We start from the raw sequence: 72,089 nt of genomic DNA on the forward strand, positions 1-72,089 counted from the left end.
GATATAGTAGACCTAAATAAATATTTTTGTCACTTACTGGAACTTATTGATAGGTTGACTTCATATTTTGTGATATTGAGTAAAATTCTAATGCCTTACTTGGGTTTATTTGATCATACATTAATTAATATTTTGAGCATAGAAAAAACCAAAGCAAGTTCATGTGTCATGTATTTAGGAACAAATTTGTCAAATAAAGTGTATCATATAATACTAGTAGGTAATACCATCTCATAAACATTGATTTTGAAATAATTCACCTTAGGGCAATTATAGTCTCTTATCTATCTATCTATCTATCTATCTATCTATATATATATTTTTGTCTTTTTGAGACAGGGTCTCTCCATGCAGTTCAGGCTGGCCTTGAGCTTACTTTGTAGCCTAGGCTGATCTCGAACTCGTAATGATCCTCCTGCCTCAGCCTCCCGAGTGCTGGGATTACAGGCGTGAACCACCATGCTAGACTCAGTTTCTTATCTATTTGACAACCAATGTGTAATATCATGTAGACATTTTCTGTGCTTGAAATAATGTAGGGTAACTGAACCGAAATAAGCCTGCCAAGTAACATATTACTTTTTCCTTGTATGGAAGCCATATTCAAACTGCAAAGTTCTGCACCTTATTTCTTTACTATAAGTCATAAGAAAATAGAATACTTATATAACTCATAGATGAAAAGCAGGGGTTTTTTACATAGAAATGCCCCTAGTGTAATCTTTAAGACTATCTTAGAATATAAAATTACATCACTTACTTGTGGAAAAATGACCAGTGTCATATGACAATTCAAACCTATTATTCTAAAGCGGAAGTATATAACCTGATCTGCCTCTTTCCAACCATATACATATGGTCAAGTTACAAGTAACTTGACAAGAGCTTTATTGGATCCAAAATTTTTTGAATGTCAACTTTGAGAAATATAGTTCAGTGTTAGTGCTCCACCATTTTACTTATTTATCTCATGAAAATTCATCACTGAAGAGAATACAACCTATAATATAAATGTAAAATAAATGTTATGTCCTTCTCCAGGTTTTTAACTTTAATAATTCAAATGGAATAACTTAGTCTCACTATTAGCCTTCATTTGACATGTTATTATTTACAAATAAGGAAGAAAGCTTGCCTGATGAAAGATTTTCTTTCCTAAAAAAATTAGGCATTATTGTCAAGTTCCCTGTTACAAAAGGACCTCAAAGAATAAGAAAATAAATAGTCTCTGTGATGACTACTATTTGCCAGAACAGTTAATATATCATTTTCTAAAAATATAAGGAATTAAAATGTGGAAATTATTGTATTTTTTCTTCACTTACATTTTCTGGCTTTTCTTTTTATTGCACAGGTGTTCTTTCAGTCTTGTGTTTATTTCATATGGTGTTGCAAGTTTTCCAGAAAATGACGTCCTTCTTTAGTAAGCAAATGAATGCTAAAATGTCAAGGGCACAGAGATAGAATGTTAAGAGAAAAACAAACAAACAAACAAACAAACAAACAAAAAAAACCAGATTTCATGAGGCCAGTGTATATGATGTCTCGATATAAACTGCATGATAATATCATTTTTGAGATGTGTTCAATAATAGAGAAAAATGCCATTAAGAAAAAATGATGAATTTCTAAATCATTACACCCATATATTTTGTGCATTCAAGAGACTTCAGTATGTCTCAATGTATTTTTATACATCTACTTTTTGACTTTTTTATTCCTTTTGGTACACAAATAGCAATGATTTTTTTACAATTATTTCTTTTTAGCACTATTCATTGGTCATTATTCATTTGAACATCATCATTATGTTACTTTCAATTAAATATATGATTTCATAAACTCTGTCAACTGATTTTAATGATAAGCTTTCAATTATTGTTATGGCTTGGATATAAAAAGTCCTCTCAAAGTTGAATGCATTTGGCACATGATTGGATCATGGCATCACTATATACTCATCTGTGTGTGCTCACTCACTAGTAAGCTGATAGCTGAATGCACTGCTGGAAATGAGACCTTGTCTGAAAAGACAGGTCACCAGCAGCCTGACCAGGAAGGTAGTTCAGTATTTTTGTGCCCACCTCCTTCCTGCTCTCTCTGCTTCCTGGACAACACAAGGTGAGCAACTTTATTCTTCAAGCCCTTCCATCATAACATGTCTGTCTTTCAGTCTGTTTAAGTTTCAGGACTGAACAAATTGAAATTGAACCCAAATAAACCTTCCCTCCTTTAAATTGAAAATAGTAGGTGCTTTTTCTCTCTTAGTGACAGAAAGTGATTAATATAATTATCATGCAATATGGTAGATGCAGTATAAAGAGAATTCATCCTAAATTATACAATGTATTACACAGTTCAATCTGATCTTATGCATTAACATGATTCACTCTGTTAATTTCTTAGTAACTTTCTTTGTCAGTGTGCTTTTCTTTAAACTGTATATTTCACAGTTACTAAAGTTACTATATCAAAAATTAGTTGGTAATACTAGTGAAAATGTATACTGAATTGTAACTACAGTATTTCTGTTTTTCTAGTAATATATTTCAGTGATATATATAATATATATTATATATTATATATATTACATATATATCTTATAAAATTAATGACACCATCCTTTGTACCTGGATTACTCAACAGATTACATTCTATATTCCCATTTTCATTTCTATTTATTTTTAAAAACTTAGCTACAGTGATGTCTAAAACTTATTGTATCTGGTGCACATTGTTGCTTAAAATTGAGCAATTATCTGATAATAATGCCCAACCCTATAACATGGCCCATAAAGCTCATGTGTTTTGCCATCCTTTAAATTTCATTTTTCAGTCTACTATTATTTCATGTTCATTATATATCAAGCTTTTTTTTCTTTTTAGAGAATTATCATCCCTAGAATCATTTTGTTTTTTCTATAAGAAATGTTGCTATCCATGACTCAGTGTGCCAAAACATTTTTTTTCTGTCCATCATATACCAATATGATTACTTTTCATCTTGAAGACCAAAGTATTACTATTTTAGTATTTTCTGATGCATTTTTACATTTTTTAATTTATTGATTTATACATATTTTCTCCTGTTTATTTATTCCTTATGTCACAATGTGTTTAAGGTGATTATTTAGCATTTTGTTGGGAAATGGAGAAGTCAAATTATTTTGGCATAATCTACATTTATGTACCCCAATTCACAGAAAAAATATACAAATGCTAAATCAAAACAGGTGAAACCAACTAAGCTGTTAGAATATTGGGTTCACTCCTAGCCCAGATCCAAGAACAAATACTTATTCATTGTGATCTTTTAAACAAAGGCTAATAAATGCTGAGTTCATAATTTTTGGTTTTTTAAAATTTTATTTAAAGAAAGGCTAAACAAAACATAAAATAGGTAGAAATGATACATACATTCAGTGAAAAAATAAACAGTAAGAAATCACTGGTTGATGTTTACATATTGTTGTTTTACAAATGATTGTTCAAGATACAAAAATGGAACATGTAAAGTGGGAATTCAACCTGCGAGACTGCAAACAGTTCTGTTCAACTGTCCAACAAAAACTTAGTTAACATGGTTGTAATTCTATACACTTATACATACATGCAGTTATCCATATCTTCAATTATGTTTAGATTAAACAAACTAAAGCAAGTTAAAATCAATGTGAACAAAGAATAATAGTATTGCTGGATTTCACATCATGACACTCCATGATCAACACTTGATATGTAGTGTCTTATTTTTTTTTAAATTCAACTTAAAGAAATACTAAACAAAACAGAAAATGGGTAGAAATAATATATAATTTCAAAGAAAAAATAAACAGTAAGAAATCACTACTTGATGATTACAGATTGTCTTCTTACAAATAGTTATTCAAGATACTAAAGTGGAGCATATAAAGTGGGGCTTCAAATAATGAGATTGCAACCAGCTCTATTCAACTATCCAACAAAACTTAGAAATATGGTTATCAATCTTACACTCTTAAACATACATGCAGTTATCCGTATCTTCAATTGTGTTGAGACTGAATAAACCCAAGCAGGCTAATACCACTCTGAACTCTAAAGAATAAAACTATTGCTGGGTTTCACATTATGGCACTCCAGGATCAGCATTGGGTAATTTAGTGTCTCTTTTTCTTCAAAGTATCTATTCATTTCATCATGTGTCATAAGATCAGTTCTCATGAACTGCTTATACATTCTACATATCCATGAGTCTTAACATGTATTTCTATCCTTTATATATTTGAGGGAGAAACAAAACAAAGCAGGGCAAAACAAAACATATTCTATAAACACAGGAAATGAAAAGAACATATAAGTCCATTGTACAAAGAGTTCTACTATGGTTCCTGTGTTGTCTCTTGTTATCTCCAGTAGAACTGACTATAACAGACATAGTATAATTGAATATATCAATACATAACAGTATTAATAAAAACAAAACTTCGTATGTAGTATAGAACTTCAAAAACTGGCAGTTATCAAATCAGAATGTGTATCGTAGAGTCTTGTCATCTTCAGTGTAGTTGCCTATATCTCAGACTTGATTTATCAATCATATCATTTTTGAATAAAATTTTTTCTGCCTCATTTCTGTTATGCCCTTTTTTTGCCATCAGTTGTCTACTTATCTTCTTTATTCTGTTTTCTGCTCCATTCATTGAGGCCTCTCTGCCACTGTTCCTGGAATACTAGTACTTTTCTCTCTCTACAATGCTCTATAGTATTCTCTGTAGAGTTGGATTGGTGGTTGTGAATTTCCCAAGTTCCTTTTCTCTTGGAAGCGTCCTGTTTCTCCATTAACTTCTAGAGACAGTTTAGCAGGGTATTTCAATCTGGGCTGGAGGTTATTTTCTTTCAGGGCTTGGAATATTTCGTTCCAGGCTCTTCTTGACCTGTTGGTTTGTGCCAGAGCCCTGCCATTATTCTGATGGGCATTCCTTTATAGGTTATCTATTTCTTGTCTCTAATAGCTTTTAATATTCTGTTCTTATATTAAATTTCTGGGATCTTGATTATTATATGCCTGGGTATAGCTCTGTTTGGTTTGTAGGTGGCTGGAGTTCTGTATGCCTCATATATCAGAATATCATTTCTTTTTCCTATGTTTGGGAAGTTTTCCTTAATTATTTCTGTGAATAACCTTTGTAGTTCCTTTGTTTGTAACCCAACTTCTTAATTCACATTCTTTATTCTTAAGTTATAGATCCTTTTGTCATCTTCTAGCCTTTGTATTGTTACTGCTTGTTTCCTTGTTATTTTTTAAAAATTTTCCCTTTCATACTCCCACATTGAAAATTGTCCTCTAGTTTGGATAACCTATCCTTAGTTTCTTTCAAACTGATTTGCCATCTTTCTATAGAGTTTTTAATTTCCTGGTGATCTCTTTGAATCTGCTACATGTATATTATACTTCTTAAAATATTCTTCATCAAATGGTTCTCTCTTTTGAGTTCCTCCCTTCTTCCATCTGTGTCTGCTTGAGAGGTGCTTAGTATCTCTTTTATTAATTTTCTTATATCTTCCTTTATTTGGCTAAATATTTCACTTTTGAACTCATCTATGAGGTCCTGAATATATCTCTTTCTATCCACTGGCACCATATCTGATATTGCGTGTTTGCTGTTCTCATTATCCCTTGTATTTACCTGTCCTGGGTCAATGTTTTCAGGTTGGAACCTGGGGACATTTGTTGTTGCTTCGTCTTCCCATCTTTTTTGTTTCTTTCAGGAGGCCCCAGTTTCTTTCTTTGTTGGTTACAATTCTTCTGAAGTGCGCTGCCTAGATGACCCTTCCCACTTCTGTGTGCTAGTGAGTTGCAGACAGGGATAGTGTGTACTGGCCCCTCCCCTCCCAATTAGTCAAGCTGCTGTGGCCTCCACTGTATTACTATGCATTGCCTCCACTCTGGGTCAGTCAAGCTGCCATGGCCTGCACTGTATTAATTTGTGCCACCTCCCTTCTGGGTCAGTCAAACTTTTGAGGCTTCACTGAGTTAGTGTGCACCATCACTGTAAGGACTTGATTTCTAATGACCCATTGGTTCTCAGCTAGGTTGTGTGACCCAGGCCTACCTCACTTCACCAATCCCATTCAGGAAGGGAACAACTGACTGAAATCACTGTTGCCCCTTGTACTTGCCAGTCCTGCCTAATACCAGAATGTCTTCTGCCAGAGCCCCTCTTTCTGTGGAATGGCTCTACTCCCATCACTCACCACAGGTCGATGCAGGCACCTTGTCACCTCAGCTCTCAGTTCGGCTCGCCATCCCCTGAACTCAATGTAACTGCGCCTCCAGTGAGTCAAAGCAGCAGGACCTCAGATGGCTCGGCAAGTCATAGTGGGACCTTGGCAAGTCACAGCAGTCACAGTCTCAGATGGTCAGCAAATTGCCCACTGTGGCAGGAACACTGAACCTTTAGCTGTTCCAGTAATAGCTCTAGGACTGTATGTTTGGTTGGTTCTTCCCACCTTAATTTCTTCTTGAGATGAGAGAATACATTTCCCTCTGTTTAGGGCTCCCCACTCTGTATTATGTTGAATTCTAAGTTGACTATCTCATGGAGCCTCTGTAGCCAGTTGTTGTCTATCCACCATCATTTTTGGAAAAATGAAAAAAGAACTTCTATGATAGCTTATCTGAACAGTGTCAATGTAACACTCAATGTCATTAGTAATGAAATATATTTTTGTACTCTAACAAATTTAGAGTACTTTTAATGGATTAACAAAGGATCTGGCACTTTGTAATTAATATGAACATGAAATGCTATTGAAATATTTCTTCTAGATTTAGGAAATCATATATTGAAACCCTCATAAATGTGTAGAATTATAATATTTTCTGAGATTTTATATGTATGTTAGCTATACAATTACATAAAGAAAACTGAACAATAAATCAAAGGATAATTTTATTTAAAATTATTTTTGATGGGAATAAATGTTTCTGGAATCAGACAACTTGAAGAATGACATGGAATCACACTATTTCAATATCATGTGATGATATTGTGACCCTTAACCAATAATGAATGGGACTGTTATTCTTCTTGAGAATTATATTTACTCTTTTAAAACATTATGGAAATAAACTATATGAAGAATGCTAATAGAATGATTAAAAAGAATCAATGCATCATAATAATGTTTACCTGTAAAATGTATAAAGCAGTTAAGATTACATCAAACTAGAAATGCATCTTGTTTTTCTTCTAAAATAGTTCCTTAAAGTCTATGTTTATGTTGTGTTGTTATCCTTACTTAAAAATACAAGCTAGGTCATTATTGTTTTCAACATGAGTTTTTCTGTATCTACAAAATGATTATTTGTAATTAAAGAATAGTGATAGTAAAGATTTCACAATCTGAAACCATCCTTAATCTGAAATTTGGTTTCTAGTTTATAAAAAAAAAATGATACCAAACAAGGATAACATATAGTAGTACCTCTTATACTTTGGCATAATGATGATAAATATAAAATTAAATTTTCAAATTACCTGTGAGTAGGAATATAAATCCAAATACAGTAGATCAACAGGAACTTAGGTTACAACAGAATGGCCAATATTGTTTAGTAAATAGAAGACTAAAATTCAGAATAACCTTGTTGGTGTAGTACCATTCCCTGAAACAGTGAGAAAGTATGGAAATAAAAGGCATTTGATGAAAATTGTAGAGCAAATGGAAGAAAAAAATGAAGAAAATTAAGATCTCAATAATTCATATCTCAATCACACAAGCATTGATTATTTATAGCAGCAAAACAGATATGCTTTAACTTACTACCATAGTTGCTAGGTAAATTTTAAAAGCTACTATTGGGAGTTCAGGATCATATACTTCAAAAAAGAAAAAACTTATACAAGGCTTATCAACTAAAGATAAATTACAAAACAACCCAAAATATATCAAGAATAAAAATTCTTTCTCTAAACATGAAACAGAATTTTCACATACTGCTCTCACATGACTGTCTTTTAAAAATAATTTACAGATATGCAAAGTTACTCAAATTAGAAATGCATAATTTGAAACCAAAATGAGCAAATTTGATCCAAAAAATGCACATTGCAATTTAAAAATGGAAAATAATGACAACCAAATTGCACCAGCTAAAATCACCAGTAATAACTCATGTCAACATTATGTAAACGTTCATATAATGTGATGGCACTTCAGCTCATTGATTTTATTTTCATAAATCTGTAGCACTAAACTCATCATGATAAAATATCAGCTAAAACTACATTAAGAGACATTTCTAAAAACACTTGACTGATAACCTTCAAAATGTTAAGTCATGAAAAACAAAAAAAGGTAAGAAACGGTAAGGAATTAGAGTCATCTTGTATTGGTTATTGAAATACAAATAAAAGACAGTGATAAAGCTAAAGAAATCAATAAGAGCTATAATTTAGTTAATAGAACTGTGAAAAATTCTTTCTTTATATGACAAGAGATGTTAGCAAGATTAAATAAAATGTTAATGTTGGAGGAAGTCATGATATAGGGAATATGATAAAGGAATGTCTATGGACCTTCAAATAATATAAGGAAAACATCAGTGCTCCGAGTCTGACATATGCCCAGATACTGAGTTTGTGTTTTCTAAAATTGAGGGATGAATTCTAGGAACAACAGAGGTTAAGAGTGGGAAGAATTTGAAACAAAGTTTCTGTAGAAAAGGAACAGAATGTGGTCCTAGTGGGCATCAACTGTCCCTGCTTTATTGAGCAAACCCACAAAGTGAGCTGGGTTCCCAGTGGGACAAAATTATGGTCAACTAATAAGGTTACAACCTCTGTCAAAATTATTTTCTGTGCTAAGGGTCCAACACAGTTTAACTGCCTCTAATATTTATAACTAAGCTATCTCCAATAGTTGGAAGAACACAAAGAAATTCTCTTTATTATTTTTGCAACTCGTCTATAAATATAAAATTATTTCAAAATGAAAATTTAAAATACAATAAATATTAGGAAAGAAATTGAGTTAAAAACAATGATTTAGTTCACTTATGAGTATGGTTTCAAGCTGCGACCATTTATTGATAAATACCTCAATGTGATCCTTCTTTATAGCCAAGTAGTACTCCGTTGTATAGAAGTACCACAGCTTTTTTATCCATTCCTCAGTTGATGGATATTCAGGTTGTTTCCAAGATCTGGCAATTAAAAATTGTGCTGCTATAAACATAGGTGCGCATATATCACTGTGGTATGATGCTTTCAGTTCTTCTGGGAAGATACCTAGAAGTGGAATAGCTGAAACAAATGGGACTTCCAATCCCAGCTTTTTGAGAAATCTCCAGACTGACCTCCACAAAGGTTGTACCAGTCTACACTCCTACCAACATTGTAGGAGAGTTCCTTTTTCCCCACAGCCTCTCAAGCATTTGTTGTTGTTGGTTTTCTTGATCCTGGCCATTCTTTCAGGAGTGAGATGGAATCTCAGTGTGGTTTTAATTGCATTTCCCTAATAACCAATGATGATGAACATTTTTTCATGTATTTATTTGCCATTTGTATTTCTTCTTCTGAGAAGTGTGTATTCATCTCAGATGCCCATTTTTGGATTGGGTCTTTGAATTTTGGGGGTCTGATTTTTTTTTAATTCTTTATATGTTTTAGACAAAAGTCCTTTGTCTGAGGGGGAGTTCACTAAGATATTTTCCCAGTTTGTGGGTTTTCCTTTCACTATGTTGGAGTTTTTTTTTTTTTTTTTTTTTTTTTTTTTTTTGACTTACAGAAACTTTTTAATAAGAGGTGGTCCCCGTTATTGATTCTGGGAAGTATTTCCCGTGCCGTTTGAGTCCTGTTCATGAATTCTCTACCTACCCCTATGTCTTCAAGGTTTCTACCTAATTTGTCTTCCAATAGATTTAGTGTTTTTGTTTTAATATTCAGATCTTTAATCCATTTAGATTTTAATTTAGTACATGGTGATAGGCTTGGGTCGAGATTTAGTTTTTGGCAAATGTAGAGCCAGTTTTTCCAGCACCATTTATTAAAAAGACTGTCATTTTTCCAGTGAACCTGCTTGGCTCCTTTATCAAAGATAAGGTGGTTGAGTGTGTTTGTAGTTGTGGTTATATCTTCTAATCTATTAAATGGATCCTCTGCTCTGTTTTGATTCCAGTACCATGTTGATTTTACTACTGTTGCTTTGTAGTATAACTTCAATTCAGGGATTGTGATGCCTCCTGCCTTGCCTTTGTTGCTTAGAATTGCCTTTGATATTCTAGGTCTCTTCTGGTTCCAGATGAACCTTAGGAGTGATTTCTCTAGATTTATAAGGTATGATAATGGTATTTTTATTGGGATTGCATTGAATCTGTATAACAGTTTAGGGAGAATGGCCATTTTCACAATGTTTATTCTTCCTATCCATGAACATGGGATGTCTTTCCATTTTCTGAGGTCATCTTCAATTTCTTCCTTCAGTATACTATAATTTTCCCTGTATAGGTCTTTTACTTCTTTCGTAAGAGTAATTCCTACATATTTCATTTTTTTTTTTTTTGCTTGCTAGTGTGAAGAGTGTGGCTTCTCTTATTTCTCTCTCTGTGATATTGTTGTTAGTGTACAAGAATGCTATTGGTCTTGATATGTTTGATGCTATAACATATGAAGTTATATTCAAATATTTCAAAGAAAAAGACACTATGGTAACTACTATTAAGTCGGGTTATTTGGTGGTGAAGCACTAGGTTGCTGAAAGTGTCATGCTTTAACCTGTATTGTTATGTTGTCATGCCCCCTTTTATCTCATCCTCTTCCTTATTTATTAAAAAATTATTTAATTAAAAAAATCAACCAATAAAAAATGCTGCTGGGTCTGTAGGGAAAAAGGAATCCTTTTCAACTGTTGGTTAGAGAATAGGCTAGTACAAACACTGTGGAAATCAGTGTGGAGATTCCTCAAAAAATTAGGATTAGAGGTCCCATTCAACCCAGGTATTCCCCTTGGGTGTATCTTCCCAGAAGGATTGAAAAACATCACACCACAGTGACATATGTGCAACCATAAGGTTCAAAATATACAATAGTCACTGTGAAATGGGAGGAAACTGTTCAATAAAAAGAAGAAACTAAGATAGGGGAAAAGAGAAAGGGTAGAAGGAAAAAGAAAAAAAATGCAAGTTAGTTATACCATTAGTGTCACTTAGTTCACTGAATAGGAAAGGTTGTGCTAATATTGATTGAATAAACTTTTATGCCCATATTTTGTACTTGAGTGACTGAAGATAATGATGTGTAATTTATCAACAATTATTACTTTTTTATTATTTTGTTGTGAAAATTTGTTTTACCTTTTCTTCTTAATATTAACAAATAAAGTTTTAAAAAATGGTGTAACAATAAAGTTAAACTTACCACAGGATATGGTAGAGTCTACTAAGCAATTAAGTTGGGCATACAGAACCTTGAAAACCATCAAAAATTAGAAAAATTCATAAAGAATGCATATGTTGTGAAAAATAAGGAAATCGACATTTTGAGACTTTGGAGTCCTTGGGGGTAAATAGTTGAATTTTAAACTGTTTTTATAAATGCCCAGGAATTAAGAACTGAACTAAATAGGTCCAGTTCTATGATTTACTAATGGAGTGTTAGCCAAAATGTAAAGGGAAACTTTCCACCGTGTCTTCACTAGAAAATACTAAGTCATCTGCAGTTGAAAGAAAGACTTTTAAAACCAGCATACAAAACAAATAATATTAATTCAACATTTTGAGAAAGTCAAGGAAAAAAAAAACTTGAAACAATGGCTTGTACATATCAAAATTTTCTTCATATATAAAGAGTAGGAAAGCAAATTTTAAGAAGTAAATCAGGTAACTCTGCACTTTATCTATGCTTGAAAAAGCCACAATAAAAATGTTGTGACTCCATAATCAGAATAAACTATATTTAAGGAATAAAAAAACAAAAATACATTCTCTTTAACATTTGCTGAGCCATTGGAATGCAAAATGAAACAACTTTGGAATAGTAGAGGAGTTTCTCTAAAAAGTAAATATATAGCTACATTATTTAGCCATCACATTTCTATATATTTATCCAAAAGAAATGAAACCATAGTCTACCTAAAGACAGGCATATGAATATTTGTATTAATTTTGCTTGCGACATCCAGAATCTAGAAATAAGTTAATTGCCCATCAATAGATTAATGGGTGAATTTGTAGTACTGTTGTAGAACAAAGTAATACTCCACAGTAGGAAATGGATTTGCTATTGATACATGGAACATAATGGTTCTCCAAACAACTGTCAAATTAAGAAAGTCAGCCATAAAGAAATGTGCTACATGATTCTATATATAGCATAATTTTAATCTGGACTGAGCAAATAATGACATATGTTTGTCTAAGTGTGAAATAATGAGACATAAAAAGGAAAATGAGTGAAATGTTATCAAAGAGCAATGGGAAATTTCTATTACTGATAAACATATTCATGTTATTGATTATACTAGTAGTTCTATACAAATATGTAAAATGATGCTTTAAGTATATACTGCTGAGTGTGTGCTAGTTAAAATAAAAACTGTTAAGAAGTATATCAAGAGGTGATAGATTTCTATAATCATTTAGAAAAATTTGTGACGATACTTAGAAGTATAAAATTTTTTTAATTCATGCTTATAATTAAGGTATAGCCATGAGTGACTTGTACTGATCTAAATAAAATATGTTGTTTTTACAATACTATTATTTATGTTACATATTTTCAATAACTATAAAATTTGAAAATCAGAATATCAATTATTTCTATATGGGTTCTTATTAATCATTGTTTTTTTTCTTATTTTCATTATTTTAATGAGACCTTGGCACTTATTGTGTTGGTTAATTTTTAAAAAGTCATACGTATTATAGAATATAATAATGGCCTGATCTTTTCACAATTAAAATATAAAGTTTCTGAAAAACTCAAGAATATTGAACATGAACGTTATCAGTCGATATGAGGTATCTCAGTTATAGTGAGCATGAAAAGAAGATTATGATGGGGTTAATATAACCATTAATTCCCAGAATTTGCATTTCTTGATGGCTGAAAGGAGTGATAATGGATTCAATATGGGACAACTATGTATTACATATTTTAAGCAGATTAAACAGATATAACTTTTTAAAATGTTTGTACAATTGTTTATTTTTAAAAGAAAATTATGCTATTCCCAATAAAATAAAACACAATCTCAAAATAAAAGATAAAGCTTAGTACTGACTTTTGCAAGTATCACACATAATAGGTATCACATACAAATCTTGGGAAGTGATTGCTTACTGAATGTTTCTCCCAGGGGACTGTGAGCTTAATAAATCTAAGAATTTGTTTGTTTCATTTCCCATTTGGTTATCACTAGTAACCTTGGTATAGAGTAGAGAATCAATAGAACGTGTTTGGTTTTAAAATAATAGTTCAATGGACAATAAAAATTAAAAAGATAAAATCTGCTACAACAAATTGACCACCAAATATAATTTAGATTTTAAAGTATTTATGAACAAGTTGAGCTTATATAAGACATTAAAATATCTTTAATAGAGAAATTTAGAGAAAATTAAAAAATAAGTTAAACTAAACTAAGAATTTCTAAGTAGTATTATATTTGGAACATGTTTTATGTTGTGGTGCATATAACAAAAATCAAATGACTAAAGTCATTTAAAGCAAATTAAAGTAGTAATAGTAGTAATAGTAGTAGTGGTGGTGATAAATAGAAATAAATATTCTCTGGCTGTGTAAATATTTATCAGTATCATTATTTAATGAAACATTTTATTGACCATAATTGGAAATTAATGGGGTATCTTTGGTGTTTGAATACTCTAATTTGTACCAAATCATCTTTCTCAGGTGTAACTTTCAAAGCAGTGATTAATGACACACTAACAAAATCTACTTTGGTAGTTTGAAACTAATGTCACTTTTATGGATGAAAATAATTTCCTACTAAGTGGAGTTTTCTATCAAATGGGTTGCTTCTAATTGAAGTAAATCTTTAAAACTCTCACACTAACCATAAACTTAATAAGAAAAGTAGTATGTATTTGAATTATTTAAATGAAATCAATAAGATGTTTTCTAAATTTTAGTCATTTAATTTTATTAATATTTATTTATTTAGTTATTGTTGAAGCCTTACCTGACTCTTATTTCAAAGTGTCAGTGGAAATCATTTTTATCAAATACCAGAAATAACCACATTTTACAATATCAGAGGGTAGTTAAAATTTTTTGAACATGTATTTCTCTTTCATATCTATGACTCTATTTTTTCTTTAAAAAATCTGCTTTTAAATGAACAAATATCACTATTATTTATATTTCCCTAGTAGATATTTGAAACCCAATGAATTGAATTGACAAGCACTTTAATTGTAATAATTTTATTTGAAAAATTTATATATAAAAATACACAATACTTAATTTTGAAATAACGTGCTTTAAAAAATCAATAAACCTATCACTAGTTATTATGTAAAATATCTAGTTTATTATAAATGGCAAATATTTAATATACTATATATCTATATACTATATACCTTATACTAAGATTGATGTCTATAACTATCAAATACAATGTCTAGTTTACAGCAAGTGTTAAATATTTTGTATATATTAAAAACTGGAATTGCAGATGCAAATTTATTTGTCACTTATTTTATTCTGAATTAGTAATTTTTAAAAATTATAGGTCTCCAGTGCTAGCATTTGTCATTTATTCCTTCCTGTATTTATTTTACATATATGTTTTATGCAATCTAAGAAACATTTGCCCACCACATGTGTGACATCAGATTGAGGGCGTTGTTGTGACATACTGGCTTCAGTTTTACTCTCAACTATACGAATATCTTTTCCAGTATATAGAGTTAAGTAGTAAAGTAAAATTATTTAACTTACTTTTCAATGATTGGTTCCTTCAAATTTTGTCTTTCTTTCTAAATTACAACTTAGTTTAATGATATAACTACCAGTTTCTAACAAAGACACTTCCATTATTTACAGAAAATCTAAATCAAATTTAAAAATATAAATAAAACATGAAAGCCTACAACAATATTGTGTCTTAAAATATATTATCCAGCAGTCACAGGAATTGGTGGTATTTGCTTAGAAAATGCAATAATTTACCTTCATTGTTTTAATTTCTAAAATGGAGTGATATCACTTATCAGGAGGCAGGTGGAAATTATTTTGTGTTTCTCATGAATTTCTGTACAAAATTATAGTGTTTAGGCTAACCCAAATCCATGTGACTGTGTTTTTACTGCTATAAAGTACTGCATATTCCTACAAGAGCAGTAGTGTGATCCACTTTTGCTTTCTACTTTTAGCACTTTAAGAGAAACTTGATACAACATATTAATAAAAGTAAAATTGAAAATAAGAATATCTAAAAGAACATTTTGCTAAAACAACATATCGATCTTGTATATCAAATTTTTGCTGCAACACATTATAAATTGATGATGTGGCTCTTTCTTATGTATTTTACTATTGCTAATACCATTTCTTATAAAGATCTCATAATGATGCCATTAGTGACTTTGGTACTTTGTCACTATTTTCAGTTGCTTTAATAGTAAAAAGCAATTTTATTTTGCTTAAATTTCTGTATTTTGTACTTTCTGTGCCTCTATGCTTATGTTTCTTATTTTATTCATGGTATTTTACTTGTTTCATTTTCTCATAGATTTTCCAGTTTCTTAGGATATGATTTAATTATTCATTTTTTTCAACTTTATGAATTTTTTTCTGTAAATGCTGTTTTATGATTTATCCTCTAACCCTGTCATAATCTATGTCTCCTTTGTATTTTTAAGCAGTCACTCAATGCTCCAGTGTTTTTACGTATTGTCTTAATAATTTTACTTTTAAATTTTCTTTAAAAAACACTTTTGGAGATAACTATAAAAGTACATTAAACTGTGGGAGAAAATAATACATAGGCTTTGCATATCTTTACTAAATTTTCCTAAATATTAATTTGTAAAATTATAATTTAATATTGTTGTGAAGGTATTTACATTGAAATAATCTAATAATGTTACTTACATTCCGTACATTATAACATGCATTCGCCTTATGACAAAGATTCCCCATACTTTCTATTTATAACAATAACTAACTTATACTCACTTCTGCTATTCTCATCAGATTTCCTGTGACTCATAGTTTAAAGGAGGAGAAATTTAATTTGACTTATGGTTTAAAAGGAGTCAGTTAATGGTTTATGGATTCAAATTATAAATGTCATAGTTAGAGGGGTATTGCATAGCAATGATGTTCAGCCCAAGCAGCCAGGGAGTAAAACAGGAGATGATACCAGAGAGGAAAGGCCAAGGGACAAGACATAGCACTCAAGATCATGCCTTCATAAGTCATCCAGACTGATCCAGAGTGCACTTTACCAAACATCTTGTTGACTCTCAAGCCAATCAAGGTGACATAATTAAGCTTTCCAGCACATCTCACCACTTTCCAACTTGACACTCAATACATCTCTTTAAATCAACATTCAGTTGTTAAGCCTTGTGTCTAGATGTCACCCCAAAACCTCAATCCTGCGTAGCTCGGGATTTCAGTGGTGGCTTAATCTAGGGTATGTGAATATAGATAAAGGGTGTGTGATAACTAAATTTGTCAAATGATTGGTTTAGTACAGTTCTGGGTAATGATAATGGGAAGGTCTATGCTGCATATGTTTGGCACAGTCTAGTAAGCTTATAGCCTAGATGTGACCAAAGTCCAGAATGCTTGATGCTTCGTTGTCTCCTGCCTACCTGGCCACGGGCTGCTTGTCTTCTGACATTTTTCACTCTCTTGGATCCCCATGAATATGGACTGAAATTTTTATAAACTGGGAGCTAAATAAATCTTTCCTTTTTGACTTTGATTATTGGGAATTTTGCCTCAACAACCAGAAAAATAATTAAGATATCAATGCCCAGTAAAACACAGTAACAAATTAATAATCCAATATAACAAGTCACAACTGTCCTGCATACAACAAAGACACAATAATCCCTTCCCTAATGTCTCAAAAGTCCCAGATAATCAGCCTCCTCAAAATTCAGAGCAAACTATCACTCTAAAACTCCTCTTAAAAAAAAAAAAAAAAACATAATCCAAAAATACAGTGGCCACAAGGAAAGAATATGTGGATAGAAATGAATGAGACCAAAGCAAGACTGAAGCCCAGTAGGAAAGCTCCTGTAGCTTCATTTTCAGGGTGCATGGCACAAGGTGGTAAAAAGTGGCTTCTAAAGGGGTTGGGTGGCCTCACCTCTTTGGCCTTGCTAGATGCTGATCCCATGATTTCACTCAGATATCTCTTGTCTCCATTCATGTCCTGCACATTTCCTCATTAGATGTTTTACATGGCATTTTCTACTTCCTGGGATGTCTATTGCCTCTTCAGCTCCGTTTCTACACCTTCATACACTGCCCTCAGACTCTACTTGACTGGCTTCTCAATCTTTTATCTGAAATCTCAGTTACATCCTCTCTGACTCTGCAGCTTTCCCATTCTGCATGCCTATAAAACCCACTTCACATTGGCAATTTCGTGTTCTGCTGTGAGCAGAAGCAAAAGCCAGGTCCCCTTGGAATATAGTTCCTATGACCTGTTAAAGCTTGCATGAATGAGTAACCGTGAAATAAACCCCTGGACAGCTTGCAAGGTGGCCCTCTTTGAGTAGAGGTCCCTTTGCTCTTGAGACTGTGATGGGAAGAGTCTTTCTGGTTTCTGATGTGTTCTCAAGTCATCTTCTTCTACTTGTATAAAACATTGCTTTCTTTTAGTGGTATTAATCTTTTCAGCAGGCTCACTTTATTTAGCGCCAGTTTAACAACCCAAAATTCACATTCATTGTTCTGAGTTGAAACAAATATATTAGTGTATTTTTTCACTTATTAGCCCTTGCTATAATCAGTTATAAAGTTTTTTTTTTCATTACATGCTACTGCATTAAAAGGTTTTTCAGATATTACCTACTTTCTTTTACCTTTCATTCCTCATTTTCTAAATAGAAATATTTTATGAAAAATATTCTGTATTGCCATGCAGTATGTTAAAATACGTATTTCTGTAGCCAGCGATGTGGCAAATTTCCCCAGATTTCATGTAAATTCAGCAAGGAAACAATTGCATTTCATATTTCAGGAACCTCCAGGACCCTGATCCTTAGCCAAAAAGCTATTTCTATCTCAAAAGACTAAACCATATCCCATTCTAGGGGCTTTCACTGACTGACTACTACTGCCTGTCATTTGTATCCAGTAGACAGGCTGTTCTTTTCAAACCAGTGCCATTTGGTTTACATAAATAGTAGATATTTTAAGTCAAATATTACTTAAGGAGGAGTTATTTCTTCCAATTATCACTCTTGTGATGATCCTATACCTTGACACTTTTCATAAAATTAAATTTAATTAATATATTTTGCAAGTGTAAATTTGTTTTTAAGACGTGTATAATTAAAATTAACATACAGTAACTAACTCCCAAGCCTCTGTTACGATCATTCAACAGATCTTAAATACTGTCCTGTTGCTAATATTTTTAAAGAAATAAGTTACTTCACACAGTTTTTTTTTTTAATATGATTTTGTGAGTTCTCTGTAATTCCTGCACTAGCAATAATGGTACCCTTTGAATCCTGTCCTGGATCTCAATTATTGGCATCATTTGTTTTACTGTCTATATTTTACAGATGAGTAGTAACATTCAGTATCATGACTTGAGGCTTTTTATTATAGAGTATATACAGGCTTTGTTATTATAGAGCTCAATTTATTGTTCTAGTATCCTGCTACATTCAGTACAATACAATAGAGTAGACATAAATTACATTATTGATGCTTTAAAAAATCTGTCTCAACTCATTTCTGGTAAGATTGAAAATTTCTTGCTTCATAATATTAGTTTAATATACTTACCACAGGTCTGACTTTTCTTAGATGAAAATAAAATTGTTCTTTCAATTCTGTTATAAAAGATTTGAAGTCATGCTTAGCTCTATTCATCCTCAGAACAACTATAAACACTGCATAAAATATTTATGAAATTTTATTCAAAAAACATTTGAGAAAGCTTAGGAAATTTTAGAAAATGTCTCAATGAGTTGTCCATTCCTTCCTATTGTAATGTTAGCATTTTGATTGTTAACTGGATGTATGATAAATTGTTCTGGGATAAATGTTCATAATTTACTACATTTATTTATCTAATGCATTAAAAAGAAGTGGTTATGTTTATTTTCTGTATGCGTGACACGTTTGATAATCTCATACCATTCAATATTTTCAGACTTTTAAATTTCCTAACTACTAGAAGAATTTAAAATATCTTGTCTCCATTTTAAGGTCTCTATATATCATATATTTCCTGATATGTAAAGAAATCAGACCTTATTGATCACCCCATTTTGTGTACCACTTTAATACTTTTCCTTTTGGCTTAGAGGAAGCTACACTCATACCTTTCTGTGTGCACCTTTCCAAACTATCTTCTACTCTGTCCAACTTTCTTACTCTTAGTCTGAAATCTCATGAAGTGTCTTTTTAATCTTTCCTTTTTTTATCATATATATGCATTTACTATATATATATATATATATATATATATATATATATATATAGTACATATTACATGCATAATATTTTCATTGGTGGGACAAACTACCCAGCACCTCTCCCTTAAAGGAGAAGTTTATTTTGGCTCACAGTTTGAGAGGTGTCAGTCCGCGGTAGCAGGCACAGATGCAGGAGCCGCACGGTGGAAGAGCCTGGAGGGGAAGAGGAGAGCTAGCTGCCTGCAAGGCGGGGCGCCAGGAAGCCCAGAGAAGGGAGGAGCCAGGGAGGGAGCCACACCCCCTGCTGGCAACTCTCTGCCTTCCTTTGACTCATACTCCACAGTCTATAGCTTGAATAAATACTATAGACTTGAGACAGAACTTCTAGTGTAGTATGTTGCTTTGATTTTGAGATTCTGTCTTGTCCATCTTACTTGAAGATTAACATGGTGGTGAAGGACAGTGCTCTGGGTGGAGGGCAGAGCGTGTGTGATATCTGAGGGCTAAAAAGTACAAGTAGTATATACATGCATTTCCTTGGTGATCTTAGTAAGTGTAATAACTTAAAATTAGCCCTAAACAGTAGACAACCCCTAACTTAATGTCATTATCAAGGATTCATCTCTAAACTCCAACCTATCGGGCTTTTTATTTAAAACTGCTTCACATACTCAAACAAGGAACCCTCAGAGGGTCCAACTCTCAAAATATCCAGAATCTCACACTGTGTTCTTATCTCAGGAAAATGCAATTCTCTCACTCTGATTACTTACATGAAGAGTTCTGGAGTTATCCTTGTCTTTCTCTTTTCTCTTATTTTTTTCTTATCCCAAACTAATTTGTCAATAAATGATGTCATATCTGCTTTCAAATTATCAGACAGAATCTGCTCACTTCCCAGTATCTTCTAGTTATATCAATAATCCAAGTCAGGATTATTTCTGGACTGCTAGCATTTCAAAAGCCCTCTAATTCCCTTATTACTATTTTATCATTTTACTGCTCTCTATAAAGTATGACAATGCTCTGGGTTTTCTACAGGGCATACATTCAGCCTCTGCTCAAAGACAGATGCTAACTTCTGATCATTTGTTGGAAAGTCAAATATCCTTCCATTAGTTACCAGTTTGCCTTTCTTTGTAACCCACTACATTTTAAGAAGGCCAACTTTCTGATTCATTTTCAACATTCAAATCTAGTTGCTCATTTAATACAGAGATTCTGCATTGTTAGTTTTCCTCGTTTCTAATAGTCTTTCTTCAGATGGTCACGTGAGAATCTTCACACCATCCTTGTCCTCTTTACTTCATGCCCATAATAGCTTTGATAGTCAATCATTTAATGCCCAGTATTTTTTTTTTTGAATTACACCATCCGAAGTTCCTCATGATGTATTTGTCCATCTGCCTTCAATTGGATTGAAGTACTATAAAGCAGTGATTTTTAAATTATTTTTTAACTTACGAATTTTATATTACTAGAAGAATGGTTGACACATAGTACTTTCAATAAGTATTTGCTGAGTACCTTCTGAATATAACACTAAATTGTAGATGGGCTTCATTTAATTCAGTTATTCCTCACTTTCTAATGATTTTCTCTAAAAAGAAACTTTTATGTTATGCTGTGTCATTGTTTTTTTAATTTATTTTCCTTGTTTTCCTGATGCCTAAGGACAAAACTCCACAGATAATGTCTTAGAAAATAGGTAGCTTATAAATTAGTCACTGAAACATAGGGGCCAAATTTAAAAGCTAATGTTCTCTAGTTTTATTTTTAAAAGCCAATTAAATACATAATATCTTTTACCAACTCCTTGAGAATGCTCAGTTTCCTTGAGAGCCTGAATATAAACTGATAGGAAGGTACAATATAGGATACAATATAATGCAAGATAAGCATTTAAAGTTTTCAGTGCAAAGAATATTCATAAAGCACCAAACATATTCATTAAGATCAGTTTTTCAGACACATTATTCACAAGGTAAGTATTAAAATGCATGCATAATCTTTATAAAGTTTCAGTTAATCAAGGAGTAAGAGATAAGACCCTGGGTACAAAGGACCACCACTGCCATAGCAGTACCACCTGGGAATATCATCACTGCATTTCCCAGGTTTGTTCTTCTGTCATACAAAAAGATGTAAAAGTTATGAGAGATAATATGTAAAAAGTTTCAGTAAAGCTATGTGTCACTTTATATTGTGTAGATTTTAAAATATGAGAGATACAACTCAAGTCAAAGTTATCTATTGTTAGAGAACTAAGCCACAAAAAATAGAAACCTCTTTATGTTATCAGTAATTACTTACATCAGAATAATTTTAGAATCATCATACTGTGACATGATTTTGGATATTATAGAAAGGTCAAATTTTGTAGAATATATGCAAGGGTCTGCACAGGCTATTGGAAACCTTTTCCCTTTCCAGTTGTTCACAGAGTATGTTCTTCCTCTGAATTTTGTGGTACTGAAGGACAAAAGTTCTATCTCAAAATTTTAGTAATTCAGTTTTCTCTTTTACATATTAGGGTAGCCTTTTCTTGAGTATAGTTATGTGTTTTTCTTTTAAAATTCTTTTTCTTTTCTTTTTTTTATCTGGAATCGAACTCAGACCTCCTTGCCAGGCAGCACTGTGCCACTGAACTACATCCCAGCCAAAAGTCATTTTTAACTATATCTACACTGGAAGAATACCAAATTTGCTGCTACCATCATATTTGCACATTATTTTAGGGTTCTGCAATGTGATTTTTCTGAAATTGGATAATGCTATGAATAAAAAAACAGAATTATACTGTTTTTGCATTTAATCATTTTATGCCTTAACTTTCATGTAATTATGACTATCCTCTGTGAATAGAAGCAGACTAGACTGTTAGATCTTTTTCCACATCATCCATTGACATTTAATTTTTTCCAAAATAGACACTTCACCCACAAGAATTAATATGCTTGCATAACTTTAACTTACAATTTTTAATTTTTTTTATTTTAAAGAGATTAAGACAAAATAACTTGAAGTTTTTATGTCACATAATTTCTACTTATATAATAAATCACTCATAAATCAAACATTGCAAGATTTTACTTTGCATTTTAATAATATGTTCAACATTATCTCTCAAAATTTCTGAGTTAAGAAAATTAAGCTCTTCACCTAAGATTTCCATTCCAAAAGATTTATAGGGCACATAAGTATTTTTTGCAAAGAATAAGATTGTAACCTACATGTTATTTGCAATAACACAAACACACACACTCACACACACCCACACACCCAAACATTTTAGGGTAATTTTATTACAAGTGTATAATTTAACCTAATTTCATATAACAGATTTTTAGAAGGTAAGTATATGCAATTCAACTCAGTTTTTATGAGTATATTGTTAAAGTCTAGGCTGGTTATGTCTTTGATAATTCAATAATTATTTTATCATTTTATCAATATTATTTTATTATTTTATATTATCTGCTACTACATATAGTGCTATAATAAGTGCTATTATATCTATGTCTGTAACACTGAGTGTTTATTCACAGAAACAGGTTCATTAAAATGATGTTAGCGGGTCATGACATTTTGTATTTAAATTTTTGGAGAAACTTGTACATTGTTTTAAAAAATTCCTATTTTCACATACCTACAAGAAATACATTCAAAGTCTCCAACTAAACATTTAACGCATTCATTTCTAAGAATATTTCAAAAATTTATCTTCTTAGTATTCATCTCTATAAATCTTAGTATACTATGCTATCTTTAACTTTATGATAATTTATTTTTTATATTTTATTTTTTCATTTATTTTATGGAGGCCATCTCAATTTCTTAAAATAAATAGCTACTTCAATGATTTTCAATATTTTATAATAATACTAAAACTAAAATGAATGAATGAATAGTACCAATAGTCTTCTGGTCATAGTTTTAATTTTATTTACAAAATTTTAATTAGTAATGTCATTGGATATCACAGTAGATAATTTGTAATTACAGATTATTACTCATTTGTTACATAGGATATCATTAAATAATTTCAATGAACTGAAATATCTTTTGGAATTTTTCTTTTAAATTATTATTGGAGAATTAAATAATTGTGCAAGCTTTTCTCATTAATATATATAAATTTTGTTACTATTTTATCAATTTATCATAAACATATATTCTTGTAGACAGTATGAATCAACTGTAACTGCCATAAGTTGCTGCAGGAATGTAAATATTGTGCAATTCTTTTGACACTTTCTTATAAGAAAAAGAATATATGTATTATAATAATTGGATTTTTTGCTAAAGTTTTTCATAAAATGAAAAGAAAGAAACATGTCACTCATGAACTTTATATCAGCTTATTAATCATAGTTCCAAACCATAAACAACCTAAATTTTCAAGCATGAGAAATGAGTGTTTGTTCAAAAATAATGTAATATTGATTAGTAATAAAAACAAATTTTCAACAAGTGAAATATACAAAAAGTGATTTATTTGGTTAATATGAAAATTTATGTTGAAAGAATGAAGACAGACTGAATATACACAATATGTGTTGTATTATTCTATTTATATGAAATTTTCAATTTGCTAAGTCTAATTCAGGGCGTTATGCGGTAGAAACTGGAAAGGTAAGCAGCAGAGAAACAAATTTAAAGAAAACAATAAACCCCTCAAGGCGATGGAAAAATGAGAGAATGAAGTACATTTGGGATATAGTTATTTTTACATTTCACAATAAATATTCTGGGAGATGCTGATACTGATGTCCTGGCCCTGAAGCTTGCCTGTGGGGCCATCAAGTCTGGCCATTTTTACCTCTTAATGTAGTTCAATTAACAAAAAATGGTGATGAGACCAGAATGGAATTTATCCTTACTTTAACCAAATAGAGAAAACTGCTATTCCTGAAAACCATTTCCTGGGACCTGACAACATCCCTAGGACTGTGAGGGAAGAGGCAAACAAGGAGCTAAGAATTTTGCATATGCATAGCAATCTTGGTCAGGCTGTGCCTTACTAAGCCTAGAGGAATGCACATGTACACCACCACAAGTCTGGTTCTGCAGTCCAGCTGGAACCAAGCTAATGGGATGGTTTCCTTTCCCACCTTGGGATAAGTTTGTGTTGGGAAAACAAAAGAAAGAGAACAAGTTAGAAAATGGAGTTAGTCTGGTCAGTGGCTGGGTGCTCCCATAAACGCCCCCATTTCAGTGGGGATACTACTAAAGCGTTAAATACGAGGAGTGGGTCATTGAAATAAGATAAGAAAACGCTAACGTCACAGCCATAAAATGCTTTTAAATGAAGTATGTGAAGTACTAATGAGGAAATAATTTAATTTATTGTAGAAGCCTCAGCACACATAGATTTATAAACAAATACACGGTATATTTTTATTCCTGTAGTTTTTTTGTGGTTCTAGAAGAGAGGGTGTAAAGTGATGCTGCTGGATCTTTTCCTTCCAGAAGTTACATTCTTTCAGTTCTCACAGAAAAAACACTTCATGAGGGATGACTAAGTACTTTTGTTAAATATTGCTGATGCAATGATCTCATACACCATGGGCAAGTAGTCTTTTCTACACTGAAACCAGATTAAAAGGAGAAAAGGTTTATTAATTCTATGAGAAATTAACATAAGTGAAGAATATGTGAAGAAGGTCACAAATCGAGATTCTGTGATGAATTTCTGTTAGGGTCATTGACTTCCCAGAAAGAATGGCATCCACACCAGCTAAACTAAATGACACAACCACGTACTTGCTACTGAATACCGTAGATGACAGTGTTCAAAATTACCTTTGACACAGAATAATGTATATTTAGCATGATACTTTGTTTATTTACCAAATCACACAAAAATACACAAAAGATATGTGCTCATTAATACAACATCTTGGCTTTATTTTTTCCTTTTAGGTGATCTCTAACTCCCCATTTCAAGTCCATATTTTAGGATTTTGTGAGTTTAATAATTATTAACTATGTCTAACATATACTACTGAAGGCAATAAATCCAAAGTTAATTAGCAAAAAGGCAATCAGAAATAGGTGTGAAGAAATCATAAATTGATTTTATCCCCTTTATTATTAAGTAAAAATAATAACCATTGTACAAAGTCATTCTACAGATGCTTTGAGATTGTGTTAAGGACTGCAGTTCTTATATAAAAGGTTGATTTAAAAATATAACAAAACTAAAATCATCTAATTTCCAAAACACCAAATCTTTTTGGTGATTATTTTTCAGTTACTAGAGAGAAAATGTTAGATGCCACTCACAAATTGTTCAAAATTTAATGTTATTTTAGTCGATGCTAAGAAAATGAAGTCATGTAAACTGTAAGGGCTTTGAATGTTATATTCCCTGAACATATTCTGAAAAGAAAAGTAATTTTCAAAATGGGTGTGGAAACTGAGTGAAAGTCTAAAAGACCTTGTTTTGTATGCAACTGTAGCTTTTCTTTAAGAGGGAAAAGAGGTTCCCAGGAGTTGTAGCAAATGAAAGGGTGCCTGCCTTCCTGTCCTCAACTGTTCATTAACATGTAAAATACAAAAGAAAGTGCACTAGCTCTCCATGCGTTATCACTCAAGCTCATCTTCTGACATTCGACTAATAGTTGTGTCAGCTACAACTTGGACATATGATGTTAAATTAGGTTTGAACATTTTTCTAGTTCCTATTTATAAAAGATCTCATTGTGGGAAAATGTCCAAATGAAGCAGCCTACAAGTCACCATCATTTTCTGGCTGTGTGATGTTACAGTTTCATTTGGATAGTTGTAGTTGGGGAAGGCTTTTTCCATATTTCCTTTGCTAAATGCAGTTTTTGGGTAAAAAGTTGATCGCAGATATTTTTCCTCTGAAGAGTATTTGAAGTACCTAATTGAAAACACAATTGAAAAATTAAATAGTTTGGTTTTCTTTACACTGCCTTATTCAAATATTGCCTCAGATGAATAGGCGTAAAATTATTACTTTAAACAGTTGAAAAGATATGCAAGTGTGTTTATTCAAAATATTTTGTATTTCAAATTGGAAAATAACTAGTGGATTTTAATACTCAGCTTACGTAAACATTCAATGTATTGAGTTTACTGAGTGTATCATTCTATTCTATTCTATTCTGTGAATTTAGATCAAGAAATGGTTGTACTAAAGAAACAAATATACTATTTTACTTTTAGAGTTCATAGTCCAGTAGGGAAAATTAAATTAGGAATGCTAATGAAATGTGATAAATGCTGTAACTCTATGTAAACCATTATGTAGGACTTGTTGTACTTGAATCATCATAACAAAAAGCTGTACGTTTCATTTCTGTATATTCTTTTGCCGTGGGAATTTAAAAAAAAAATGAATCAAGGCATGGCAGCCATGCATGCCAGTTGTATTGCCCTAAGAGCCATTTATTTAAATACCTATCAGTTTTGTTGCTTTGGGACCTCAGATAATGTATCTTTTACTTTTACTCCTAAAGTTTGCAAACCTTTTCTGGATAACTACCCTAGGCACAGATTTTGTTTTCTGAAATGTTTAAGTAGAAAACATGCTCCATGCTTCATAATTTCATAAAACCATTCACTTCTGTAGAAGGTGATGGAAAATATATCCTGACTTTCTAAATGCAATTTTTCTTATTTTTTGTTTTCCTTTCCTTTCTTCTTCTTCCCTCTCTACTTCTCCTTTCCTTATGAAAAGTTTCCCCCCATTTCACAAAACCTGTTATATATTTTGGTTCTTATTTATACTTTTAGTTTTTCACACTGTTAGTAAGAACAAATGCAAATCAGTGTGGCGATTCCTTAAACAATTAGGATTAGAGGTTCCATTTCATCCAGTTATTCCCCTTCTGGATATCTTCCTGAAAGAATTAAAAGCATCATGACACAGCATTACATTCACAGCCATTTTTATAGCTAAATCTTGGAAACAACCCAAATGTTCCTATTTTTTACTCCACTGTAAAATTAATAGCCAACAGATAATATATCACCCTTTCCTTCTGCTCTCCCTAAACTGTAAGAGTAAAAGAATAGATGCATATGGCATCGTGATGCACATCTATAGTCTCAGCTACTCAAGAAACTAGGGAAAGATTACTTGAGCCCAGGGATTCAGTGCCAGTCTGGGCGACATATCAAGGACTTCATCTCAAAAACCCAAACAAGAATCCCACATATTCATACAAGAACAGATAAAAGGAGAAACGACCAGGCATGGTGGCGCACATGTTACTCCAGCACTCAGAAGGCTGAGGCAGAAAGATTGCTGCTAGTTTGAGGACAGCCTGGGTTACACAGTTAGTTCAAGGACAGCCTGAACTGCCTAAAGAAAACCTGTCTTCAAAATAAATGAAGAAACAAACTGAAAATTATGCTTTAAGTATCTACACAGAGTTTCTGTGGAAAAATTGTGAGCCTATCATCCTTTTCTGTTGTATTATTGATACAACCTATATTTCTTTTCAGAAATTACAATGAAAACATGAAGAAAGTTAAGAATATCTCTTAAACCAGCTACTGGTCTATGTGGGAACCAGAGCAGTTATTTCAACTGATTAACCTGTATTCTGTTCTAGACACATCAACATTTATGAGTTCATGACTACATACTAGTTTATGAAAAAATCAACAAACTGAAATTTTCCTTTATGAGAAATTGCAATCTGACTGTAGACATCTTAATATTAATTAGCAATTGTTGATAGTTGCAACTACAATATTTATAGTATAGTTATTTTGAAGTTTCATGTCTCTCACTGTGTATCAATGCAATGTAAATAATACCATGATGAAAATGATATTTTTCTGAGTAATTTAATGCTGTGAACTATTATAATTAGCATTTACGGAATATTTTATTACAAATTACTAGAAGTATTCAGTTATGGATGTAAAGTAGGCAAGGAATTAGGAAGAAAGAACCCAAATAATACAGACATAGATACTAAAAGACCATTTAAGTGCATGACAACTCTAGCATATACATTTTTGCTATTGTGCATGAATGTTGGATCTTGCATATCCTACACATAAAGATTCTACAACAAAGTCACCCTAGTCACTAATATTTTAATGGTACTTAAAGGTCATTATTGGTTTTACTGATGAAGTTCATTAAAATTCAGAATGTTACTCCACTGTCAATACTAAGATACTGTGTTAGTAAGAAAGTATCTTTGCTTATCAGGTAGATAACTAAAATATTAATCAGAGAACTGAAAAATTAACTCAAGAAATTTTCCTGACTATTTAAGATAAATTGAAAACGCCAGAGTAATTGTAATAGGGGGAAATAATGGTCAGCTCAGGTAAATTTGATTAATACAGATGCTAAAATTTAGCAATTAAAGTGTGGTTTAAGAACAGTGTTCAGGAGTACATAAAATTAACAATAATTTTCTTCTATTATCTCAGGCAAAAATCAATAGAAACTAAGTTTGGAGAAAAAGTTAATGAGAAAAAGCTGCAAAATTTTAATTATCTCAAAGTGATAAATGACTTTCCTTGTAGCCTACTATCAGCAACTTTTTTCTACAAATTGTTTTTAGTATTGCTAAAATAACTAGGTTAAAATTGCAGGCAAAATAATTCCTTGGCAAGAATCTTAACAAAATGAAAAGAATAAGTCTGTGCTTCACCATAATCACATATGCAATATACTTAGTGCAAGTTTTGGCCATCCTTAAATCACAACCAATCATTGAAGAGTTAATTATGTTTTAACTATTTGTCCTAAGTCCTCATGAAGTACCATGGAAAATGCAGAACTGTATAACAGGCTTGTTGTCCTTGTAAAAACTCACAAGTTAAGTTAAAAGTATTGACTATGCGAAGTAACAACATTCTTATCCCTTAAGTGAAAGAGTCTTCACTTTAATTATTATAAGAAAACGCCATTACATGCTGCCATGACTATGGTGCCACATATGTGGCTTTTGAAATGTAAAACAATGTGGGCATGGAAAACAGAAGGAATTGGGTTTTGTTTATGGTTCTTCCATTTGTTGGAATCTGTTTCATCACAGTTTACTGCTTATGAGCTTAAATGTTCCTACCATAAAATAATGTTACTAACTCCTTTCTTCATTGCTGTCAGATGGACTTAAAATAAATGTCTATCATTCAAATGTGCTTAATTATAATCAGAAACAACATTTTCACATGAGTAAAATTAATTTGGTTTTATCTTATATATACAGGTCAAACAGCTTGAATTATTGAAAAGCAGTTGCAAGTGTTTAGTCCATTTTCTCCAGAAGAATACGCTAAAAAAGAAATTGTAGCAAGAAAGTTAACATCAAATTAGGACAAAGGAAAGGAATTTGATTTTGTGAAATATTGAATTGTAATAGGCTGATGCACTATTGTTATTTGTGGTCTAGAATAAGATGAGGGTACTTTCTGAAGTCCCTTCTATAAACTTTATAATTTGTATAATACTTGGATACAGGAAAAGTTAGCATCTAATGATTTTTATCCCTTCTTCCAACACATTTCCAGAAATTGGTCTAACTTACGGAGAATGCTTACTCAACCTAATTCCTTCCTTGTGGCTTTCCAGTATCATTAATAGGATGTAAAATTGCCTCAGAATCACTGGTCACCATATGTTGTTTTGGGAAAGCTGAATAATGTTTGGCATTTGTGCTTTCTTAATTTCTTTTTCCCAGAATAAATAAATCTGAATTCGGTTTGAATCTCTTTGTTGTTCCTATGAAGAGTCTATTAATAAACAGTCCCCAAATGTTGCAATTTTAGTTTCAAAAAACAAAATAAAAAGTTTCAGCAAATTTCACAGTAGAAATATATTTGCAATGATCATCTGTGAAAAAATATGTTTACTTAAGAGTTAAATAGCTTTTTTTCTTACAGATGATGTTTGCTGTCTTCATTTAGTAGAAGTTCCAAATTACCATGAGTTTTACAAAGAATCTCAATTCAACCTGAAATAAACTACCTAAGTGAAAAAAATTTGGTAATCAAAATGCTGTTGAGGGACAAAATTTTCCCTCGTTATCTTTTTTCCATTTCTTCGTGTCTTCTTTTTCCTCTTCATCCTTCTTACTTTCTTTTACATTTTTGAGTTTTGTATTGATTTTAATGTTTAAACTTGGCTCTAATAAATGGAATTCTGGTAATTGTGTTATATATTTACTGTTTTTTCATTCTTTTATAAAATCAAGAAATGTTAGCTCGATAGCCATTAAGCAAAACAATTGTTTTATTTTTTTTTCATTCTCAATGTGATATAATAAATCCATACAAAGGATTAAATATAAGACTAGAGTAATTTCAGATTGAAGATTTCAAATATTTTATTATACATTGTCACTGAATCTTTTAAACATATTGCTTTCTTCATAAATCCATAGGTTTTTATCTATTATTTAAGTTTATACAAGGAGACAGTATGGTAATTACAGATCATCTAATTCTTGTGTAAAGTTTTCTGCTTATGTTACAAAAAAGTTATGCAGAATGTCTGACTCATGGGTGAAATGTTAATTTGTAAAAACAAAAATTGACTTGAGTTCATTTTCCCTTTGTGGGAGGAACATAAAAACCAAAGAATAAGAACATCCAATTTTTCATTGACCTCAAGTTCTGTCTTTCTATTTAACAACATAAAGCTTTGGTTAAACACTGACTTTTTTCACAAAATTGTTTGCATAATAAAAACTAATTATTTTCTTCCCCATCTGTCTCAACTCACTAGAGTGCTTAGGTAATTGGATATACTCTGTCACTTTAATGCTTCTAGTTATGTCTGATTTAACTAATTAAAAAAAAATAAAACTATTATGTTAGACACTTTGAAGTCAAAGAGATATTTGCTTCATTTTCATCACTTTAAATGCTATAAGCTATAGTTCCTTAATGTCCTAATTTATGTGATTCGAATACATGTCATTTTAAATGCAAAATTCTTCTTTACATTTGTGTTGATGCATGTTAACTTCTAGTATAAACCAAAGATAAATAATAGCAGAGCATGAAGCTATGCCAAATTTCCAAGAAAATAGGATGGTTTATAGAATATAAAAGCTGAATTAAATTTTGACTGAAAGTAACTAAATGCATTAATATACATAGAAATTGCAATATGGTGAGATTGAAATGTTGTTTATATGGAACTTGAAATGTCACATAAAGCAAACACAGGATTTTGAGTATTTATACATATCCCCAAGCCTCCATTCTTTATCTTAGCACAAAAGCAATGGCTTTCTATTACCCTTTTTTCTGTTTTTGGTTTGTTTCTTTTGTTGTTGTGGTTTTGTTTTTTTGGTACCAGAGATCGAATTCAGAACCTCACGCTTTCCTGATGAGCCAAAACCCTGGCTCTGGTGTCCTTTTTCTGTAGTGCTTATCATTCCTGCAAGCCATGGGCAAAGTAAAACAAACATTTCATGAGAGAACTAAATCATTTCCTGGGTCAAAAGATTACAGACAAATTGCTATAGCTAACTAGCTTTCATTTTCCTAAGATATAAACCTTCATATACATCATTTTAAAAGACAAATTTTTATTCATACTTAATGAAAGTTTTCCTGCATAAATTAAAATTTATGCCATGATGATGCTAAAATTATGGAGCATTTGATGTTGAAGGTTTATTCCAAAGCTATTAATTCAGTCATTTGTAAATCATATAAAATATCTATTCCTGCTAAGAAAATGAGTTGATAAACGTAATCAGATGAACACTGATGACCACAATGGCCCTTTTTTAGAAAAACTACTATCCTAGACTAAAAATTACATCAAAATATTGTGCAAGACATGAAAACGAGCAAAAAGAGACAATGTAACAGAAAGTCACTTAACATAATTTTAATATAAGGGGCACATTTCTATAGAAAGATAAGCTTAAGCAGCACAAGTGTCTGCCTGGCAAGTACAAGGTCCTGAGTTTGATAACCTGTACAATAAATAAATGAATAACAATAATGTTGCCTACTTTCTAAAACATTAAAAACAAGGAAGATAAGCTTCAAAAATTTGAGGTAATTTTAGTAGTTGATCTAAGAAACTCAAAAAATAAAAAGATTAAAAAGGACTATGTACATACAAAGAATAACCATGGTATAGAAACTAAGTCATCTTTCTTTATATTGATAAAGCAATAACAGTATTTTTCAGATACCACTCAAACAACAAAATATATGAAAATGTTTAAGAGAGGTCATTCAATTTCTCCAATCATCATAGAAATAATTGTTTGTATTTTATCCATTGTTATTAAAATGTCTTTACTCATTAATAAAATGTCAAAGCAATTCATTGGTTAATGATGATTATTTAATAAAATTAGGTAAGACCTAATTTTATTAAATAATCATCATTAACCAATGAATTGTGATAATAAATTGATATTCAGAACATTTGTATATATAGTATTGTAGAATATAAAAGAATCTCTCAACTAAATAATATTAAAATAATGAAGCCCTTGATGAATAATACATTTTCTTCTGATGTTTGTGATAAAATGTTTCTTTAAATGTGCCAGTTAAGCCTGTTTCAATACTTCTGATTGTCACTGAACATGAATTATCTGCATGTGGGAATATGGTGAGTCATACGGGAAATGTGTCCACTAGGAGGGATTACTTTTCCTTTTGAAACGAAAGAATTCTCTTACAATGTTTTTGCTCTTTTTTTTTTTCTTCCAATATGGGATAACTTTCATGGAGATGTACTGATTCTATTACCTCTATATTGAATCTAGATGAAGGGAAAAAAGCCAGATGTTGAAACATGAAGCAGACAGCACCTGGGTCATTGTTGATATTATTGAGCTAGTATCCTGGGTTTGGAATTTATGTCTCCAAATTCTCATTATGAGAGATAATTAAGTCTAACTTTGAAACTACATTTGGCTGTCATTTTGGTTCCTGTAGCCAAATCCTGTGTCACTGGTGCACTATGAAAGAGCATCAAGTTTTCAAAGAAAAACAATTGATTTTTTGAGATAAGAAATTGGAGTTGCTAAGGTTTTACACAGAACAATTAGAAGTGAAGTTCCTCTGCATGCAGAGGAAGTGTTAGTAAAGATCTGAATTTGAGATCAAAGAAAATTTTGAGAATTAAAACTAAGAAGCAGTATGGTGTTGGAAACAACTTGGGAACAATTTGAAAAGATAATGAAAACAAATATACTTCTAAAATAACAACTTGCTTTCTAGATAGATTTGTACATTTTTAATATAGGAGAAGTATAACCCAGGAAATCCTTGCAAAATTTCTAAATAGATATCTGTAGATTAAATAACAGAGGAGAGCACTCAACTAGTAAAGCAGGAATACAAAAATCATAAGTACATTCTAATAAATGCAACTCAGGTGCTTTCATTTATTTTGCAAGTCCTTATTATCTATTGTATGCCACAGTGCATTCTTATGGGCTTAAAATGTAGTATTTAAAGAAAAAGCAGCCAAATATCTTTCCCTGGTTGAGCTTATATTTGTAAAGTGGAAACAGAAATGAAAATTAAATTTGATAAATATGTAAAATATGTTTAACAATACACTGTTTACTGACATTTTGTAAATGTTATGAAAATAAGGGGAGAGAGGGAGGAAAAGAGAGAGAGAACGAGAGAATAAAAAAGTTTCTCTGAATATGAGTCTGTTGTATACGTGTCATGTCAGACTAGGGCAGTCAGAGTGAACTTCATTATGATTTCTACCATGTAAGTGAAGATCAGAAGGAAGTCAGGAGCATAGTGGTGCTAAGAAAAGCACTGTGTTAGGTGCTAAATATATGTATATATTTGGTACCAGGGATCAAAGTCTCGACCTCACACTGGCCACACAGACGCATGTGGTGCTGAGCTAAACTCCCAACCCAGATGCTAAAGATAAACCAAACCTCAAGTAAAACGTTTCTGTCTTGTTTCTAGGTGAGTGAGGGGGAACAACTGTTGACTAAGTAAGGAAAACAGAGTATGTTCAAGTTTAAAGAACTGCAACTTGGGAACATGTGACAAAGGAGCCCTTGGGAAGGGGATAGTAAGATGAGAATGAGAAATAAATGTTTATCAGGAAGCATGATCATAAATATCTGTACAGTTTAAGGGACAAAATCAAAATTATGCAGAGTTGAGCTGGGATGAATTTTATAATACAGATTACCAAATTAATTGAGAAACAGGAAAACTAGATGGTCCTTCAAAACAGTATGTTTTGCAGAAAACGTGCTTTCAGTTCTGGGGAAGAAGTTAATGGATTTCTCTTTATATGCAGGATAGTTGTAACATGTTAGGGATAATTATGAGCTTGTCTTTGTATCAGGTTTAAAGAACTGTGTCTGTTTACCAAGTTGACAAGGAGTGGACTGTGATGGCTGAATGACTGTGTCAGTTTGAGAAGTTTAGTTAAGATAATTTACTTAGCAATTATCTTTGCTTAGCAATTACACACCCAATGGTAAAACACCCACCCTGGGAAGCTCATCACCAAGGGGAAATGAGAAGGATGGATCTGCTTCTGTCTCTTCAGAAGAGCTCCAGTCTTTGCCTTCATGTTGAACATAATCTCCTGACTACCAGCACAGACTCTTAGGTCTTCTAGTGCAGACCACTGCCCCCCAATACAGACTCACATGGGACACTTCAGTGACCTCTAGAACCCAGACTTATTCCTTGAGTTTCCAATATGTAGACAGATCTTCTGCACTCTTTCTTATTTTTACTCTGTGGGCAGCCATGGTAAGCTAATATTATATTCGTATACACTTGTATATCTTGTGTTACGTCTGTTTATCTAGTAAAGCACTTATTGATACAGAAAGCTTCCTTCAGTACTCTACTGGAAATTGTCTCCTGGAGAAAAATTATGAGGTTAGTTTGGTGGAGTTTTGGCCCATGCCACTGCAGGTACATGTAGCTAAACTGCTGTCCTTCACTCTGCTTTTCGTCATCCATTTCAGCTTGTCCTCGGTGTCCCTCAGCAGCACTGCTGCTGCAAGGCATTTATGCTAGCGTGATCCCGAGACTATGCCTAAGGTGATTTTTTCCTGTTACTCTTCTTGAGACATGACCTCGTCTCATTTGCATTTGCCACCAAATTGGAGTTGGAAATTATGAGATATACCCCACTGAATCACCTGGGTTACATTATATCCTGTATGCCTCACTGTGTAATAGCAGTATTATCTGCTCCTGATAATTAGAATCAGTTACTTTTGCATAGGTGGCATGATTTTCTTCTGGACTATTAATCCATTTGTCCTAGGAGATGAATATATCTATGGATAATATATAATATAATTATATATTCATCGGGATGTAAAGAAATGCATTTACCGTATCAATGGCCTTAGAGTATATATTAAGTATACAAGGACATCTTGAGTTTTGGAGTTATAGTGTATCTGAAAGATACAACAGAGCTCTCCCTGCATATTATTATGTAGCACTTAGACATCTTTCCAGTTTTTAAGATAGCATCATGTCAGTTAATCTTAAGTATCACCTTGACTGAGTTGAGACTCCTGGAGGAAGAGATAGGATCATAGAATTCACATGCCATTCACATTAGTGAATTAATCCACTGAATTGCGTATCGGAAAGTACTGTTTGTGGAGCCCAGTCAGAAGCGGGTCATTGTGCGCATACCACTGAAGGTACACCTCTCACTGCTGTTCTTCTCTTGTGTTCTGCTTACCGGTTGTGGTGATGTGAAGAGTTTTATTCCACCCCACCCAGCATCATAATATCTCTGCCTGGCAGGCAGCTGACCATTAGCTAAACCCTCTGGAGCCACAAGCCAAATGAAACCTCTCCTGTAAACATAATTGTTGGCTATGTTGTCCCAACAATAGGAAAGCTGACCAGTGCCCATTGGTTTGCCATTTTCCCTCAGACACAACATCTGGCCAAGAGAAGTTTCATATATTTTCATTGGGCATTTCTCATTTTAACTTTTCTTACCTCCCAGCCAGAGTATCAATGTGGATATCTGATCAATTTCCAATTATATTTAGTCCAATTACAACAACCAAAGTGATAAATGTTGATACAGCAATCTCACTTTCAGCTGATTTTCACTTTTATCTGTACAGCTCTCTCCCTATTTCATGAAGCTGAGCATGAATTGGGAGTTCACTCAGGTCTGCCCTATATTCTGTTTTAACTACTCCAGAGTGCGTGTACCCTGTCGTATGTTCACAGCTTTCCTATTCCCAACATTCACTTGGATCCTTGGAGGATGTGTGTGTGTGTGTGTGTGTGTGTGTGTGTGTGTGTGTGGTGTGTGTGTGTACCTTTCCATAATATCATTCAATAACATATTAAATAATTTCCTCCAGGGCCTCCCAGAACATAGTTATAGGCTCATTTTCCAAACTTACATGTTCCATCTACTTCTTAAGCCCTGTGTCCCCAGTTCCACTATCTTTATAGAAAGCCTGGATTTTGTTCCATGCTCAGTGATAGTGATCATTTTAGTAGTAATTGCAAAAGTTTTTGGCATTTTAATTCCTGTCATAACAATAAACTTTATATTTAAGAAGACCTTTCCTACATTGATAAGTACTTCCTGTTTTTATTTTGAGATCTGCCTCTTTAGGTAGAGAACCCTAACATTCGACCTTTATACACGTTCTCTCCTGCTAATGCTCCCTGGTGATGTGGTCTCTTCCTTCTTTAGCAGGGCTAGCAGTTAACACTATTTGACTAAGGTATGGATAAGCAGGATGGCAGTGGGAGGAACAGTTTTATGGAGCATATGTTGTTCTTATAGGATAGAGACTTCCAACTGTATTCAAATAAATAGAAGTGTTATTTCCTTCATTGGAGCAGACTGTTTGCTATTCAAATTTGGCAATGTAAATATGTCTTTATTCAATTCTAAGAGCCAATGTTTTCTAAGTCAAAGACCTGAGCTTGGCATAGCACATCTTTTTAGGGTAGGAATTAAACTCTGAGTCTCTGCTATTCTTATGATTAAACCTTATGCCCAGTTCTCAGATCCTTTGCTCTTACATCCAGGAAAGCACTGTCTCTGTAAAGACCTCTAGCTAGCGCTCTTACTTTTCAATTAATTATTAATTATTTTGGTTTCTTAAGTATCAAATTTTGCCTTGAAATCACTATTTACTATTATTTATAATTTGTGTTTATTCTATATTTGATAATATTTCACTAGTATATTTCCATCTACTCATAAAATATTCTAGTTTAATACATTTGAAAATGTATTAATCTTGCAAAAAACTTTATTTAGGGGCCCTGTGTAACTGTATGAAATTTACTGAAGGGTTACGGGATGAGAAATAAATAAGAAGTGACAAGGAATTTGAGGATAATTTTTTTTTTCAAAATGTTTGAGAATAAAGGGAACTGAATAGATAACTAGAGCAAGTTATGAAATAAAAAAAGTTTAATTAGCTCATTTTGGCATTTTAGAAGAGGCTTTAGTACATTTACATGCTGCAAAGTACAAACAATAAAGAGTGGGAACTTGGAAATGAGGAGAAAGAATAATGACTGAAGACATAAACAGATGAGATCCAAATTTGCCTTGAGCCAAAATGTTTTTCACTTGAAGAAATGGAGAGAAGAAAATGAAGCAATAAAATAGAAGACAAGATGAAAGATGATTTTGCCTTTTGAAATGAAAATAAATACAGATGGGGAGTGAAGAGGAACCATGAATATTGGGTAAGAAAGAAGGGTATTGGAATTCAAAAGTTAAAGTTGGAATCTTTCTGAATAAGAAACTATTGTACAGGTCATTTGGAAGAGATGTCATAGTGAGTGAAAAATCAGAAAAGATGCTACGCTTCAGGGAACCACAAGCATTTCGCTGTAGGCTTCTAGAAGCATTGTTCGTAAAAAAAAAAAAAAAAAAAAAAAAAACCTTTACATCCAGGACACCTTTCAGAAATCTACAGGAAAGGCCACAGTATCAGGAATAATAAGACTGCGGGAAGACAGAGTGATTATAGATTTAGATGTAGACTTCAGTCTCAAATCAGAGAAACTTATAACAACAATGAAATAGTCTGAGAGAGTCAAAGAATACCAACTCTATTCTTTTGTGTCTAGACAGATGAGAAAAGATTACCCTTCTCTAAGGACAAGGATAAACACAAAAGTCTTTCCTGAAATATGAGTTGGACTTCAGTGAAACAAAACAAAGATCAGAAACATCCTGACATACTCAAGATTTGAAATACACAGTGGAGTACTACTTTGTTATAAAAAATGATACACTTAAGTTAAGAAGAGTGAACTTGAGTCATTTGCTAAGAAAATGGATGCACCTTGAGACCATACTGTGAAGTGAAATAAATCAGACACACAAGCTTACATGTCATTTGGCTCCTCTTAATACTGTATGAGGAATACAATTATAAGTAAATCAAATGGCAAAATAAAGGAAGGATAACAAGACACAGGGAAATAGATCTTTGGCCAAAGGGGCAGAGACAGAAACATTTGGGGGAGGGAGGAAGGAGAAGGGGATAAACAAAGAGTTAAGAGGTGCTGTGAGCATGTACCAATTTCCCAAGATAAATGTAGCCATTATGTGCTGCAAAGATATACTAGTAAAAATTAGCAAAAGCAATTTTGAGAAGCTTAGTAAAATTATCTACAGAAAAAACAAAAAGGTTTATAGATAGAGTGATTATGCAATGGAAACCTGGCTGCTCCTGCAAAGATCCAATATTGGCAAGTACACAGTAACAAGTTCAGTATCAGGACACCGGTATGCACCGTCATCTCAGACATAAAGGATGCAGTTGCAATACTCTGAAAAACTTTCCATGATAAAAGATGAGTGCCAAGAGGATTTCGAATATACAAAGGGGCTTGGGAAGAGAAAGGTATATATTAATAATTACAGTCAGAGAGACAGAGACAGAGACAGATTATAATACATATTCTGAAATTTGGAAAAACAATCATTACCAGCATGAAAGCTGTCTTTCTCACAACTATTTAAAAGCCATTCATGAATTCAACCAGTGATATCCATAGGAAAGCAAACTAACCCGAGCATGTTAGAAAACTTCTTACTCAAACTCACTCTTCTGATATAAGAGAATAAAACAAAAGGATTTAAATATATGTGCAGTGTTTCATAGCCTTCCATTCAAAGAGAATATCATCTAAAATTTGCTATACTAGATTTACTCTGATGTACAGCTCATGGCAAAGTACTTCATAAATCATACAATGCTTGGGTTTTTAAATATTTTATCTTACATATTTAACATAAAAATAGATATGCACATTTATGTGCATATCCACATGACATGCTATATTGAACCTATTTGTGACATTTTCTACTGAGTTTCTTGATATTCTGTGATACTATAGAGTTTTCTATGTAGTGGAGCTTGTTAATGTTTTAAACCTGTTTTTACAAATTCATCTCTGTCATTTACTGTATGCTTAACTATTGTAACTCCAATTTACACCTCATAACTATGTCTATATTACCTCCCAATACCTTTTCTTTATTCCTTCCTTCTCTTTCTTTCTTTCTTTCTTTCTTTCTTTCTTTCTTTCTTTCTTTCTTTTTCTTTCTTTCTCTTTGTTTATTTCTCTCTGTCTTACCATCAAACATTTACCATTTTGTTTTACATTATGACTAGGTCTGGTGCTGGGGATATAGTTCAGTGGCACAAACATCTGCCTAGCAAGAACAAGGTCTTGAGTTTGATTCCTGGTACAAAAAAAAAAAAAAAAAAAAAAAAAAAAAGAATTACATCTAATAAACCATGTATTCATGTGCCTGGCTTTTTATAAATTGTATTTCAGCACTATTTTTCTAAAAATTAATTAAAATTATTGTAATGAATTAAAACATTAAACAATTAGCTTCTTCTGCAGAAAGGAACATTTTAATAGATTGATTTACATTCATTATTGATGCTTTCACATTAAATCAGAAGAAAATAAATATAAACTAGTAAATTATTAATGTTACTCAACAAAAATCATTTGATTGCATTTTGTCAGGTCCAAAATTATTGAGCTTTAAAAATTAGCTTAAGTGCTTCAAATGCAGTGAGAAAAAGACAATTTTTGGATCAACTCTGGACTGTGCAGAGGTGTGTCTCAGCAAAGTGTTCTAAAGGATTTTATTTATAAGTAAATCAGATGGTACACTGAGTGCATGTGTATCAGAGTATGTGAATGGGAAATAAGAGAAAGAGAGAGAGAAAGAGAAAAAGAGAGAGAGACAAGGGGGGCTCCTGTTGTGTGTTTGTGAAAGACAGAATAATGAATTGTGCTGATCTCCTTCATAAACAACAGCAGTAAAAGATAAAATAGTTAATTATTCAATCCATTATAATGTATAAGGAAAGAAAATTCTAGTACACTCACACACCTGTCCTTTGTGGTTTTGATCCATTTTGGCACTGAAAAAGGAAAAAAAAAAAGTACTAGAAGATTAAGCCTATCTTTCTGTACTGAATTGGAAATTAATCTATGAATATATATTTAGTGCAAACAGGTAAATTGCTTATGTAGATCCTTTTTTTATTCTTAATTGATAAAGATAATATATTGAGTATGCTTGAGATTTTTTTTTTGTTTTCAATGTCATGATATTATGAAGCTGAGAATCGAATTTACTGCAACTGATTTTTGTTGGTAGATTAATTTATTATGTTTCTGTAAATACTTTATGCACCTTTAGTTTAATAATTGTTTATCTCCTTAAGTGCTTTAAAGCAATTACTTTAAGTGTTTTATTTATTTATTTATTTATTTATTTATTTTATTAGTACAGTTTTGTATTCATCTCAGGGAATGAGTAAGTGTACAAAATATAGCTTCTGTTAATTTCTTTTATCTCTTTCCCGTTCCCCACCGCCTCTCCTATTCTGCTCCTAAATTGCCTTTTTCTGTTCTCACTCTTATTATAATTATTTTTAACTCATGTTTATGGTATATGTTTATCTTCACTGAGGTTATCAGGTCCCTGTACATGGTTTACCTCAGTTCTGTTGATTTCCCTTCACCTTCTCTTCTCCCTTCATCCTTGGTCATTGGACCCCTTCCCATTTGCTAAAACCTGTCCCATTTTCCCTCTGTTCATCCTTTATTAGGTTCATTGTTCTTTGCCTCATTCATCTGAGAGCTACCATTAGTATTCAAGCTCGCTTGTCTATTTCACTCAACATTATATTTTTCAGATGTATCCATTTCCTGTAAATTCTCAAATCTATCTTTCTCTATCTCCAAATAACTAGTACTTCATTAGGTATAGATACATTTTCTTTATCCTTCCTCGCCTGATCATTACACCAGCTGCTTCCAGGATTTAACTATCATGAATCATGTTGCTATAAACATTGGTATGCATATATCGATGTGGCACAACAAGTTTTGGCTATTTAGGAGGGACACCTTGTAGAATAGTTGGGTCATATAGAATTTCTTATTTTAGTTATTTGAGGTATCACCATACTTATTTCCAAAATGGTTGTGCTATTTTACATTCCCAACAACAATATAAGGGATTTTTCAATGCAAATCATCCCAGCATTTATTATTCTTTGACTTCATAATGATTGTCATTCTTTCTGATGTAAGATTAAATCTTTGTGTTGTTTTAGTTTACATTTCTGTCTGTGTTAGTCTACATTTCTCAAAGATGATAAATATTTTTCATATTTTGGATAGTCATTTGTACATCCGAGAAATGTCTGGTTATTTTGCTTGCTTGTTTCTTGATTGGGGCTTTTGTTTTAGGTGCACTAATCTTTCTTAAATTTTTAATGTATTTTAGATATTAATTCTCTATCAGAATAATAGCTAGTAATTTTTTTTTTATTCTGTCTCTTCATTTTGCTAATATGTGAATTTGGTCTGTGGATTTTTAATTCCATATGAACCCATTTAAAGATTGTTACTGAGGTAATTTTGTGTAGTTGTGGCTCTGTTTTGAAAATCCTTTCTTACATTAATGACTTCAAGTGTTTTATGTATTTTGTCTTCTGGACAGCTCAGTGTTGACATTTCAATATTGGGATCTTTGATCCATTTCTATTTTGGCGTTAGTGCATTTATATGACTGTTACTTTGCAGTACAGTTTGAAGTCAAACACTACAAAATTTCCTGGTTTGATCTCATTACTCAAGATTTTTTTGCTATTCTGGGTCTCTTCTTGTTCTATATGAAGTTTAGGATTGTTTTCTTTAGATATGCTAAACATGATGTTGGTATTTTCAGTGGGATTGCATTGACACTGTTTCAGTACTGTAGTGTAGTGGGTTTTTTGTTGTTGTTGTTGTTGGCTTTTTGTTTTGTTTTGTTTTGTTTTTGTTGAGGTCCTTCACTTCCTTGAATAAGTTATGTCTTATATATTTAATTTTTCTTCATGCTACTGTTAATGATGTTTTTATAATTTCCTTCTAACAGAGTTCATTATTGGTATACAAAAATCCATTGATTTTGTGTGTTGATTTTGTTGAATAGAAGGATTCCTTGCCTTGTTTCTGATTTCAGCTGATATGATTTTATTTTTTTCTCCATTTAACATGATGTCAGCCATTTTTTTCTTTCTTTATTTATTTTTGTCTTTTTTGTTTTTATCGGTACCAGGGATCAAATTCACGACTGCCTGCTTGCAAGGCAAGCGCTTATGCTGCTGAGCTAAATCCCCAGCCCCAGCCATTTGTTTCTTATAAATAATTTCTATCAAATTTGGATATAATCCTTCTGGGACTGTATTTACCAGAATTTTTATCATAAAGGTATTTTATACTTTACCAAGAGCCTTTTATCCATCTATTGAGATGATCACATGCTTTTTGTCCCTGCTTCTGCTTATGTAGTGTATTATATTGATTGATTTGTGTATGTCAAACCATCCTTGCAATCTAGAATGAAATCTTCTTAGTTATAATGTCTGATACTTTTGATAATGTGTTGCATTATATTTGATAATATTTTGTTGAATGTTTTTCTCATTAAAGAAATTTATTCTTAGTTTTCTTTTTTTAATTCAATCTTTGTCTGATTTTGGGATCAGATCTAATCTGGCTTCCATAAATGAGATTGGAAGTACCCCATTAAAGGTATTCTAAGTAAACTCTTTTCAATATCTGGTTAAAAAATTCATATCTCTTTATAGAATGAGTTTTGATATTTTGCAGTTCTTTTGCAATACATACTGCTTGGACAACACTAGGTTTTGGCAGACTGATAGAAACTTTTTGTTCACTCTCCTCCGTCTGTGATTCACTGGATTGACTCTGCTGTATTGTAAGCCATTTACGTAATCTAGACATGGATAAGTGACTGACAGAAAACAAATACAAATACAATTTTCCCAAAGGATTATTGAATCCATTTTATCCTATTAAAAACATTTTGCATACCTGTGAAATTTCAGCATTGTGACAAATGCCAGGAATACAAGTAAATATATATTCTAATTAAGTACTCTTCCAATGCGCCTATAGCTTAATATGGCAGACAGATACAAGAGAATACATATGATGTAACTATGAATATTTAACAAAGTCCTTAATATATATATATATATATATATATATATATATATATGAATGAAAACATCCTTATTAACAAATATTATTTCTGTATTTTTCAGCATCATACATAGAGTCCCATGCATATCCTAAGTCGTACATTTATTGACATCACATTAGTTGAATACAATCTTAAATGAATGAGTAAATGAGTAAAGTTTGAAATTAAGCTTAACTTAGGTACAAGAAAGCAGACAATGCATGAACAATTCAAAGAAGAACTGATAGTAGAATAAAATAATCAAGTCAATTCTTTCAAGGCAATTAGAAAGTGACCATCCTGATTTATGCAGGGCATGAAAATACCAAGAAGAGTCAAGGATTTTGTAAAATCTCAGAGATAAGGATCTAATTTCAGGACTGTGAGTATATTTACATGTCTGTGGGATAGTGGGAAAGGTAAGAAGTAAGAAGAACTAAAGCTGAAGTGTTTGACGGAGAGATGTCAACCACCCATCTATATTAAATACTGGTCTGGTCTGTGTGACAGATACCATTGTAAAGGAAAAGTGATATATTTCTTCTATTTGTCTTGCTGAGGCCTCAGAATTCTTCTCATTATATCACTCCAATTAGCCACTAATACTATTTTTGAGTAGTCAAAAATGTGCTTAATGGACAGCAATAGCACAGTAAATCATTAAAGATTATTAATCTAGTATATAAAAAGATGATCTTGGCATTTTGGAAAGATTCCCTTCGGGCATCCTGAAGCAGGAAATAGAGGCTATAGATGATAAGTAACATTTCCTTTTGTGTTTTAGATTTTGTCAGCCTAACATTATCTGTTTAGTCAGAAAATGTTCTGAGTATTGAAAAGATTGTATTTTTTTTCCACAGGTAGATTTAAATAGGGGTGAGAAAACAGGGACACTTAACACTTACTACTGCTAAATAGCCAAAGGATACGTTTTAAATATCTTTAAATTAGATTTCTGTATATTTTCCCCAAGAAAACATTGCATTTTAAACCTCAAGAGGAGACAAAGAAAGAAACAATGTAACATCTCTTCAGTTTACCTTTACCCACTTCTATCACCACTATCAGCCAGGACCCTCACTGTAAAAGCAACTCTATTACAGGGAAATAGATGATTGTGTATCACAGTAATTATGAAACTCATAAATTAGAATCCTAATATACCCAAGAAAAGCATACCATCTTAAAAATCTTAATAAAATGAACTCATGTTCTTTTCTACACCAACTAACTTATTATTTTTCCTTCCTTAAATGAAATTCTGTGAGAAAGGAATTATGAATGTTAGGATACTATCATTTTATTTCATTTGGATTCAAAAGATTTAACAATTCATAAACAATGGGAGGTGAGTACTCCCATTGTGAGTTGTGGTTGAGTGTCAGATACTAAAATAAATGCTCTTTCCAGTTTGTTATTCAATGAATACCAAAACTGAATGAAAATATATGAAAAATGTGTTTGTATTCACCATGAGACCCACTAAAAGTACTTCATGGCTAGTTTTAATGATATTAGGTCAATTTCACATATAGATTAATATATTGTCTGTAAAGGACTGAGTGTAGCTCCACAGAAGAGTGCTTACTTTGTATGTTCCAAGATTGAAGTTTAATTAATCTCCAGCACCAAACAAAAAGTATACTTCATGTTCTTAATGCAGTATCTACACATATAGGTACTCATAAATAATATATATTTCAATGGCAGTGCCCATGGACCAGAAATTAGCAAATTGATTCATTTATTTAGTTCACATGAATTTTCCTAATAATTTATTTAAGGAGCTAGCAAATACATGAGATAGAGTCAAAGCCAAGAAAGTAGAATTTGGACTTGGTGTCTAATGGCATATAGTTCATGTAAGCTCTAAGTTTCCATCTGCTTCACTTTAAAACCACAATTCTAGAGGTGTTATCAAAATCAATTAAATGCTAGTGATACTATTTCTTTGATATCCATGATAATCATAAATATCAGCAGTGTCATTGTCACTGGCTAGTGTAGAAATAAATCAAACTTGCATATGTAAACACTGTATTGTCTCACTAGTGTAAAAACCTGAAAGGGCAAATAAGATCCAAAAGTTATCATAGATAAACAGAAAGAAACTGCTCAAAGGGGAATTTTACTGTTTGATCATTCTCGCGTCGTGCCTGTATCTAGTAGCCTGATCAATTACTTTGAGGATTACAATATAAGAACAATTTTTAAATTTCTGTCATCTTATTTTGAAATTCTATATTGCCATTGTTTTTGTTATCCTGCTTTTGCTGTTTTTTAATTGCAGAAACTTCAGCTTTCCTGTTATCTGGTTCTCAGCCGGTTTGAAACTAAGTGACCCTACCTCATCATGGAAGTCCAGTCTCCATAAGGTTGAGAAAATTTCTGCTTTTTAAAATTACTCAGTTTTCAATATTTTATTATAACAGAATATTAAAATGATAAATTTTATTTAATATCAGTCACGTAAATATTTACTGAATGAAAAGTGTTATGGTTTTATTTTTTTAGGCGGTAATTAAGACTTAAGGGGTAAGAAGGAGGACACACATTTGACAATTATTGTTGTGTACTACCTGAAAACTTTAAATACTATGAGTTTTGCAGAATTTGGGTTTCTAATCACTATTATATGGGAGATCCAGCAAAATGAACTGAAACGTTTTGCAAGGAGTTTTCCTGCATTCCATATGGCATGTACCTTTAGAACCATCTTCCCAAGCATGTGTTTCTTTCCAAGCTCTTTGTAGGTATGTAAGTGACTGTGTTGCTATTAGTAGCTTCTCTACCTTTATACCTGACATTCTACTGTTCAAAAAAATATGTTCGAACCAGAATCATAAATGCATTCAAAGTATTGCACGACCTTTCTCAAAAGCATATGTAAATGACACTGACTTTCTTAAGGTTGGAATGATCAGTGTTGACCGTATAATAACGCTTTATAGGTTTTCATTTTATATGTAGCCAAAGACAATTAAAACTACTGGTTTATATCATTTATTTGACTCATAGAAGTGTGTATCCTTTAAAAATGTCCCATTTAAATTGCAGAAGTAAAACATTATGCAGTTTTTATTGCTTGCTGTTATTTTGAGAGACATAGTTTTATATAATATTGAATTAAATGCAGAAATAACATTAACAATGCAGTTCTTCAGTGCATGGATGACAGCTAGAAGGGAATTTACATGTGCTTAAAGATTGTTCCATGTGCTGTCATGTTTATGGTTTAATATTAACTATGACTATTGCTTGAAACTGAACTATTATAATGTCATTCACCTAGAAATCCAGCGCTCGAAAAATTGCAGGCTTCTATTTTTTGTTTTGTTTTCTTTTCTTAAAAGTGAAATCTGTAAAGTGATTAGGCAAGTATGACACTGAGAAAGAAGAAACAAGCAGCGCTGCCAGGTGATGATTAAACATGCAATGCTTTCCTAGTGGTATAACACTGTGATCACAGCACTTTATGCATAACTTTCAAGGTTCAACAAAACTATTGAGTGCTTTGATAACCATATCATCGTGTTGTGTTGCCTTTTGGCAGCTGTTATCATGACTGGCTTGTTGTAATGACAATGATTTTGTGGATGCTTCATTTGGCTGATCTGTTCTTGGCTTGTCTTTCTTTAAAACCAATGAGAGCCAGAGCAGTGACCTGGGATCAAGCCAGGGTAGAATTTTGTCTGACATTTTGTGGAACAAAGGCTTATAATGATTATACTGTAAAATCATATAAAACTATAAGCCCGATATTCACTCTACTTGATTTTCTAAATTTTATAGAAGAAAATACATTATTGTGAATAAACAAAGCAGCCTAGGTTAAAACTCAATTTTCCTTTTGACTATTGGTTTTTTATTCTCAGATTTAGTTTGTTTAACTAAAATTTGGATAAAAATATTTGACTTTTCAAGATTGATGTTGTTATGGTTTGTTTGTACATGGCCCCCCTGAAGCCTCGTACAATCATGGATGTGGCTTAATTTAGCGTTCATGATTGGTTCATTATCTAGCACTGGAATTGGTGGTGTAAGTGCTACCCCTGCCCAGGGGTAGAGCCAGCATACAATGTTAGGGCGGGAAGAAGGTGTGTTTTCTCTCTCTTTTGGCTCTGTTCAGACTTGCTGTTTGCAGTGGCCATGAATGGCTGCTCCCCGTGCCATCCTGCCTTGGAGCCAGTTGAATATGGACAGAAACCTCTAAAACTGTAAGAAATAAACTTGCCCTTTGGGCATCAGGTGTTTTGTCTCAACAAGAGAAATAAGTAATCGAGACGGGGGTGTTGTCAATAGCAACATTAGGATAAACTATCACAACGAGACCATTTCTTGTATACTTAACACTTTCACAAACCGTGTCAACAGTTTGAAGCCTCAATAAAAAGTGCCCGTAGAACACCTGAAATGAAACCAGCGATGTCTTTAATGTCAATTTAGTGTATTTTTATGAATTAACTTATATTTCATATGAATTTATTGTATGTGGTAGTGTAAACACAAATTGTTATAGGCCAAGAGACAATATAGAAACCATTGTTCATTTTTCTGTTAGCTGGTTCTAAATACTATACAATGCTTTCATCCACTTGAATGGTGTTACACTGTCTTGATATGTTTGATGCTATAGCATATGAAGTTATATTCTAATATTTCAAGGAAAAAGACACTATGGTAACTACTATTAAGTCGGGTTATTTGGTGGTGAAGCACTAGGTTGCTGAAAGTGTAATGCTTTAACCTGTATTGTTATGTTGTTATGCCCCCTTTTATCTCAACCTCTCCCTTATTCATTAAAAAATTATTGAATTTTTTAAATTTCTTTTTTAAACTAAGGGGAAAATAAAAAAAAAACTAGCAGGATATATTATAGTAACTTTTTTTGATTTCCTATTAACTTGAAGGTCTGTAATACCCCCGTTATCTTGTTTTGACTGATTAGACTGTATTCTGCTCTGCATGAAAGTATCAAGTATCAGAGTATAGGCAACTACTTTTAAGACAATAAGATTCACTATAATGCCCATTCTGGTTTGACTATTATCCTCTTTTGAGGTTCTTTAAGATTTACAATGTTTAGATTTTATTGGTCTTGTTCTCTACTGTTTTGTCCAACTTTATAATACCTAATGAGATAGACAATTCTTAAGGAAGCAAGAGGCATTATGGTAACCACTGTTGATAACCTTGTACTCTGTTTTTACATCATGTGCTATGTCTATCCTTGGTTTTGACTGACAGCTTTGTTTTATCATGCTTGATTTTATTCTCTTACAAAAAAAAGTAATAAGATCTAAGGGAGTAATAAAATCCAAAATGTGTAAATTTTGTTGTAATAAAGAGAGGGGAAAAAAAGTGCCCTAAAGGATACAGCAGCAAGGGTGTTTAGGTGTGTTAAATAGATGACCATATTAATATTTTTGATTGGATTACTGAACACAACTATTTGCAGTCTCATTGTTTGAATGTTCACTTTGTATGCTTTGATCCTGTGACCTGAAACACGGTAACTAAGATGATAGCGTGTAATCTATTAACTGGTGATAGCTTACTGTTTTTTTTTTTTTTTTTGTAGTTTTGTATTACTTGTACCCTTACACTGTTTTGTTTTGTTCTTCTTTTTTTCTCTTTTTCCTTTTAAATTAAAAAAAAATAACTTTGACACCAAATCCGTTAGCCTTAGAATTCTTTTTAATTCATGTTCACTTAACAATGACTAATACTCAGTTTTCTTGAGAAGGTTTATTAATCAGCCTTATTAATGGGAATTATACTTACCTTCTTTATGTCCTGTGCAAAACTTCAAAAGATGTTTTTGCTTCATGAGTATCAATTAGAAAAGCGGGTGAATCAGTAGAATTCTAGATCAATGTCACTTAAATTTTCATGTATTGCCTCATACATGCCTGTATGAATTAAATAGCTTTCAAAGAGGAGTGATGAAATGCAAAGAATTAATGAAAAAAAATCTTTTTTATTTTTGTTTTGTCTTTTTGAGACAGCGCCTCACTCTGTAGTTCAGGCTGGCCTTGAATTCAATTTGTGGCTTAGGCTGGTCTCAAACTCTCAGCATCCTCCCTTTTCATCTGGGATTACAGGTATGTGCCTGCCACCATGCATGGACAAAAGTGATATAATTATTACTTTTTTGTTCTATGTATTTGTAGGTGTTGTTAAAGATGCTGTTTTTGTATTTTATTTTATACTTTATATGGCCAGACAAAATTATATTTACTACATACAATATAATGTGAAATATGTTTACATTGTAAAAATACTAAATATGATGAATAAAAATATTCTACCTTATGCAGTTATTATTTTGTAAAAAAAAGCTTTAAATATATCACTTAGCACATATCAAGAATATAATACATTAACCAGAATCACCATATTGTACGGTAGATCTCAAATTTATTTCCTTAATGTAACTAAAATTTTGCATACTTTGACCAATATCTTTCATCCACCATTAATCTACCCCCAATAGCCACCTTTTTACTCTTTACTTCTATAAAAGCAACATTTTTTTAAAATTCCACATGGGAATGAGCTGATGCGTATTGGTTTTTTGTGCCTGGCTTAGTTTAATTAATATAATGTCCTCCAGCTTTATCTATGCTGCTGTAACTGTCAAGACTTTCTTCCTTTCAAAGATTGAAGTATTCATATATACAACAAAATTCCTTTAATAACTGATGGATACTTAGACTTATTCTGTATCTCAACTGCTGTGAATAATACTTCAATTAACATGGAATGGCATATATCTCTTTGACATATTCATTTCATTGTTTAGGCTGCATACAGAGTACTGGGATTTTTGGATCATTTTAGCTATAGTTTTATTTTCAAGAATTCATGTGCCATTTACATAATAATTGCACTAATTTTCATTTCCAATAACAATTGGCAAGAGTTTCCTTTCTCCACATTGTCCAACAAATTTATTTTCTTTAGTATTTGTGATCATAGCTATTCAAAATCATGAGATGTTATTTCATTATAGTTTTAAATTGCAACTCTATTCTAATGATGCAACTGTTAATGATATTAAGGTTTTTCTGATGTATCTATGTGCCAATTGTATATTTCTTTCAAAATTGCTTTACTTGCAAGAATTTTTCGTGGTTTCATGTGACTTTTTGAATTATCTTTTTTATTTCTTGGATCACTACCATTGATAATTTTAATCTATAGATCAACTTAGGTACCATAGAAATGTTAATGATACTGTTTTCTCGATTTTTTTTCAGATTTTTTCATTACTAATGTATAGAAATGCTACACATATTTTATACAGATTTTGTAAAATATTACTTTTATATAAATGTTCACAAACTTGGTGTATGTTTTCCATTTATTATAACATTTATTCTTTCATTAACATAGAGAATTTGATCTAAAATCAACAAATTTGCATGTTTCACAACATGAGTTGAGATATTCTTGTGAATTACACAATACTATATTGTAAAATCTATGTACATACATATGTATGCATGTGTATTTCTTATAATTCAGTCTTATCACACTTAAAAATATGAGAGTGAAACATATACATATTATTCATATATTCTATATTTGCATATGTATACATTGGAGAGTATAAGAGTTTGTAACTTTGGAAGAAAGCTTAGTACAAAGTGAAAGATTTATACAGTCTAAAGAGAAACCAAAGTAGTGGAAAGAGGCTTAGAAGAAGTGTAAATAAGAGCTCTTTCTGAGGACTTTAGGTAATAATGGAAAACTATTGTAAGTTTCAGCTTTCTTGGCTGTTTGTAGACTCCCAAGAAATATTCTAGCAATACCTAGATGTCTGTGTTATATTTCTAAGAGAAATTGTTACTATAGAGTGAAACCCTCATATTCAGTTGTCCTTATCAACAGAGAAGTCTGATCATTCTGTCCACAATAATGTACCATTTCCACACTAAAATCACTTGGTTGTGATTTTAAAATGTATCCATAATGCCCTTCGAAGATGAGTCACTTTGAGGAAATTCCATCTCTGGTCAGAATTTAAGCTTTGTAAGCCATGAAAGACAGAGTGAGTAGTCAAACAAGACTGTTAGGTATAAGAATTACAACTTTTGAACCATATTCTTTCTGCACCAGTGTTTATATTTTAATTAGATAGTAATGTAAAGATAATACTTTCTATGAAGCATTTGATCACCCTAATATGATAATGTGTGTCAAATTTTCTTCTATTCAATTCCCCAAAACTGTAACTTAACTTGCCTTCAGCTAAAATGGGGAGAAATATTTCAGAAGAGAATCAAAATCAGAATTCAGAGTCAGAATATAGACAGGAAGATAATATGCATGCATAGGTTAACATTATATAAAAGCTAGATTCTAGAATAGATGTTCAAAAGATGTCATTGTGGAGTTAGGGATATAGCTATTATAGTCCCTGATATGCTGAAATTTGACAATACGTAAGAAGGTTTCTGACTTTACACTAGTGTATCCTTGAAGTCCTTAGAGTTTAAGCCATTAGTTATGGCTGTTTTGGATGGAAGGACAAATGATTTGATAATCAAGTCCTTGATACATACACCTATACCCACACTAACACACAGCAACTTTAACAACAACTCCATTTTAGTCTGTTTAATAAAAATATTCACACTCTTCAAAATCATCTGAATTAGTTCTAAACCACAATGACATTTGGAGGTCAAGTGTTGTGTTTTGCAAAGTTGCAGCTGACTTTCTGAGAACACTTCACTTTCTGATTGACGTATTTGCATGCTAGAAGTTCAGTTATGATGAACAAAAATGCCTACTATGTAGTCAGAAATGATGGTGATGTGTTAAAATTATACCTTTTGTACACTTTCTTCAAGAGAAGTGAACATTAGAGTGCTGGAATCTGAATGTTTCATTTCAATGCATGATGACCTTGTCAAGATATTGACAAAAAGGCAGCAGGTAAGTATATTGTGCATGGGTCACCAAGCTTTAGGCTTGTCAAAAACATAATCCACTGCTGTGTTTACCTTCATCTCTCAGCAGGATTCTGTCTGAATTTGTAGTACAAGAAAGTGCACAAATATTTGGAAAAAATAGAAACAGCAGACAGCGAAAATTTTCTATTTGCTATTCTAATATTTAATTAACTCATACTATACTAACTATAGACATTGCTGAATCATAGTGAAACATTTTAGCTTCCTCTCTTTCATCATAATGTATCAGCTTTATTTCCATTTAACTTTTTAATGTGTAATTTTTCTAGTATCATACTGCTCTAAATACCATACACACACACACACATACACACACATATATATAGACATATATATATATATATATATATATATATATATATATATAGTATATTATAACTTAGATGCTTTTTTATTTTCTTTCACTAATATCACATAAGGTAATCACATAAAGTATTAATAAAATAAATAAGTTCCTTTAGTATCAATTTTAAATTTCCATTATTAATTTGCTTCATGGTTAAAATTAGCCTTTGCTATCTCTTAGTGTTATCAAGAATGCACGAGGATTTTATCTTAGAAATACCATAAAGGTTGCTGAGATGTGCTACTTAAATGCTCTTTCAATACCTAAAGTGTACTTCCTTTTCCGCTAGGGTTGTTGCCTCCAGAAAGTCTTCCATGACCATGTCAAAATTAGGAACAGTCTACCTGAAGAGACTCCTCACATCTACGGCCCCAATCCACTTGCAAGGCAATTTACATCGAATTTATCAGTTGTTATAGGTGTATAAAGACCTTATTTCTGACCTGCCACTATCAAGAACTGCTTCAGAAAGTGGCAGGATCAATGAGAATCGCTTTAAAAACAAGAATGAATATTTTTATGGGAATTAATGGTGATATGCCTTTTATTGGTACAACTTTTTTTAATTTAAACATTCATTATGTCTTTAAATCATACCACATTTGCATTTTTTATTCATTCATCCTCCTCTTGACATTTGTTTTTGCTCTTTAGCTATTGTGAATAATGTTTCTGTGAACTTTTATATTCACACATCTGATGGAGTCCTTGCTCTCTGCTTTCAATAATGGGATGTACCTATACACAGAATTATATATGCTGGATTATATGGCCTTTCCATTAAATTCTTTGAGGAACTGCTATACTGTTCTCCACATTTTACATTTTTACAGGTTTACATTTGAGGAGAAAGCATCTCAATTAATTTCTCCACATCATCACTGCCCTGTTATTTGGTTTTTGCTTGTTTTCTATTAATAACATCTGCTCTGTTTAAATGTTAGCCAGCATCTCATTTGAATGCAGCTCAGATTTGAAACTCCTAATGCTTACTTTTCATCTGTGGACCATATATATCTTCTGTGAAAAATGATCTACTCAAATCATTTCCAAGTTTTCTTAAAGACTGGCTTTGTTGTTCTTGAGATTTATAAGCTTTTGTTTTATATTTTAGATATTAATTTTTTTGCAGGTATGTGCTTTGGAAATGTTTTCTTCCAATTTGTTGGTTCCTTTTTCACTCTGTTGACTGTGTCCTTTGATGCATCAAAATTTTAACTTTGGTAAAGTGTAATTTATGTGTTTGGATAGTAGTTTGAATGATTTTCTTGAGATACTAAAATTGGAAGGAGAAATCAGGTGCTTTTTATTGTTTTGTGGGAATTTTCTTTATGCTACACAACAGTTCTTTCTCCTTCATTAGGGCTTTCTACATAGCATCAATAAGAAGTTGCTTTTGTTACAACTCTGTGATAAGTTCTTTCACACAAGGATGGCACTCATCTTTGACCTATAATTAATTAGACAATCTTGACAAACATCATATTGTCTTCTCCATCCAGTGACTGTCTAACTTTGGGGATGGATTAGGTGATCTAAGATTCATTAGCTGAGTCTGAAAAATGAGACTTTCTGTACCTCATTGGACTTTTGTAAAAGTTAACAGACTTTTAAAAAAGCACTAAATAGAAAAGGGTATAGCTCTACAATAGTACACTTACTATCATGCAAAAAGGCCCGAGTTCCAACACCAGCACTATACACAAGCTCAACCACGAAAACAAGAATTGTAGGAATTCACAAAATAAAATGTTGTAGGTGGTTATTTAACCTTTATGATTCTATTGTAAAGCATATAGATTAATTCAAGTTTTTAGATAAAGCAAAAATTCAAGTAGATATATGGTAAGGTCAATCTAGCAGATGTTGTATATGGAAGACCAGGAAATTTAAGCTCTAATTGATATGCAAAATACCATGTTTTTGCCAGAATGGCACGGTGATAGCTAATATACATATATACACATATATTATAGAGTAAATAATGTTGATGAAGTTATCTGAATAACAGATTAATAATAAGGGAATAGCAAATATAATAATAAATATAAATATATGAATATATTTATATTTATATAAACAAATAGTGTAGCAATGCCTTAGATCAGAATACAAGAAAAAAATTAATTAGAAAAACAGATATCTTGTTTGTTTTTTGTGCCCTCAAAATTTCTTCCCAGTAAAGCTTTTTCTTAGTCACTAAAGTTTCTTTTAATCCTACACTATTCTGGGTACCCTCTCATTTGTTATTTGCTAGTTCCATCCAAATAATGGGTAGAGGCAGCAGACAAAATGAAAAAAAAAATGTGAATAGAAACACACACTAAACTTTTTTGTATTTATTGTCACCAATAAGTGAATCTGAAACCTTAGGCATGAGTTGACTGCTGTAAGCACGTCCCTGAGTGCCACCATTTTGAAGGTTAACAGAATAATCATGATATATAAGAACTCAAAGTAATCTCTTAAAACACTCACCATCAACAATTATTTTATTCATGTATTACTGCAAGGGTCCATAGTATCCTGGCTTGGATAAGACAGGCTTTCATTAGTACCATTGGTACTTACACTAATGAAATGTCAGGCATAATTGTCTTATCTTTGAAATAACTTCCTGATTTTGAGCATCAGGGTGATTTTGAGGAGTGAGAAAAAGTAACTGATACAATAATAGAATATAATGATAATTCTATTATGCAACAAATCAAAACACTCCAAAACCTTATCCCAAACTAGAATTTCAATGTAAAATTATGTCAGTTAATTAAATGTGATCTACCATACCACATAACTAACTACAACAAAGTAGTTAATCACGAATTTATTGTTTTTACAAAATATTAAAGCAAAGACAGTTAATTATAGCATGGGAAAGATCATTTCATACATTAAATTTTATAGAAAATTTTGAAATTAATTTAAACTATTTGCATGGTTGTGTTACTATTGTAGTTGCTATTTGTGCTGGGAAAACTGGATGAAGTCAGAAACAGAGTAGTAAGGTAGAATCATAATACTTTATATAACTGAGCGGTGTTCCTTTATATTAAACCAATATTTAGCAATGGAAATTATTGCTAAGTCCAAGAAGAAGTAAATAAAAAACACTGAATCAAGTTCTATAAATTTCAACTTCTTTTCGAATTTTTTGGTAATATTCACAAACCCAGCTTTGATGATTGGGAAACAAATATATTATATAAGGATAAACAAAATGTTACCTGATTTTTATTCATTCATGAAACAAACTAAAAATATGTAATTTTGAAGCACTAATAAGTTCCATCCAAATAGCAACAGCAATAAAATGCATAAAAAGAACAACATAGCCCTGATCTCAGCCCTACATTCCAGCTATTTACACAGGTGTGATGGTTAATTTTATGTGTTATTTCAAAAGGTCACAATGTGCTCAGATTAAACATTATTTCCAGTTGTGTCTGTGAGGGACTTTCTGGAAGGGATTAGCATTTATCAATGAACTCAGTAAATTTAGTTCTACAGTATTAGTGGGTATCATTTGATTTATTCAGGAAAAATATAGAAACATGTAAAAGACAGCGGGTTTCTTTTCTTTTGCCTTCTGTTGCCTGTTTGAATCGGATATCTCATCTTTCTCCTCTGGTTCTAGTACTGAAATTTACAGGATTCACTCTTTCAGGTCTCAGGCTTAGACTGTTATACCACCAACTTTCCTGGGTGACAAGCTTGCCAATAAAAGCCTGAGCCTTTCTATCTTCCATAATCACATAAGCTAAATTTTCATTGGAAATTTCTATATATACTACAGATGCGTATTTTCTACTTTTGAAAAATTTCACTCATATATATGAGTACATTTTTTTATATTTGTGTTATGGCTTGTACCTAGACATCCCCCAAAGCCTGATAAACTCATAGATGAGGGTTTTGGGAAGTGGCTGGTTTGTGTGCATGTGAAAATCCCGTCAGGGTTAGTCCACTGACTGAATTAGCATAGTTGTGGGAATTAGCATACGGAAGAGGGAAGACCCCGACTAGACACTGGATGGCACCAACCAGCAGGCTTGGAATATAAACAGGAAGAAGGAAGGCAGGTTCACTGCTTTCAGCCTGCCCCAGCATGAAATGTTTTTTTTTTTTTTTCTATCATGCCCCTCTGTCATGCCACCCTCCCTTAATGCTGCCTGACTATAGACTGAAACCACCATAAAATACGTACTAAAATAAACCTTTCCTTTTTACCTTGTGGTTATTGCGTATTTTGTCCTAGCAATCAGAAAGTAACTAAAACAATTTATACTCTTCAATTGCAGTCTGAAGACCTAACTTTCTATCTGTCTGTTCATCTAACTATCTGTATGTATGCATCTGGGAAACTATCACTGATATTTGTATTCTTTACTTTGGTCTTATTAATATACTAAAAACCAGTAGATAAATAATTGGAATGAGCCAAGGAAGTAAAACATATCATAGCTGAAAATAGTAAAATGTTTAGGTATAAATTTAACCAATGAGCTGAAAAATATTTACTTTAAAACTATAAAACATTGATGAAGGAAATTGAGAAAGACAAGTAAATGGAAAGATACCTATATTCATGGACTGGAAAATGTATATGGATACAATGTTGACCCTATCCAAAGCAGTCTATAGATTTAATATAATTCTCATCAAAATTCAGTGGTATATTTCAGAAAGATTTTTAAAAATCTTAAAATTTTTATAGAACCACAGATTATGAAATGAATATTGGAAAAGAATTGGGATGTAGCATCATGATACCTAATTTGAAAATCTAGTTCAAAGTTATATTAAAATAAGAAGTATGGTAATATCTTTAAAATAGATATAAAGAGCAATGGGAATAGAATAGACCACCCAGAAATGTATGAGTAATTACTCTTCTGCAAAGTTGCCAAGACTGTAATGGACAAAGGAAGTGCTCTTCAATAAATAGTGTGGAGAAAACTGGATATCCCCAAGCAGATCAATAAGAATGGATGTCTACAACATACACAAAAGTCAAGTCAAAGATGGGTTAAAGAATTAATCATGAGGCCAAAACTCTGCAACTACTAGAAAAGAAGCATAAAGAAAAAGTTTTGCTACATAAATCTTGCTAGAACTCCAAAACTATAAGCAAGTGTACTTAAAGAGATGAGATGGCATTAAACTAATGAGTTTCTGCATAGGAAAGGAAGTAATTAACAACTGACTAGAAAATCTACAGAATATATCACACAAAGGCTAAGCTAATATTTAAAACATGTAAAAAAATCAAAGAATTCAATAGTGAGAAAACTATCCACCTGACAAAATGGAAAAAGGACAAAAATAGACATTTTTCAAAATAACACAAGGCCACTAGGCTTATGAATAAATGTAAAATCAAGTATGAAATGTAAATTAAAGCACAGCAAGATGCAACCTTGTACCTTTATAATGACTGTCATCAAAAAGAGAAAAGATACCTAGTCTTATCTAAAGAAAGTAGAAAATCCCTGGACAATATTTTTGAGAATGTAAATTCACATCTACATTATGTAAAAGTGTGAAGATTCATCAGAATTATTTATAACTGCCATAAGATCCAACTACCCTGCTATGGGTCTATATATATGGAAAATGATACCACACTGTATAAGAAAAATATGACTTTAATTTTGGTTACTGTATTATGCATAATAGCCAAGTTATGGAGTCAACTAAGTATTTGTCAATCAATAGATGGACAAAAATATATATGGTGTGTTCTCCTTTTTTCTATATGTGTTATAAAACAGTATATACATAAATATATATTATTCAGACACAGATGAAAAATAAACTCATATTTATGATAAAAAATATATGACCCTGGAGGGCATTATGCTGAGTGCAATAAGCCAGGCACAAGAAGAAAACTGGGCATTATCTCATTTATATGTGGAAACTGAGGTATTTGGATTAATATAATTAAACAATACAGACAGTAGAATGATGGTTTCCAAGGGTTGAAAGTGGAATGCGGGAGAATGGGAAGATAGTGATCAAAGAGTAGAAAGCTTCAGTTATGCAAGTTTGAGTAATTGCTAAAGATTTAATAAACAGCACAGTCACTGTAGTTATTAACAGTGCATTGTTTACCTGAAAATTACTGACAGTAGATTTTAAATGTTCTTATCACAATGCTACCTACGTGAAGTGATAGATATACTAATTATTGTGATACATACACATATATTAAAGATTACATTTTATGCTCTCAATACATATTATTAGGTCTATTCTGTGTTTGGAAAAGGAAGAGAATGGAGAGAGAGTTCAAGGAAAGACGAAAAACAGAACAAAGAGTTGAAGAAGAGGATCCAAAGAGTAGAAAGTAACAGCCAGTTGGAGATGAAAACATGCACATGCAACAAGTGAGACTAGAGGATTGAAACGATGCTAAATAAAGATAAAATGGGAAGAAAAGATATGACTGGATTCTAAATTCTGTCATTAAGGAGAGCTCATGACCATGTGTCTTATAAAATTTCTTAGAAACAGAAAACATATATTTTTTAAAATGTGCCTCATTCCTGAACAATGAACACTATTAATTCCCAAAGTTATGACAATCGGCATGCTAGAACCATGCTGAAATGTTAGTTTACGAAAAAAAATACAATTTATCTATCGGGCTTGCCTACCTTAACAAGTTTATGTCAATTCGATGTGTCCTAATAGCTTCCAGAGCCTCTCTGCAGCAATGATCATGAAGATTCTAAAAATTGCAGTACGCCATTATAAACAGCCTTAACTTTTGATAGATCCCCAACTCTGTGGATGAATTACTAACAAATTGTAGTAAATCTGTTGGGGAAGTTACCTTGGTTCTCTTTCGATCTTTAATTAATGTAACAAAAACGACTGACCATTTTAACCTTACTATGTCATTCTTTAAAGAGGAAGCAAATAAGAATGTAAAAGAAACAGGTTGTTCTTTAAGAACAGTGTCCTCACCTTTGAGTGACTGACTTGCATGGAAGAGGGTAACATTTAGTTTTCTGGAAGCAATCATTTATCAAGTGGTGCCCTCAGCATGCTAATTTACATCTAATTGATAAGCACTTTACCCTAGAAAAACTTACTCGCCTTGTTCAGCATTTGCCAGAGTGACATTTCTTTTTGACAATGAAATCTTACTCACATAATAAAATGTCCTCTTCAGGGTCATGCTACACAGATCAGCATGGCATGTCCCTTCCAAGGTTTTTGAATTAATTTGTATTAATTTGGCTTGTGACAGATACCCACTACTTAGTCTTAATTACAGTGAATGGATCATCTAATTCACATGGACAGGTTTCAATGATAGCTTTTAAAATTCTTCCTTTCTATCACATCCAGATGCTCAACTGTCACAGACTTTACCAAGTAAACCCTATAAAAAGTGTTTGTTCTTCTGTATCCAGGGTTTGAATGCCATCCATTGCTTTCTGGCTGCTTTTAAATGAGGTTTCCTTCTTATCTGCAAAAACTCAGACAGGCCATCTGCTTTTATTTCAGGGCCTGATAGCTCAACTTTATTCCACTGCTACTTGGATTAAACGACAGATAATTTTGAAGCTTTATAATATTGTCATAATTAAAAGATAAAACTAAGACTCTTTTTTAAATTTTTATTCATGCATGAAGAGATATGATGTGCAGATTTAACATATCTTTATCATTTCAAATTCCTTTTCTTTCGCCCTCTCAATGACCCTCTTTCCTCTCCCCAAGAGTTTACCTCATTTTCTGTCATCACTCCTTTATTTTATTTGTTTTTTTTTTATTTTTTTTTTATTTTAGACTTTTTATATAAGTGGCCCTTCTGTGTTGCTGCTGGGCATGCAAACTAGTGAAACCACGATGCGAATCCGAATGGAGAGTCTACACTAACTGTAGAGATACTATTTGATCTGGTTGTATCATTCCTGGGTTTATTTATGAAAGAATTGAAGACAGGATCTCATAGTGAAAAAATTTTAAGCATAATGATTTAAATAAATTATTAGCTGAGACCTATGCAATTTGTGATTGAAATATTTTTCCTTTGGCATTAATTTTCCCCTGATAGGAATGTTTTTAGAAAGTGTTGTTTTTGGATCTGATTATGGTATACAAATTAGTATAAAACTTGATATATATTTTCTCTCCAGTAAAAAGAGCATGCCTACGATACATTAACTAAATATTTTGTCAGTATCATAATCAAAACCAACTGTTGCAAGAGAATAAGCAGTGTTACAATGTTAATCCCTTTAATTGTCTCTAATTACTTTTAGTGAGGAAATGTGTATTTACAATTTTCCATAAGTTTCTTTAAATCCCAACTTGACATTTTATTCATTCTTTTATCCTTGGTCCTGAGTCTCCCTTTCTGTAAAATTCAAATATAAATGCAAAACATGTATGTTAAATAAACTACATTATAGTACTTATATTTTTCTAAATCATAAATATAGACATTTCTTTAAATAGAAATTCCTTTAAATGAAATTTTCTGATCAGTTTTCTTCAAATATCTAGAAGAGTTATTTATTGGGCTTTGAGAAGACATTCGTAAATATAACACATTTTCTACCTCTTTTTAAGGTAGGCCTGCCAACTGGAGGTCAATTTTTTTTTACTTCAAGTTAGTAAAGCAAGTGCTTGTTACACTCAGCTGTAGTGTCTTCTTTCTTGGTCAAAATACAGAATTCCATACAGGGTACTCGGTGTTCTCACCATCACATTACGCACAACAAGTAGGACAGAGTCCTCCTATACCTGGAATTAGTACAGGCTCTCTGAACAAACATTAAACAAACAAAGTCTGATGAGATCCTCTGTTGCACTGTACACAGATGCAATTGAATTGTGGATTTGGGGTAAACAAAATTTAGCTTGAAATCTGAATATATCAAAAATCAAACAAAAGAAGGCATTCAAATAACCTGGGGGATCTTTTGCAAATTCCCATTTAGATTCAAGATAGATAAAGAATAACCTGAGCTATTTCTAATATGCAAAGTGAAACAGGTGAATCATACTGTGTGTAGCACACAACTAGACGATACATGTGTTTTAATATTTCCTTAACTAAAACATTTAGTAAATCAAAAAAGGACCTGAGCCAGTTTGTACCCTGGAGAATATTCATTTCATTTTTTCTTAGAAATTCAAACTTTATGTTCTTTTATTAACAAAACCCTCATGTATAACCAAGCACCAGACAGATATGGATGAGGGAAAATACAAAAGCATTTAAAGTTTATAGTCAGCTTTAGCAAGCTGTGTTTTGAGCTGCCTTTATGTCTGCTGTGTTTATGATGTTACAAAGATAGAGCTGCCCATTTTCCAAGATGAAATTGTCAGAAATTGAGCCAATTTTTCAACAGTCAAAAATGTTATACCAGGTCATAACCAAGGGTGTGTTTATGAATAGCATACAAATAATTCAGTGTAGGTTAGGGTAATTATTTGTGTGTTTATTCTAAGTAAAGTAATGGAATAAAAATGCAAATGGGTTCATTTGTGTTGAGGTTATATTTTAGCTTGAGCGATCCACTCTATAAAATGTGAAGAGTGAGTGAGAGCAAATTCAATATGCTTAAGAGACATCCATTCATCTTACTCACCATAAACCCCACATTTGAGTCAATATTCCATTTAATAATGACACAGTGTAAGTATAAGTTCATTTGTGACCAGATATGTAAACATATGAGAAATAAAATGAAATGCAGTGACATTTATTTTGGTGAAATAAAATAGTCTAAAGTTTTAAGGAAATTGAGATAAATAATATTTTTCCACTTTATAAGAAAAAAAAGTCTGATTGTAATTATATATATATATATATATAAAACTTTACTATATATAGTCTTTTTGGAGATGTCTTGAGGCACCTCATGTATATGCAAGGTTTCTGGAGGGCACTCTCTTATGAAAGATACCATGTTGTGCATTTGTAAATTTTTGCATGCTCAATTTTTACATTAATAATTGAATAGAAAATAACAAGTTGAGTCTGACAAGCATGCTATTGAAACTTAACTATTAGTACTATCAACACAATTATTGTTATTTTATTTTAATTATAGTATCACAAATACACAATTTTGAAGTAAAACATTTTAAGAATAGTAGCAAAACATAGTATTTAAGCACTTAGTTTAAAAATACACACTTATGCCAATGGAGAAGTAAGACTCATAAAAACTAAAGTATGGTTGGGTGATAAGCAGATAGACTCTCTGTTTAGCAGCTGACACATGGAAATTATCTGAGTGCAGGGAGTAAGTTCAGTGTTTCCTCAGATTCTAAATGCATATTTGAATATCAAAAAATTAATTATTTGAAATGTAAAGATAATACCGAAGTATTTATAAGGTGTGAATACATTTTCTACAGTAAAACTAATATTCCTTTGATATTTAAGGAGTCAAAAGTGAGGGTAAAGTTGCTATATCATCCACGATTGAACCACCAAAGTAACTGGCTGAAGAGTAATTAGCCAGCCACTAAAACCTCCCTATTTAGCCAAAGACAACTGCTTCAAAAATTTGCTTATTGTGAATAAATTATAACCTGCAAATTGAAGCCAAACTGTAAATTTATATAAAAATGTGTTCTACTGTAGAGAAATACATTTATATTGTATCATGTGTTTCTGTAGCCCAGTGTCACAGAATTATGATGATTCTTTTCAGATTATCAAAGCAAATATAGTGAAATTAAATAATAAGAAAGAAAAGTCTTATATCTATCTTAAAATTTGTCTAGTACATTTTCTGGACTTTGAGTTCTCCATTTAAAAAAAAAAGAATAGAAAAAAAATTCTTTCAAAACATAAAACAAAAGAAACAAACAAGCAAAAAAGACTCTCCAGGGTAAGTCACAGGAAAACAGTGGGCTTCCTTGGATGGAGAGAGAATGGGTTTAAATTTTATAATGTTTAAATGAAAGTATTAATAGGTTTTTATTAGCATATCCATCTTCTAAAACATGTAAGTTAGCATGTTATCTTTAGGAAAAAAGGGTTTACATATGATTGTATGTATTTTATAGTAAATTAGCTTATACATTCAGCAAATCTTAATAAAGAAAGTTCATAACAATAAGGAAAAAAAAGAGACTGGTCTCAGTATTTAGTGTACAAACAATGAGCCCTAGACTTCCTCTTACTAGAATTCTATTGAATTTTAGTCAGTAGAAAATACAGGTAGTAAAGGTTAATCTGCTAGTGGATTAAAAATTTGCTGAGAAGTTGGAGATGAAGCGTTTCCAGGCAGTATTAGTGAACAATAGAGCAGGGAAACACTTGCCCACATAAGAAGGTGGTAGAGTACACATTAAGGTTAGGAAAATCTGCTGATTTATGAAAAGACACTATGAACCAATCACTGCAAAGGGGCTGAACAGTAAGATTTTGAATGTTTCAGATAAACCAGGAGCACAGGGGCAGCTAAATGGCTTTTGCACTCACTGTAGGGAATGAAGCTAGGACATAAAAAGAAAACAATAACAGGAAACCTCTTTCAATGGCTGCCCATTTTGCAAACAAGAAGACATAGGAAACAGACCAGAAAGCACAGAGAACCTCACAGGGTACATTTGTTATGGTTTGTGGTTTACTCCTCATACTTGCTTCCTCTTCAGGTCCCCTTGCCCTCACCCTGAAGTACTTTCTGAATTTAGGCCATATATTGTATGCCTGAGATAGATATGGTTGCCCTAATGTTAATAGTACCCAATGTAGGCTGTCGTGAGTCAGCTCCCTATCCATAGCCCAGAAGACTGTGTTAAGATCATTGCTCCCAGAGCTCAAGGACCCGCCCAGAGAACAGCCACGCTAAGCTGTGCTCACCTGGCAGGTTTCAGGCCTGCCCAAAACACGCCAAGTGACCTTATCTGGAACCACGAACAGGGAACCTCAGCTGGCGGCTGAGGAGAATCCCCATGCCATCCGGAGCCCAGGACATTATGTTAAGATCATTGCTCCCAGAGCTCAAGAAGCCACCCAGAGCCCAGCCACTCTAGACTCTCCTGGGGAGGTCTTGCAGCCTGAGTAGATAACCCTGTGACTTTCCTCACTTATGGGAGTGGAGAGCAGGTGAAGTGAGTTTCAGGACATTGGTCTTTGCCTGGAGAGAGCTTTAGCCCATCATCTACAACGGGTAGATGCCTGCCCAGCTACCTGGAACACTGAAGGTAGCACAAGAGGGCCTGAGGGCCTGACTGGACCACACTCAACAACCTCTATTCAGTCCCAGGAGCCTATGGCATAGGAGACAATTTCAACACATCCAGGGGAAGCTTTAGAAAAACACTTGAAACACAGACATTTGGGCAAATGACAAAACCAAATTCCAAAATGCAATCTCAAACCTCCAGCCCATCCCAAGAAACTGTTGGAGCAATGCATATAGAAGAAAATATATGCCATACAACTCAAATATCAGACATAATAGCAACTGAAATAAAGAAGCAATCCCAGGAAGCTTTAAAGGAATTCAAACTAGAAATAACGTCCCAGGTAAAAGAAGAAATAATAAAAGTAATGAAAGAGATGCTGAATACATCTAAAGAAGACACAGTTAAAAATTTAGAGGAACAAAACAAAAAGATAGAATCCCTAGATGAACAATTTAAGAAACAAACAGAATGCATGAAGCACATTCAAAGAGATATACAGGAAATCAAAAATTCCATTGAAAGTTGTCAAAACCGACTCAATGAAAGTGAAGATAGATTTCAGACCTCAAAGAAAAGATTGCAGCTAGTGAACAAGAAAGGAAAGATCTTTAAAAAAAAAAAAGGAATCAGGAAATAATTCAACAGCTGCATGATGGTGAAAGAAAAACAACATAAGATTAATAGGGATAAATGAAAAAGAAGGAACAGCACAAACGATATCCAAAGGCTATTCACAGAAGTCATAGCTGAAAATTCCCAAACATGAGAATGGAAATTGACATTAGGATTAGTGAAGCATATAGAACTCCAAATAGCCATAACCAAAATAAAGCTACACCCAGGCATATAATAATCATCATCCCAGAAATCCAACATGAGAATAGAATACTAAAAGCTGTGAGAGAGAAAAGACAGATCACACATAAAGAAAGCCTATCAGAATCACAGCAGGCTTCTCAACACAAACAATGAAGTCAAGAAGAGCATGAAGTATTTCAGATCAAAAGGAAAATGAGTTTCAACCTAGACTGATGTGCCCTGAAAAACTGTCCTTCAAAACTGATGGAGAAATAAGATACATCCATGACAAAAAACAGCTGAAAAATGGCATGGTCACCAAGCCAACCCTACAAAGAATACTAAAAGACTGTTTAGATACACTTAGGAAAAAAAAAAAAACCCAAGCAAAGCAGACAATTAAACAGAACAGAAAGATAAAGATGCAACAGCAGAAAGACAACATGTTAACAATAAGCCAACATATAACAGTTATAACCATTAATGTAAATGGACTTAATGCACCAATTAAAAGAAACAACTGGAAGAATGGATCAAGAAACAAAATTCAACCATATGCTGTCTACAAGAAACTCATCTAACCCAAAAGGATACTCACAGACTGAAAGCCAAAGGATGGAAAACAATATATCATGCAACAGGAACCCCCCAAAAAGCAGTGGTAGCTATTCTGTTTACAGACAATGTGAACTTCAAAGCAATAATGATCAGAAGAGGTAAAGAAGGTTATTGCATACTGCTTAGGGGAAAACTTCAAGAGTAAGAGATAATTATCTTAAACATATATGTACCAAATTCCAGAGCACCTAGTTATATAAAACAAGTATTAACAAAACTGAAAAACCAAATTAGCAGTAACAATATTATAACAGGAGACCCTAACACACCATTGACACCAAGGGACAGATCAACCAGACAGAAAATCAGCAAAGAAATAACAGAACTGAATTACACCTGTGAACAAATGGACTTGATAGGCATTTACTGAATGTTCCATCCAACAGCATCAGAAGACACATTCTTCTCAGCAGTAGTTGGATCATTCTCTAAAACAGACCATATATTAGCTCACAGAGCATATTTAAATAAATACAAAAGAGTTGAAATTATCTCTTAAATGCTATCAGATAATAGTGCCATGAAATTATAAATTAATGGTAAAAGATACTGCAAAAATCCCACAAACACATGGAAACTGAATAACACACTGTTGAGTAATCAGTGAGTCACAGGAGAAATTAAAGAGGAAATTAAACAATACCTACAAGCAAATTAAAATACAAAAACAACTTATCAGAATCTGTGGGATGCAATGAAAGCTGTCCTCAGAGGAAAATTTATTTCACTGAGTTCCCATATCAGGAAAACAGAACGAGTACAAATAAACAAACTGATGCTACAACTCAAACATCTAGAAAAAGAAGAGCAAGTGAAGTCCAAAGCCAAAAGAAGAGAGGAAATTATAAAAATCAGAGCAAAACTTAATGCAATAGAGACTAAGAAAATAATCCAAAGAATCAACAAATCAAAGAGTTAGTTCTTTGAAAGAATAATTAAAATTGATAAGCCCCTAACCAACCTTATTTTAAAAAGAGAAGAAAAAGCTCACATTCATGCATTAAGGAATGAAAAAGGCAAAATCACTACAGACTATGTAGAAATACAGAAGATCCTTAACATCTATTTTGAAAACCTCTACTCTCATAGGTTTGATAACACAGAAGAAATAGACAGATTTTTGAAACATATGAAGTACCAAAGCTAGGGTGAGAAGATGCAAAACTGCTGAATAACCCAATTTCTATCAATGAAATTGAAAACATAATTAAGTCCTTACCTACACATAAAAGCCCAGGCCCAGACAGATTTACTGCAGAATTCTAGAAGTACAAAGAAGACTCTTCAATGAAATTGAATGGGAAGCAACCCTTCCTAAGTCATTCCTAGAAGCAAATATTACTCTACTACCAAAATCAGAGAAAGACCCAACTAAAAAAGAGAACTACAGACCAATCTCCCTAATGAACACAGATGCAAGCATCCTCAATTAAATATTAGCAAATAGAATATAGCAAATCATCAAGAACATTATACACCATGATGAAGTAGTATTCATCCCAGGTATGCAGAGATGGTTCAACATACATAAATCAATAAATGTAATTCACCATATTAAAAAAAATCAAAAGTAAGAATCACATGATCATTTCTATAGATGCAGAAAAGCTTTGATAAGGTTCAACATTCATTTATGATAAGAACCTTACAGAAAATTGGAATAGATGGTCTTTACCTCAATAAAATAGAGGACATCTATGACAAACCAACAGCCAGTATCATACTAAATGGCCAAGAATTGAAGGCCTTTACTTTAAAACCAGGCACAAGACAAGGATGTCCCTTATAGTGCTCCTACTTAATATAGTACTGACAATACTAGTCAGTGCAATTAGACAAGATAGAGAAATTAGAGGGGTAAAGATAGATAAAGAAGAGGTTAAATTATCATTATGTGCAGATGACATTATACTCTACATAGAAGACCCCCAAAACTCCATTGACAGACTCTTGGATACAATAAATAAATTCAGCAAGGTAGCTGGATACAAAATCAATACTCAAAAATCAATAGCATTCCTATACACTAACAACATCACAGAGAGAAATAAGAGAAGCCACACCCTTCACACTAGCAACCAAAAAATGGAATATATAGGAATTACTCTTACAAAAGAAGTGAATGACCTATTCAGGGAAAATTATAATACACTGAAAAAAGAAATTGAAGAGGATCTCAGAAAGTGGAAAGACATCCTTTGCTCATGGATAGGAAGAATAAATATTGTGAAAATGGCCATTCTCCCAAAACTCTTATAAAGATTCAATGCAATCCCAATAAAAATACCATCAACATACCTCATTGATCTAGACAAATCACTCCTAAAACTCATCTGGAGTGAGAAGAGACTTAGAATAGTAAAGACAGTTCTAAGCAGCAAAGGCAAGGCAGGAGGCATCACAATCCCTGACTTAAAAGCTATACTACAAAGCGACTGTAGTGAAATCAACATGGTACTGGAATCAAAACAGAGCCGAAGACCAATGGAATACATTAGAAGATACAACCACAACTACAAACACACTCAACCACCTAATCTTTCATAAAGGGGCCAAGAATGTTCACTGGAAGAAGGCCAGTCTCTTTAACAAATGGTGTTGGAAAAACTGGATCTGCATATGCCAAAAAATAAAACTAGACCCATGCCTATCACCATGTACTAAATTAAAATCTAAATGGGTCAAAGTTCTGAATATTAAAACAGAAACACTAAATCTATTGGGAGACAAATTGGATAGAAACCTTAAAGACATAGGGATAGGTAGAGAATTCATGAAGAGGACTCAAATCCCACGGGAAATACTTCCCAGAATCAACAAATGGGATCACGTCTTATTAAAAAGTTTCTTCATGTCAAAGGAAATCTACAGAAGAGTGAAAAGAAAACCCACAAACTGGGAAAAAATCTTAGTGAACTGCCCCTCAGACAAAAGACTTCTGTCTAAAACACAAAGAATTTTTTAAAAATCAGACCCCAAAAATTCAAAGATCCAAATCCAAAAATGGACATCTGAGATGAATATACACTTCTCAGATGAAGAAATACAAATGGCAAATAGATACATGAAAAAATGTTCATCATCATTACTCATTAGAGAAATGCAAATTAAAACCACACTGAGATTCCATCTCACTCCTGAAAGAATGGCCAGGATCAAGAAAGCTATCAACAAATGCTGGAGAGGCAGTGGGGAAAAAGGAACTCTCCTGCACTGTTGGTGGGAGTGTAGACTGGTGCAACCATTGTGGAGATCAGTCTGGAGATTTCTCAAAAATCTAGGATTGGAAGTCTCATTTGTTCCAGCTATTCCACTTCTAGGCATATTCCAAGAAGAACTACCATCATACTACATCATACCACAGAGATATATGTACACTCATGTTGATAGCATCACAATTTGTAATAGCCAGATCTTGGAAACAACCTAAATGTCCATCAACTGAGGAATGGATAAAAAAGTTGTGGTATATTTATACAATGGAGTACTAATCAGCTATAAAGAATGATAACATTGAGATATTTATAAATAAATGGGTACAGCTCATAAGTGAAATAAATCAAACTCACATGTATAAATACTGAATAGTTTCCCTACTGTAAGACATAATAACAGTACATACAAGTATGTAGTAATCATAATTCCCCATTTTATTGCTTTGAAGTCTCATAATGTTTTCATTCATTAATTTTAATGGTTTTATTCTGTGCTGTTTGATTTTATTGTCTGTGATGGTATGAACATCTATTTTGGAGAAAACAAAACTACATAATAGCTAGTGCTGAGTTAATATCATCTTGTTTTGAAGTTCCATTAATCATTTGTTCTTCTGTCTCCATCAGTCTTAAAATGTTGCATCTTTATTGGATTTTATTATATGTGATAATATAAAGAAAATCTTTTATAGACAAGGAGATAGTATAGAAACCATTATTCGTATTCTGTTAATTGGTTCTAAATACCCTGTAATACTGTCATTCTCTTGAATGGTTTTCCATTTTCTTGATATTTTTGATGCTACAGTATACAAAGTTATACTCAAATATTTCAAGGAAAGAAACACTATGGTAACTATTTTTATGTTGGGATATCTTGTGGTGAAACACTATGTTGCTTAAATTGTTATGCTCTGACCTGTGCTGTTTTGTTGTTATGTCCTCTATTATCTCAGTCTCCTTTTTATTATTTTTTTATTTTTATCTTTTTAATTAAAGGAAAAATAAATAAAAATAGCAGGATATATTATAGTAACCCACTTTGATTTCCTATTAACTTGATTTGAAACCCTGTATTGCTCTCACCATCTTGTTTGACTGATTTTATTCTATTTTGTTTTGCTTGATAGTACTAACTTTGAGAGTATAGGCAACAACTTTGAAGACAATAAGATTCACTATGATGCCCATTCTGGTTTGACTACTACCTTCTTTTGAAGTCCTGTAATTTCTCCAATATTTAGGTTTTATTGGTTTTGTTCTTTTTGTTCAATTTTATTATAACTGATGATATAGGCAATTATTTTTAAGATAGCAAGAGGCACTATGGTAACCACTGTTGATCACCTTGTATTCTGTTTTTATATCATGTACTATGTCCATCCTTTTGATTTAACTGACTCTGTTCTGTTATGTCACATTTTGTTTTATTCTCTTCAAAAAAAGTAATAAGAACTGTGGGAGTAATAAAACCCAAAATGTGTAATTGTCATTGTAAAAAAAGAGAGGAAAAGAAAGTGCTTTAAAGGATATAACTGCATGTATGTTTAAGCATGTAAGATAGATAACCATATTAATGAGTTTTTGTTGGATCATTGAACAAAACTGTTTGCAGTCTCACTGTTTGAATGTCCAATTTGTATGCTTTAATCCTGTAACTTGAACAACTATTTATAAGATGACAATACACAATCTATTAACTAGTGATTTCCTACTGTTTATTTTTTTTTGAAATTTTGTATTACTTGTACACTTTTTCTGTTTTTTTTTTCTTTTTTCCTTAAATAAAATTTAAAAATAAAACATTACACAA

Source organism: Cavia porcellus, unplaced genomic scaffold (genome assembly GCF_034190915.1).
Source record: "Cavia porcellus strain 051 isolate PalLab524CR breed Dunkin Hartley unplaced genomic scaffold, mCavPor4.1 scaffold_10, whole genome shotgun sequence".
Taxonomy (NCBI): domain Eukaryota; kingdom Metazoa; phylum Chordata; class Mammalia; order Rodentia; family Caviidae; genus Cavia; species Cavia porcellus.